Here is a 71142-nt window from a genome sequence, read left to right on the forward strand (position 1 = left end):
ATTGTAGTACTCAGACAATCTGAGAACATGCTCACTGCTTGAGCTATTCTCCTCCATCTTTTAGCTATAGAACTTGTTAGAGACTTCATATCTCTCAACTCGGGTATTTGCTTGAAATATTAACTTCAACTTCTGAAACATCTCATATGATCCATGACGTTCAAAACGTCTTTGAAGTCCCGATTCTAAGCTGTTAAGCATGGTGCACTAAACTATCAAGTAGTCATCATATTGAGCTAGCCAAACGTTCATAACGTATGCATCTGCTCCTGCAATAGGTTAGTCACCTAGCGGTGCATCAAGGACATAATTCTTTTGTGCAGCAATGAGGATAATCCTCAGATCACGGATCCAATCCGCATCATTGCTACTAACATTTTTCAACTTAGTTTTCTCTAGGAACATATAAAAATTAAACGGGGAGCAACATCGCGAGCTATTGATCTACAACATAGATATGCTAATACTACCAGGACTAAGTTCATGATAAATTAAAGTTCAATTAATCATATTACTTAAGAACTCCCACTTAGATTGACATCCCTCCAATCATCTAAGTGATCATGTGATCCAAATCAACTAAACCATAACCGATCATCACGTGAAATGAAGTAGTTTTCAATGGTGAACATCACTATGTTGATCATATCTACTATATGATTCACGCTCGACCTTTCGGTCTCAATGTTCCGAGGCCATATCTGCATATGCTAGGCTCGTCAAGTTTAACCTGAGTATTCTGCGTGTGCAAAACTGGCTTGCACCCGTTGTAGATGGACGTAGAGCTTATCACACCCGATCATCACGTGGTGTCTGGGCACGACGAACTTTGGCAATGATGCATACTCAGGGAGAACACTTTTATCTTGAAATTTAGTGAGAGATCATCTTATAATGCTACCGCCGAACTAAGCAAAATAAGATGTATAAAAAATAAACATCACATGCAATCATAATATGTGACATGATATGGTCATCATCATCTTGTGCCTTTGATCTCCACTTCCAAAGCATCGTCATGATCTCCATCGTCACCGGCATGACACCATGATCTCCATCATCTTGATCTATATCAATGTGTCGTCACATGGTCGTCTCGCCAACTATTGCTCTTGCAACTATTGCTATCGCATAGCGATAAAGTAAAGCAATTATTTGGTGCTTGCATTTTATGCAATAGAGAGACAACCATAAGGCTTTTGCCAGTTGCCGATAACTTCAAGAAAACATGATCATCTCATACAACAACTTATATCTCATCACGTCTTGACCAGATCACATCACAACATGCCGTGCAAAAACAAGTTAGACGTCCTCTACTTTGTTGTTGCAAGTTTTACGTGGCTGCTACGGGCTTAGCAAGAACCAATCTTACCTACGCATCAAAAACTACAACGATAGTTTGTCAAGTTGGTGTTGTTTTAACCTTCGCAAGGACCGGGCGTAGCCACACTCGATTCAACTAAAGTTGGAGAAACTGACACCCGCCAGCCACTTGTGTGCAAAGCACGTCGGTAGAACCAGTCTCGTGTAAGCGTACACGTAATGTCGGTCCGGGCCGCTTCATCCAACAATACCGCCGAACCAAAGTATGACATGCTGGTAAGCAGTATGACTTATATCGCCCACAACTCACTTGTGTTCTACTCGTGCATATAACATCAACACATAAAACCTGACTCTGATGCCACTGTGGGGAACGTAGTAATTTCAAAAAAATTCCTACGCACACGCAAGATCATGGTGATGCACAACAACGAGAGGGGAGAGTGTTGTCTACGTACCCTCGTAGACCGGAAGCGGAAGCGTTATAACAACACGGTTGTAGTCGTACGTCTTCACGGCCCGACCGATCAAGCACCGAAACTACGGCACCTCCGAGTTTTTGTACACGTTCAGCTCGACGACGATCCCCGGACTCCGATCCAGCAAAGTGTCGGGGATGAGTTCCGTCAGCACGACGGCGTGGTGATGATATTGATGTTCTACCGTCGCAGGGCTTCGCCTAAGCACCGCTACAATATTATCGAGGATTATGGCGGAGGGGGCCACCGCACACGGCTAAGAGATCAATGATCAATTGTTGTGTCTCTGGGGTGCCCCCCTGCCCCCGTATATAAAGGAGTGGAGGAGGGGGCCGGCCAAGGAGGGTGGCGCGCCCAAGGGGGGAGTCCAACTCCCACCGGGAGTAGGACTCCCCTTTTTCCTATTAGGAGTAGGAGAGGGAAGGAAGAGGAAGGAGGGAGGAAGGAAAGGGGGGGCCGGCCCCCCTCCCAATTCGGATTGGGCTTGGGGGGGCGCCCCCTCCATTGCTCCTTTCCCCTCCTTTCCACTAAGGCCCAATAAGGCCCATATACCTTCCGGGGGGGTTCCGATAACCTCCTGGTGATCCGGTATTGTCCCAATCTTACCCGGAACCTTTCAGGTGTCCAAATATAGTCATCCAATATATCGATATTTATGTCTCAACCATTTCGAGACTCCTCGTCAAGTCCGTGATCACATCCGGGACGCCGAACAACCTTCGGTACATCAAAATATATAAACTCATAATGAAACTGTCATCGTAACGTTAAGCGTGCGGACCCTACGGGTTCGAGAACAATGTAGACATGACCGAGACACGTCTCCGGTCAATAACCAATAGCGGAACCTGGATGCTCATATTGGCTCCTACATATTCTACGAAGATCTTTATCGGTCAGACCGCATAACAACATACGTTGTTCCCTTTGTCATCGGTATGTTACTTGCCCGAGATTCGATCGTCGGTATCTCAATACCTAGTTCAATCTCGTTACCGGCAAGTCTCTTTACTCGTTCCGTAATACATCATCCCGCAACTAACTCATTAGTTGCAATGCTTGCAAGGCTTATAGTGATGTGCATTACCGAGTGGGCCCAGAGATACCTCTCCGACAATCGGAGTGACAAATCCTAATCTCGAAATACGCCAACCCAACAAGTACCTTTGGAGACACCTGTAGAGCACCTTTATAATCACCCAGTTACGTTGTGACGTTTGGTAGCACACAAAGTGTTCCTCTGGTAAACGGGAGTTGCATAATATCATAGTCATAGGAACATGTATAAGTCATGAAGAAAGCAATAACAACATACTAAACGATCGGGTGCTAAGCTAATGGAATGGGTCATGTCAATCACATCATTCTCCTAATGATGTGATCCCGTTAATCAAATGACAACTCATGTCTATGGTTAGGAAACATAACCATCTTCGATTAACAAGCTAGTCAAGTAGAGGCATACTAGTGACACTTTGTTTGTCTATGTATTCACACAAGTATTACGTTTCCGGTTAATACAATTCTAGCATGAATAATAAACATTTATCATGATATAAGGAAATAAATAATAACTTTATTATTGCCTCTAGGGCATATTTCCTTCACTTCAAGGCCTAGAATCAGCGCACGCGGACTTGGCAGTCAAATTCTAGCGGCAGCAGGAGCAGATCGACTCACTTAGCCAGCAAAGGGGGTCTCAGCAGCTGCAGCAGCTAGCGGATGATCCAGCATTGGATAGCACCGTCCCATCGATGCCGAGAAGCAGCGTGGGTTCCGCCCCGGGCAACGCATTGCTGGATAGCTACCCAGTGGATGACATCATGGAGAACACTAACTGCGAGCTACACTTCAAAATGAAGAACATATCCATGAAGATGGCGGACGCCCTTGCTTTTACAAATCCCCCCGAGGCAACCTTCCATTGCAACCCGATTCCAGCGGGCTATGCTCGTGTCTTGGTTGATGAGGTGGTGGACTAATATTCGGGGCTAGAGCTTGACATTCCTGGAGGTGACGATGAGCACACACTGGGAGAGGCCAACCATCGTATCATCCTATGGAGAAAGGATTGCATCATCTTTCAAAGACCACCGACACCGCGTCATCCGACTCCTCGTCGAAGTCCGCCACCGAGTCAGCAGACTCCCGCTCCTCCAAGTCCACCAACGCGTCAGGCCACTCCTCCTCCAAGTCCGGCACAGCTTCAGGCCACTCCTCCTCCTCCAAGTCCGGCAAAGCGTCAGACCACTCCTCCTCCAAGTCCAGCACAGCTTCAGGCCACTCCTCCTCCAAGTCCGGCACAACTTCAGGCCACTCCTCCTCCTCCAACTCAGCCATGTCAGCCGTCTTCGCCGCCTCAGCAATCACGGAAGAGAGCCGCCTCAGCTATGGTGCGTAGCGGTACAATTCGAGGTAGTACTGGAGGTACAGGCGGAGGCAAGCGATTTTAATATGGTCCAAGCCTCGTGCCTCTTCCGCAGAGGCTTTACGACAAGTCCGAGGAGGAAAACGTAGCCATATCGAAGGCCGAGGTGGAAGCCCATTTTGCACCGAAACCACCACCGCCGCCAAGGGAGAAAGTGCCTGAGGAAAAGATTGACCACTTCATTCGTATGGCTAGAGCACCAGCTCCCAAGCCTGTTGACATAGACTATGAGCGCCACATCAAGAAGTTAAATCGAGCACGTCTACAGAAAGAGGCAAGCTCGAGCTCGAGCAAATCAGCTGGCAAAAGGAGCGGTAAAACCGTTCCCCAGCTGGGAGAACAGGCGGCGCAATCAATCCCCCCGCTCGTTGTGCCAACAACACATGAGAGTAGGCGCGCCCAATATTATTGTGGGCAAACCGTTAACGTTCTCGGGCTGGGCGATGTGGTAATAACCGAGGAGCATATTGAGCAGGCTGAAACGCTCATGATCACTGTTGGACAACTCCTCGATATCGAGCCCATGTGTCCGACTAGAGAGGAGGAAATAAAACGGAAATATGTCCGGGGCCAACCTTTGGTCGAGCCAGACGAGGTCAAGAAGCTCCCAACGAGAATGTATGAATTGCATCAATGGTACATGGACATTACAAAGATTTCCAATCGAGAGTCCCTCATGGTGAATGTCAAGAAGGATCATTACTACCATGAGAAAGTTGTGACCGTTGAGTATTCAGAACTATTTCAGCTATACAATCAAGACGCACTCGACAAATCTATCGTCAGTTGCTATTGTCTGTAAGTGATTTCTTTCTATAATTTAAGTCTCAAGCTAGCTGTAGTGATCATTTTGATCAATCATTACCTGTAATTATCCTCACTATATTCTTTTCTGTGGTATTATGCAGGATGAAGATTTATGAAATGAAAAAAGGTGGACGCTATGGCATTGGGTTCGTTGACCCAAATACCATTAATGAATACCCATGGAAATTAGATGCATATTACGAAAAAAGTGTAGAGGAAAGCATGCTAGAGTTATTCAAGCGCCTCAAATACAATGAAGATATACTACTTCCTTACAACTTCGAGTGAGTCACACTGTCTTGTACTACAAATTCTGTTTTTGCCTACTACCTAGCTACATGTTTTTGCTTACATATGCCCGCTTAATTAAGACATGCAAACATGTGTGCACGCAGATTTCACTGGATCTTGTTAATCATTAAAGTTGATGAAGGAACAGTTGAAGTACCAGACTCACTACTTAAGAAAGCAAGTGACTACACCATCGTGAAGGGGATAGTCAACAGGTAATTTCAATCATTATTAACTATATCTCGGCCTATTTAATTAGTTCGTCATTTCCTGATAACAACTATTTAATAACTCATTTATTCATTTTTTTTGTCAGCGGGCAGGGCTTGGGCAAAGTTCATCAGGGCCACTCCAGGCCCATGGAAACAAAATCTGAAATGGTATCGACCCCAGGTAAGTAATTAAGTAGTACTAGCTAGCTGCCATCTCTTTAATTATCATATTTGATTAATTATTATCTGATCAAATTCCATTCTCGTAAATGCTCTGAAGCAGGCGCCGGGGAATAATCTGTGTGCATACTACGTTTGCGAGAACATTCGCATGATGACGTCCGAAAGGAGCAGATCTCAAAGACATGAGTGGGTACATTTGTCAGAATACTATTCACGATTTTTACACCATTATCGATATCTAGTCACACAACTAATACACATGCATATTGATCTCCTTCTTAACAGTTCAAAGAGGTGCTGGAGAATCTCCTAACAAAGGACCGCATAGAAGCAATTCAAGAGGAAATAGCGGGATTTTTTGCTCGATCAGGTCATAGATCCCAAAGGAGAATACTATTACCCGCTACTGCCCTCATGAACCACTTCCAATTGTTATCGTGCTCCGAAGGCATCAATTAGGCTAATGTCACTGGCTCCGAAGGCACCAATTAGGAGAAATTGTAGATAGCTAGCTAATTGTGTGTGTGTGTCTATATATATATATATATATATATATATATATATATATGACTCCTCTTCTGTATTCTTAAGAGTATGTACTCCCATCCTCAATATACCTCATATACGCATTAATTATACCTCTTTATTATTCTCAATATACTTCATTAAATATTCTAAGATACCCAAATATGAGTTTAGTTCAAAAAATATCATCTGCGTCGTACTTTTTGTAATATATCTTTTCATATACAAACACATTAGTATATACGTAAATATTTAAAAATACATAGACTCACATGAATTTTTTTCATAAAACTCATTTTGGGTATCTAATAATTACTAATAAAGTATATTAAAAATAATAAAAAGGTATAAAAGATTCATCTATATGGTATATGAGAAGCGGGAGTACGTACTCCCAAAAGTACACAACCATTTTCCTATATATATATATATACACACACACACATGTGCGTATATATGTGTGAATTAATTAATGGTGGTTGTGAGACATTCGATTATATATAGGAAAATGGTTGTGTACTCCTGGGAGTACGTACTACCGCTTCTCATATACCACATAGATGAATCTTTTATACCATTTTATTATTTTTAATATACTTCATTAGTAATTATTAGATACCCCAAAATGAGTTCCATGAAAAAATTCATGTGAGTCGACATATTTTTAAATGTTTACGTATATATTGATGTGTTTGTATGTGAAAAAGGTATATTACAAAAAGTACATCGCAGATGATATTTTTTCAACAAAACTTGTATTGGGGTATCTAGAATATTTAATGAAGTATATTGAGAGTAATAAAGAGGTATAATTAATGCGTATATGAGGTATATTGAGAATGGGAGTATATACTCCCAGGAATATAGAAGAGGAATCATATATATATATATATATATATATATATATATATATTATGATCGGCTCTACTAGAAATTCTATTTATATATATGCATAATGTGTACGATATGTAGTATCGTAAAATACCAGCAAACAAAAAAGAATTAAATGAAAAACACAAAATTAAATGAAAAAAAAATCATAAACCCAACTCCCAACCTTTTAATACCTGTTGGTGACACCAACCGGTACTAAAGGGCTCCCTGCCCCCGAAGCTGACTCGTGCCACGTGGTTGCCCTTTAGCACCGATTCATGCTGAACCGGTACTTGGGGGGGGGGGGGCTTTAGTGCCCACAATTTAGTGCCGGTTACCGAATCGGCACTAAAGGGCCTTACGAACCGGTGCTATTGCCCGGTTCTGCACTAGTGCCATGGGAGCACAACCTCCCCGGATCTGCCACCAAGAGACGCATCGACGTGCGTACGGAGCGCCGAGCTGACCGCCACGAGGGGGGCGCACGCAACGGGCCAGCCGAGAGGCGAAGAGAAGCCTCGCCCGGCGCCGCCGCCACGACAGAGGCTTCGCATGGTGGCGGCCCCCGGACTCCGATGACGGCGAGGGGGAGGAGCTGAAGATGGGGTTGCTGGTAGCGGCGCACTACCAGGGGAAGCGGCATGTGGGATAGTCACCGGGGTTTCCAGTGGTAGCTCGTCAACAGTCGCCACTCGTCAGGCCGGCTGGAAGCAACGGGTGCTCGGCAAGGATGCGAGAGCGGAGAGATGGAGAGATAAAATAGAACGAGGGCGATGGAGGTGGAGACGAATGGATAAGCTTTGAAGCGTGGCCTCTCTAGAGCGAGGTAAACGTGACGTGATGGATGGTGTACGTGTCGGCTCGAACTAACCAGCGCTATTTCTATTAGCTGATTGATTTTTTTTAATCCCCAACAAAAAGGAGGACATGCACAATGCATTTTTTTACTGAGCAAATGCACGTATTTGTACTAGAACGGGAGTATGTGAGAGACGCATCATGAGAGAATATCATTTTTTTCTTGTGTTTGGACCAAGCCCAAATAGTGAAAATAACCATTAGGATTGAAATATAATCTTGCAAATCAAAAAATATACAAAATCAAAATCATTGGATTCAAATCTTCCGATGATTCTCTAAAAATCATTTAAATGAATTACAATATATATTTCTTCCTAAAAGACTATTTCATGCATCATTATTCTTTCATCTGATGGTAGTGCATGCCTTAAATATGCGTCAATAAAGGACGTTGGGTTGGCCTCTTTCGTATCAACACTCCATGATCCAAAAAAAGATAATGCAACCCGTGACAACACACGTGCATATGCACCTCACAGAGACGAGGGTAACCCAATCTCAGCGTTTATCACAGTTGGATATCAGCAGGGACGGAGCCAGGATTTCGACATGAGGGGGCGCGGAAAACGAAAGCCATTTATTAAAAAAACATCTCGTGCTTCGTCTACCATTATACTACATAACTTATTAATACAAATTTACTTCTCTAATTTGTGTCTGACCTCTTTGAGAATGTAATTTCAGAATTTCTTGTTGCACGATATGGTAGGTATACTTCGTATTTTCTGGTGAATTTCCAAGACAACATGTATTTTGCTACAATAAGGGAGTAGCAACTTCAGCAGTTCAAGAGAATTAATAAGCCAACAACTTAAGCGGTTCAAGAAAATTACCTTTATTTGTAGATCGTGGAGATTCATCCTTACCTTTATAAGCACAAGCTTGAATGTCAAGCACCTCATGAAATCACCAAAAAAAGAAATTGTTAATTCTTTACTAAAGTATATTATATAATGTTTTCGGAAAATCTTCCTTACTTGATGGAATCAATTGTAACTTTAAGCTTTAGTCTTGCTTCTGCAACCATCTTCACAGATACTTGTACAATTGCCCTAAAATATATATGATCATGTATGATTGATAAGCACCCTCCAGAATATAAATCGTCCTGCTTTTTCTTTCTTATCATGAGGGAGTTCCCAAATCTATTGGCGCTTACAGGGTCCCTTGCATCAGTATTGTTATCTGCAATATATTGTTCTGCGACTTCTACCGGTGCCACAACCCCCTGATCATCAATATTGTTATTTGCAATAGGTTGCTCCTCGGATGGATTTACATTTTCAACGTTAGTAATGTTGGAGGTTGAAGTCCAACCATTGGCTTGAAAAAGGAATTTATCCCTTAATTGTTACTGGCCTTTGTTTCATCATTGATTACTGTAACAAAAAAGAAACTTGATTAACCGATTAATACAATGTTTTATAGATAATACCAATTGACCATTCTAAGATTGTAAAATTCATATTAGAAGTCCAAATAGCTAGTAGCATCTGATGGTACCTTCTTCCTCTATCCTGATCTCCCGACTTTCAGCATGATCTGATCTGCATGCAGCCTGCGTTTGACATGTGAAAGCGGACTGTAAATCGATTGATGGTGTCGTTGTTATGAGCGATAGCCAGCAGCGGCAATGGTAAACACAGATAGGCACGAGAGGCGGCCGTGGCCGCCAGCGGCGGCGGCAGCGGGATGCCCTAGTGCGGAACACGCGTGTACGCACGTTCAGATAACGGGGAAAACAGTAGCCAAGTCACAACCGTACATGCGTACATGGGCTATTGGGCTTTGGCTTACTGTCCTTCGGTGTAACTAGATTTAATTAGTAGTATTACATATATATATGGGCTAATGATGCAATTAACTCCGGCCAATTAGCACACGCACAGTATATAGTACCTGCTACAAATGTTGAGGGGGGCGAGCGATTGGCAGGGGTCTAGCCCCCTGCTCGCCCCCCCTTGTCTCCGCCCCTGGATATCAGTGGCGCGTAATGGCACACAAAGCAGGTTTTTATTAGAATAAACCTTGCGAGTTCAGTAGGTTTAGAAAAGTTCAGTTAGATTTCACTGCCATGCCAGTTGTTTCAGGATTGTTATGTTTTCCCTATTAGTTTCGTCAGTTAGCAGGTTAGCGAGATTAGTTCGAGTGTTTAACCAACAGGACCGACTCATATGCCCTACCCCTACTGATCTGTTTGTGGGATGGCGCGAGCGTTGTGGATCGTAGTGGCGCAAAGTCAGGAGCAATGAGCCCGTTTCCTTCGTTGTAGCTCCGAATATTTCAGTGAAAGAAAGCAGAAAAATTGCAGGATTTTAAGTAGGCTAAACTTTATCTTCCACCTTTGTCCGCTAGCGTTTAATACATGATTACATAAGTTTTTTTTTTTTGCCTGTTACAACACACGGGCATTTGTACTAGTATATACGTAAAGATGAACCTGACACCTATATTTGCTGCTGACTAACCTGAACCCTAATGCATACGTATACGGCTCAACAATACAGAACCACCTTTGCAGGATTTTGACTAGCTTTAGTCGACTATAATGTAGTATTTTGGTTTTGCTGCGCTCATGTATATACATGGACTGTATCTCTATTTTCGGATCACTACAATAGCAGCTAAGAAAGAGACCGATGACGAAACTGAGGAAGCGACCAACTCAACTCAGGGGCATAAAAATCTCCAGCTATTAGCTGACGAAACTGAACCTGAATACCGTGCAATCGCATGGGATCGATGCAGCCTGTACCACACGTTCGGAACGTTCGAGAAGATTGGATTTTAGAAAGCGATGGAACATTCAGTTACTGTTCCTGAACATTCAGTTATTAGCTGACGAATCTGAACCTGAATAAATACGGCTCAACAATTCAGCACAATCTTTGCATGATTTTGCTCAATGTCTTTTTAGTTTTCCTGCTTTCGTGTATAGATGGACTGTATCTCTGTTACTGGAGCTCATTAGCTTTATGGTGATAATCGAGATCATTGGCTTCCTTTTTCCTATTATCCTCTTTTAATCTTTTCTGTAAGAAGGGCTAGTTTCTAACAATGCAAAAACAAAAAATACGATGTGGCGCTACATACGTCCAGGATCAATTGAGTTCGTTGGACGACTCGTGTGTAACATTTGTCGCACCAATATACAATTGTCAGCTGAGAAATAGCCAAAAAAGAAAATATTACAGCTAGCTTCCTGAACGGAGCAGAGAAAAACCACATAAAATTCTAGTGTAACTGTTGATGAAAATCTTGACTCAACAAATTGGAAAACAGACTTTTACTCTCAGATGGAGCAGGATAAAAATCAGAACCGATTTTAATTAAGCTTCCTGGTATGTCCATCTTGCTTTTTCATGACGCCCGGGCGGTATCTCCTCCGTCCTGCTCCAGCAGAGGTGGTGGGTTCATCTTTAAATCTGGGATCGTCCTCGTCAACCTCAAGCTCGTAGGTGACTCTACCCTTAGTTTTTAACTGCTCCCTATAGTTTCTCTGCTCTTCTAGCATCCGGCCCTTGGTGAGCTCCTTGAGCATGGCCAAGTTGGCCCACATTATGCCCAAGTTCGCAGCCAGTTCTGGGTCTCTCCTGACCCATAGGTCGGGCACCTCCGTATCGATGGTTTCTTCCTTGTAGGAGAGGACACGTTTCACATCGCTATCTGGCACCTGAATCAACACCTTCTTCTTCTTCTTCTTCTTCTTGATCTCTGTCGTCGACAGCTCTGCAGGGTTTCCGGCCGGCTCGCCCCCAGCGGCCGGATCGGCTGGTGCGATTTTCTGAACCTGCGGATCCGACGGCTCCTCATCCTTCTCGAACGAAGAACTTGTGCTTGCCATTGGTGCCTGCGCTGCACCCAATGCTATTGATTTGATGATTTGGATAAGAAATCAGGCACCTGGATGTATATATATACACACGTACGCCGGTACGCGCGAGCTAGGGAGTCCTTGTCGGACTCTTCTGGTGTTTGGTTCGCTGTTTTCGATCCGTTATCTGATTATTACAGCGGTACTCGAAACCGTTACTCCTGTTTGGTAGCGATTGGCTGTAATCAGAGACCCAAACCTGTGCCGCCGCCATCATCATCCTGTCCGGGACGAGCCCTGCATCCTCCCCTGCAGGTTGCAGCAGCTCCAACATGTGCTGAATTTTTTACAATCCAACATGTGCTGAGTTGATTACACGGCCCAGCCAAACACAGTACTGCAACCTGATACCTTTGTGTGCATGAAACAAACAAATTGGCAAATGGCCCCGTCACACCTCCTTTTGCACTGTTATCTGATTCCGTTAACAGTGACGTTACCGCTGGTTGAAACAAACACCTAGTACTAAAGGAAATACCGTATATATGTAGATGTAGGACCTGCCGGAATCAGCAGGAGAAATCCAGACAACAATTCAGTCAGGAACACGAATCAGAAGCAGAGTCTAACACGAGGGGTTGGCTCCAGGTTTGCCGCCAACGCCTACGTCGAGGACAACCACCCCTCCAAAGATCCCAAGTGGAAGCTGCCGGCGAGGAAGTGGCGAACTCCGACTGCCCCATATGTTTGATTACTTGGTTTTCTAGCACTTTAGGGTTACCAGATTATGCAAATCATGGTTGTAGATACCCTAAACCTGCTGATCCACCACTCCTCTTCCAAAGAACTCGAGCTTGCCATTGAGATCATATATTGATTTGATTGTGTGGGTGATTCTATTCGATTACCCGCCATAATACTATGTCAAATACTAGCTATGACATAGATTTTATTCTACTATATACTAAAAAAAGACAATATGAATTAAAAAGAGAGAAATAGGCCAAAAATCCACATTAATAAACATTTAACCATTTATTTGGTACATTATCTAATCATGGCCATCGGATCTTACAATTAGTCCCTTGGCGTAGAAGTTCAAAAATATTACCCATGTATGTCATCATGTACAAGTGTTCTTAAACTAGGTTAAAATCTTGAGGGTGTCTACTTATCAGCTGACTGATTTTAGTTTGGACATCAGACAGTCTTTCATCCACACAAAATGGGACATGTGTAACTTTTTAATTTCCTCTCAAGAGACAAACATACATCAGGGGCCGCCTCTGTCTCGCTTATAAAGAGACGTAGGGCAGCCTCGTGTCAAGAGGAGTAGTAGACGTAGGGCGAGCCCACCATGAGGCCGTGCTAAAATATTTTCTTCTTCTTTTTTTCTGTTCTATTTATATTTATATGAATCTATTTTGAAAATTTAGATTTAACCCAAAAAAATCACGACCCATGAATTTACAAAAACTTTACCAAAGTATAAAGTTTTTTAACACAATTAAAAAAACGTTGATAGTGTTCCGAAAAGTGTTCCTACGTTTCAAAAAATGTATGTGAAAATTTGAAAAAATGTCTCTGTAGTACAAAGAAATATTTCATACCATTAACAAATATACAGGGCAATTTAAAGAATTGTCCTTGCGTTTAAAAAATAATGTTTGTGACATTTGAAAAATGTTTATACATTGTATAAAATGCTTTCATATTTTAAAAATAATAATTATAACCATAAAACAATTTTATATGTGTACTTGGAAACATATTGACCATGTATGAAAAAAAGTGTTCAAAACATGTACTAAAAATAAAAATGTACAGCGTGTAATTGAATAATGTTCAACGTGTATCAAACCAATTTTTCAAGTGCACACTTGAAATATATAATATGTACTGAAGAAACTTAGACTTGCGTTAAAAAAATAAAACCCATCAAAACTACCAGACAAAAAAAATAAAAGCAACGAAAATCAAAGAAAAAGAAAAAGAAAGAAAACCTGTAAAAATCAAGAAAGAAACAAAGAAAACATGTGTAAAAACCATGGGAAAAAATTAAAACCAATAAAGAAGCGATAAAAAGAGGAAAAAAATAAAGAACAGTCAAAGTAAACCTAAAGCAAAAAAAGCAAAAAAACTGAAGCGACACAAGCAAAGGGATATAGCTCTCGCCCTCCTCCTCGGCGCCTATAACGCCAAGAGCGGGCGATGCTGCTCATGCGTGTATTAAGAGGGCTGTGGCCCATTAAATGACACATCACGCCGGTTAAACCGGTTGCCAATTGACGGTTGACAGGCCGTTAACTATTGAAAAAATAGGAATTTAAAAAATCTGATGATTTTTTTCAAACATTAATTTCAAAAAAGGACATAAATTTCCAAAAGCAAGGTTCAAGAATTCAACAAAAAATCACTAATATGGGAAAAAGATCATGAATTCGAAAAGTTCATAAAATTTTGAATCAAAGATGATGGAATAGGAAAAATTGAGAATTGGAAAAGGTTTGTCAATTCAAAAAAAAGTTTGAGAATTAGAAAAATTTCATGAATTTCAAATATTTGGTACCCTCAGAAAATGTCCATGAATTGGAAAAAAGTGCGCAAACTCAACAAAAGCTAATGAATTTTAAGAAATGTTGTTGAACTTGAAAAACAATGTTCACGAACTCGAAAATAGTTCATGTTTTTCAGAAATGTTGATGCACTCGAAAGAAGTTCATGAATTTGAAAATAGTTTTCGGCTTCCATTTTATGTGGCAAAAAATGTGCAATGTTCATAAATTGCAGAAAAAGTTCATGAATTCAAGAAATGTTTCAGAACTTGAAAAACTTTGTGAATATGAAAAAAAATTGTGGCTTAAAATTGTTCATGAAATTGAAAAAGTTCGTGACCTTGAAAAAAGTTCACGAATTTCAATAAAAGTTCATGAATTGAGCGAAGTTCATTTACTTGATTTTTTTTTCATGATTTTGAAGAAGGTCTTGAATTTACAAAAAGTTCATGAATTAGAAAAATGTTTGTGATTATTGTAAAGAAGAAAAAAGGGAAAGCAGAACGGAAAAATAAAAGGAGAAGGACAAATAACAAAAAACCTAAAATAAAAACCAGATGAACAATATTAAAACAGAAAAGAAACCCAGATGGAGAGGCGTATAGAAGTTTCCTAATAATATATTAAGTCCGTTCCAAAAAGCTTTTCTTATATTTATCTAGATACGGACACATCTAACTCTAAAATATGTTTAGATACATTCATATCTAAAAACATTTAAGACAATCTTTTTTAGACGAAGGGAGTAGAAAATGCAAACCGCACTCACGAAAACCTGGCGCTCTATGTCGATGCAAAGAAAAAAAAGCGTTAATCGGCCTAGTCCACGAGCAAGGCTACTACTACTAATGAGCCGGGTTTTTTTTTTAGAACCAATGAGCCGTTCTACTACTAATTGGTTTTGTTTAAAGTGGGCATTTCCCTCTTTTGTTGTCAGTCGTGGTGTTTATTTGTGGATTCCACGCTGCTAGCTCAGCAGAATTGTTCTTTTTTTAGGGGAATTTTCTTAGCAACCCAGCTCATGCCCCAAGTACGTTCTGTTTGAATTTTCCCATATATAGTAATTATTTAAACTGCGAGAAAGATAAAAAGGCTCACGAAAAATGGAGGCTCCATATGACATCCTCCATTTTCCACGTGATCCTAACAAAAATGCAAATCATTAAGTCTGTGTTAGAACATGCTGATGTTGTTAGGCTCATGATGATTTACACTCCACCACCTGCTTTTGATTGGGACTGAGAAGAATCATGATCATTAATATTGTCTTTTAGTAAAGATAGTTGTGTGCACTCCTTGAGGCAGGGGTTGTGGGTGTGGCCGTTTAGTAGAAAAAAGGATTGCAGATAGATACATGTATAAATGTGTTTTATATGTTGCTCTACTTCTCCACAAACATGATTTCTTTTCATATTTTTTCTCCAACACCATTACATATCTTTTCTTTGTCTCAGCGTGCTATGAATAAAGCAAAGTTAAACAGACAAATCAATACTATGGTATGAATTGAATTGTACTTGTCCATTCAGGAACTTTTTAGCCCACTTCCTCCGAGATGTAGTTGAGAGGATACATATGAAGAGAATCAGCCCATGGCGTGCCGACAATGATGTTGCTGGCCGGCCTCATGCACTGCCACACGGCGCTGTTGCACTTGAACCCAGAACCGAACCCGATCATCCACACCCGGTCGCCCTTCTTCATCCGTCTCTTGGCCTCGATGTATGCAAGTTCGTACCACAATGAACTGCTGGACGTGTTCCCGAACCGGTGAAGCGTCATCCGTGATGCCTCGACATCCCTGTCTGATAATCTTAAGCTATTTTGCACCGCGTCGATCACCGCGCGGCCACCGGAATGGATGCAAAAGTGCTGGAAGGCCGTCCGGAAATCAGGGACATATAGCTTCATCTTGCTTCTCATCACCTTCCGCGCAACGAATGAGATCGCAAAGAGTAGCTTCTCCGACCGTGGGAGCACGAGGGACCCTATTGCCATGATGTTGGCTTTCAGAGCTTCGCCGGCGACTGGTACAAGGTCCTTGGACAGGTACGCTCCTGTTTCTCCCTCGTCGTCCTCTTTCATGGAAATGCACAGGTAAGCTCTGTCGTGTGCGGCGGTGAGCGTTCGCACGATGTGCATGAGCCGGAAGCGGGCCATGGACTTGGACGTCGACAGCAGCACCGCGGCCGCGCCCATGCGGAACAGGGCGTGCGGCAGCAGCATCCCCCGGTTCCTGCCGGCATAGTTGATGATAGAGGTGCCCTCCGTGGACACCATGAGGGCGCGCGCGCCCCGCGGTGCCGCCTGCAGGAGGTTTCTCACGACCTCTAGGGAGATCACCCCCGCGCTGCACCCCATCCCGGATACGTGCACGCTCCGGATGTCGGCTCTGAGCTTGTACTTGTTCACGACGATGTCAGCCAAGCTCGGGGTCGGGTTGAAGCCACTGCAGTTGGTGACGAGTATGTCGATAGCTCCAGGACTTATGCCGGTCTTGGCGAACAGGTCGTCGACGGCTGCAAAGATGACCTGCTCCGCCTCGTCACGAGCATCACTCAAGCAGCATCGCGGGGGGATATAGTGGAACGAAGGGTGGAGGTAGGTCTGGTCACCGAGGCCCGAGCGCTCGTGCATGCGCGTCATGAAGTCGACACCTCCATCGTCGAGGTAAGGCGAGAAGCGAACATTCTCGACGGAGGAGCCTATGGAGACGCGGCAATTGGAATTTGGCCGGCAGCAAGCGTAGTCGACGAGGTACACGCTACGAGGGCGGCTCATGAGGTAGAGGGTGGCCAAGGCGAGCGGGAGGAAGACGGCCAGCAGAGCGTGGGCCTGCCGCAAACCATGGAGCCGGGAGAGGATCTCCTCGGGTCCGAGCTGTGCGGCTTTACGGAGGAACACGATGGCTGTCACCGGCGCGACGACGAGCACAAGGAAGTTGTTCACGACGAGCTGGAACAATGGTTTGAGGTGCTTGTTGACATGGGGTGGTGAGGCCATGTTGCATGCTGTAGATTCGTACATGAAGAAGGTGCCCCAACTTAGGAGATTTTATAAAGGGCCGGACCGCCTCGTTGGTGAGTGTCACATCATGTCATCTTCTCGACTCGTGCTTTGGAGGATATAAACTTGACTTATTTGCTAATTCTCATGTTTCAAAACTTAGAAAACACATGATAAATGTGTCTTGGATGAGCTGTTGACGTGTACCGGAGATTTATTCCTCTCTCCTAACAAACCACGTTATTGTTCGTTAATTTGTTGTTGGTTGGTGGCAATATGAGTGACAATGATTCATACAGTATGCATTTCTTTGTCCAAGGGAAAGGAGAGAGAGTTTTTATGCTCTTCAGTGGAAAGACAAAAAAGTCATTTTTCAAGTACTAGTAGTACATCGTTGATGGAACGAAACAACGCGACCGCCCATTTTGACAAAAGTAATCTAAATATTGGACAAAATCTGGACGTACATATAAAATTGAAGTAGGCGCCTCGAAATAGATGAGAATTACTCGTTGAAAATAGTACTCCAACATTTCATATAATTGTACAAGGATGAGGATTATACTCCCTAGATGACTGGAGCGTTTTGGTGACCAGGCTTCATGGAGCCCAATTTTTTTTAAGGAATTTAAAATTCAAACTTTCCGGTTTCAACAGAATCTGAAAAAAATGCAAGTATACAAGAATGAGATGTATATGTGTGTAAAATTTAGGGTGAAATACCTTAAAATGCGACCTATGCAAAAAAAAAAGAAATATTCATGGACTTTGAGGATGAATAGCATCATGTGCTAAAAAGCCTCATTTTTTTTTGCACAGCCCTCATTTCAACCTATTCCATTCTGAAAACTAACACACACACGTACATTGTGCCTCCATGTATATGTGTATTTTACTATTTTTTTCATTTTTTAAACATAGAAATATATATGAATTTTGTTGAATTTTAATAATTGCAAATAGAGGCCTCCATGGAGCTCGGCCTCCAAAAACAATTTTCGCTAGGTCTATCCACATTCAATATGACGTATACCATTGCAAGAGTCAGTACGTATGTGCGCGTCCGCGCATGTATAAAAGCTGGAAAATTAAACCACGTATCCACCAATTCATGCAATCACAAATTTAGTTATCCATGTGTACCAACAATTTGGACTTTGTCGAGACCTGAATGTTCGTCATTTTTGGTCGGCCACACATACCTAACCGACATTTTCTTTGTTTTTTCTCTTGTAATTTCATGTAACCATGTGGTGATATTTTTTTTGTGGGGACAACCTTGTGGTGATTAATTCTATCACTCTGCACCTGCCGCAAGCCATGCCTCTAATAATGACACCACTAATATTTCTTTCGTAAGCTTGCCGATAGCGATTTTTGACCAAAACTATATATGTTGTTTTGACAAATGGCACCAGTTGAGTGCCAAATATGAAAATAATTATCACTTACTCCATTCATTTGACGATCAAGTAGTGTACGTATGTATAGTTTAGTCTGTGTTCACCTTTTGCCTTTTCAGTTTTTGAGTTAAGTAATGATCCAACAGAGTTCATCCAGGGCATCTCCAAAGGAGACCCTCAAAGTTTTGATATATGTCTGGATTGTGGCGTCCGGACCATTTGTATCAACTTTTGTCATTCAATGAGGACCCCCATCGAACCGCAAAGTAGTCAGGACATGTGTTTTCCGGCAAATCCGAGATGGGGGAGCTTTGCGGGAGTCCGGACATGCACTTGACCAATACAAAGCCTTTGCGTGGTTCTTCTCTCTTTTCTCTCTCTTCACATGCATTGTCCCCTCTCCTCTCTCTCATTCAAAACAAAGGCCACATAACAAATCCCATCACATGCATGGACACTTTCTACTCTCTCTCCTCCCAACCATATTAATTTATGAACAACTTTGGATGGCTTCCTCCGACATCATGTCCGCGGACCACACCCGGACATAAAAACGAAAATATATTGGAGCCATTTACGGGTCAGCTTTGGAGATGCCCTCAAGCCTGTGTACTTGAATGTGGAGTATATAGGCGAGGTTTTAGCTCTAAAGAAATTAAGATATCTTCCTCTCTTTTGTCTTTTCATGTTTAGCTATATCCCTATACGACATTTTTTTAATTTTTTTATTTGGAAAGGAGGTTAAAACCCCAGCCTCTGCACATAGCCATTCTTATTAATTATTATGCAGAGTACATAACAAAGTAAAGTAGTAAACCATAACCGAACCATTACAATATAAAAAAAAAGTGGATGGGCATCCGGCCTAGTAGCAAGACCACGGGCTGTTGCCTTGGCAGACCCAAGTTTGAATCATGTGGGGCGGAATTTATTTCGCGGATTTAAAACTTGGTGTCTCACACCTTTCCATCTTAATAATAATGCCGCCGGGCTCCTTCCTTGTTGGTCTATTTTTTTTATATATGAACACCTATACTAAGTCGGCTTCTTCTGCAGCAGCGCCTTCAAAAAGAAAAAACGTCTGCAAGCCATCATTGCCATGTATAGCCGTAGACGCCTTGAGGAAGGATTTTCATCCTGATTGTCGAGACCAATCAGTGAATACCAACACAACAACAAGGAGTAGACAACACTTTTAACAAAGTAATGATGCAAGTTCGCCATTACCAAGCCCGACCAATAAAGGCAAGAACAAGAGTTTTCACCCCGGAAATGCAGTGGTGTTTCAAAAATCATCCTGAAGATGGATCGTTCGATAGTCGCATCTGTAAGTACTCCACGTCAGAGCTAGAAGGCAGTAGCAGATTCGTGGAATGTCGTCTCACCTTATATCACCCACCAACCTTCAGGTGAGCGCCAATGTCTCGACGCGGAACTAGTTGCATCCACCCCACACCAACGCGACTCGCACTACAGCAACCATCCAACCGTCAAAGCCGCTGCCCCGATACTAGATGTCATCACGGAACCGCCGTCGCACCCTTTACTTATCAACGTCGCATGCCACCGCTGGCACCATGAACCGTTTCATGTGATTACCGTTAAAGAAAAATAAGAAAACCAAGAAAAAATAGTGAAAACCAAGATAAAAATGAAGAAAACAAAATAAAAAAGTACCCAGTGAAAGCCGATAAAGAAAAGAAGAAAACCAGAGAAAAATGAACAAAAACAGAAAGAGGCGAAAGGCCGAGCACTCGTGGGCCTATTGTTTCAGCGCTGCAGTTGTACTTGGGCTAGCTCATGCCAACGAGTTAAGAGGCCGAGACTGAAAGGTCGGCTCGGCTCGGATAAAAACAGAGAGATACGAACACCGCCGCTCGCCGACGGCTAGTTGGTGGCCGCCGGCGGCGATCCGGTGCCGCTGGCGCTGGTAGAGGGGACGCCGCTGCACGTGCGTGAATGTCCGGAGCCAGTCTCAGCTCGAGGTGAGCACGCTAGCCCTTACCCTAACTCTACTTGACTTCTCGATCTATCAATCTGAACTTAGATTTTGTTCAGATTTGCGGCGATTTTGTTCAGAATGCATCCTTCGCCCCTGAAAAATTCTCAAATTTTGTTCAGTGATGTAGCTATGGGGATGTGGTGGTATGTGTCTGATTTCTTTGCCCACACTTTGGGGGTAGTACTGTACAGAGGGCAATTGGGAATTGAACAATCAAATGTTCTGCAACTCATCCAGAAACTTATGTTACTTATGATACTGACGACAATAGGCTATATGCGATTCTCATGTAGCCGGTTTTAACTGAAGTTTAACATATTGATATACATCATTTTTATATTGTTGAAGAGAGGTTATAAAAAATGTCAATTACAAATTTACAGTCCTTACAAAATCAAAGGGGAAACAAAACTACTCTTTGCACATCAGCTACAAGAGCCGCTTCCTCGTCTGTTCTAGCATAATTTGCAAGCTGGTGGGCAGCTCCATTGCTCTCTCTAATGATCTTAGACATGAAGCCCGCACTCCGCAAAAATCTCCATCACTCCTGTCAGTCCGTTATCTGCATTCTTTGATAACACCTCCTACTCCGCCGTGCAGTCCGTTTCATACACAGCTGGCCACCCTGCAAACTTCAGATAACTGACGGAGGCCAACCAACCATCACATCGACAGCTTGTAAGCCTCCTCTGCCTCGGAACATGGGCTTATCTTCAGGTAGAAAGCAAGGCCACACCACTATGGTCCCTTAATAAAGCACCAGCACTTCCTTGCCACACAGCTTCAACAAAGGAACCACCGGCGTTCATATTGATTTATACATATTACTAAGGAAATAATTAGAGTGGTCGTTCTTGCCCACATGTAGTCAATTGTGGGGTCGATGTGGTCAAGACTAAACTTCTCCCATAACCATACCTGATCATGAGTCCATCGCTAATTAATGTACTCTTGTAATGCAACTACATAAATTATATAAAATAAATGCAATATTATCTTTGTTTCTTAGCCTCTATATGAGGTTGTTGAAGGTTATCGTAGTTCCATATTTGGGTTTAAAGTTAACATACATAGACTGTACTTCCTTCATCGGAGAGGGAGAAAATGTTTTCCCCTCCTGTGGAAATGTGTGAGCATCTCCACATCTGTGACGGAGTTACACATGGCTTTCCCTTGAGGGTAAATGTGTCATCTTCAAGATCGCACCTATTTGCGACCCAGTTCAATGATTTGCAGCGATTGTGTACTGTCTTAATCTTCTGGATGTCTCTGAGTCCCACCATTCTTATGAGGTATGTTTGCATACGGGGATTGCGAGTATATCTGATTTAAGTGGTTTGGGAGGGAACTAAGGAAGAGCCATATATCTTTGACAGGTCCACCTATGGTGAGGTGTTCATGGAGCCTTTGGCTCATCAGAAGAATGGAGAGAAAAATCCAAAGGAGATATCCAGAGAATTGGGAAAGGGGACCAAGGAAGAGCTATATTTCGACATTCCCGCATATCGTCAGCAATTTGAGGTAAGAATTACAAATATCTTGTTTCAATACTCCCATGTGCAAAGCTACTTTGACCATAGCATACCCATCATTGATTACTGTTCACATGTACAACACCCACATGCATGGAGTATGTGATAATCATGGGAAAACATCAAAAGAGGGATAACATTATTTTTCTAATTAGCGTAAGTGGGATAGGTTATTTGGATTTAAGTACTTTTGGCCGGTTTCATTCAAGGATACCGTGAAAGATCTCTTATAATAGAATTTGTGATTTCTCACAAGGTTCAAAACAGAAAAGAAAAAGGGGCCCAATGCTATATCCATTTAGAGTTATGACCATTCAGGAACAGAGAGAGACAAGTCATCTGCATCTGAGCAGTAAAACCAAACCAAACACTTTACAATCCTGCTTCCATTACATGTCATACTGTAATTGGTCAACAGAAAGAATTAATAGAAGGCATCACATCGTATTAATCCTGTTCGGTGTTGATCTCCACCTGACAACTGTTGTAAAAAAAGACTAATACATTTATCACAAGTATTATCATACACAGTACCATTCTATAACTTACATCATAGAAGTTGCACAAGTTATGCAGTTGCAATTTTTGGCAACAACATGGCAGCTCTGAAAGAATGTTCCATCCCACGAAACATTGATTCTTAAGAAAATACAATTGCAAAAATATTATCACTTATCAGCTAAGAAGATACAGAGCCTTCTGCACATAGTCTTCTCTTCAGTTTCTTGATCCTCTGTTCAGCAGAGAGGCAAGGGCTCACCGTTCCACTCTTTTAGGCACTCCAGCAGCGCGTCGATGTGCTTGCCCTGGTTCATGGCGACAAACACCTTGTCCACCTCTTCCCCAGGAGACCGTGTCTTCTCGCCAGTCAAGTACTCAGTCCCAAGCTCCTTGCGCACGAACCTGTAGAGCGGGTATGACCGGCATTCGGTGATACGGTTCTTCTGTGTGGCGGTGCCGTTCTCCACGGAGGTCCGGGCAGACTCAACCTGCTTTGGTAGCACTGCACGGAGCTCCTGCTCGAACGCGGCAAGCTTGGCAAAGACGGATGTCTCCACGTCGCGTTCGGCCTCACCGTTGGCCAAGGCGTGCTCCACGAGAACCGCACGCATCTTCTGCATCAGTGGGTAGTTGCCGCTGCAAGGGTCGTCTGCATACGCGAACACCGCCTCACGGTCAATCGTGAGCAGCAGGTCCTTCTCGCAGAATCGCGCGTTGTGGAGGTGCCCATTGTTGGTGGTGCTCAATGTCTTCCTGGCTGCCATCTTCACACAGCTCTTGACGGCATCCTTGATATTCTCCTCGAGGTGACGGAGGTCGATGGCCTGGCACAAAGCGACCATGAATGTGGAGGACATGAGCTTGAGTATGTCAATGGCCTCGGCTGTCTTCCTGGAGGAGATGAGACCAAGAGAGTTGACATCTTGGTTGTGTTGCTCAGCGCTCTGGACATGGTTGGTCACCGGGTTGCCTAAGAACTGTAGCTCGGAGCAGTATGAGGCCATGGCAATCTCAGCACCCTTGAAACCATAGTCCAAACTCGGGTTGCGCCCGCCAGAGAGGTTGGAAGGCAGACCGTTGTTGTAGAAGTCGTTTACCAGCTCTGAGAACTGCGCAAACATGAGCTTGCCGATTGCAGCAATGGCCAGCCTTGTGTTGTCCATGGACACGCCGATAGGTGTGCCCTGGAAGTTTCCGCCGTGGATGGCCTTTCCACGGGAGACGTCGATGAGTGGGTTGTCGTTGACGGAGTTGATCTCCCGCTCGATCGACTTGGTTGCAGCACGGATGACCTCAATCTGGGGGCCAAGCCACTGTGGCGATGTGCGGAGCGCATACCTATCTTGCTTTGGCTTCATCAACGGGTCAAGCTCACCGAGCTTCTTCGCGAGTGCCATGTAGGAGCTTCCTTCAAGGATGTGCTCCATGATGGCGGCGGCTTCGATCTGCCCAGGGTGGTGCTTCAGCTTGTGGGTCAAGTGGTCGGTGTACTCTGGCTTGCCGTTCATGACCTCGCAGAAGACAGCTGATAGAACCTCGGCAAGGAGGCTCAGGATGTTAGCCTCGAAAAGCACCATGGACGCAAGCCCGGAGCCCACTGCTGTGCCGTTCACCATGGCAAGCCCTTCCTTGGGCTGCAGCTCAAAGAAGCCATGCTGGATGCCGGCGATCTTGAACGCCTCCACCGCGTTAACCTTGCTGCCGTCTGGAGCAGTGGCCACGGCGTTTGCCCGACCAGTCACCAGGCCCGCGATATAGGAAAGCGGAACGAGGTCGCCGGAGGCGGTGATCGTGCCCCGGAGCGGCAGACATGGTGTCACGTTGGCGTTGAGAAGCGCAGCAACCGTCTCGAGGATCTCAAAGCGGATGCCGGAGTACCCCTGGAGCAGAGTGTTGACACGGACGAGCATCGCCGCCCTTGTTGCTGCGGCAGGAAGAACATGTTCGTGGCCACCTGTGCCGAAGGCTCCCGCATTAAGGAATCTGAACAAACAAGAAGTGCACAAGAAAATAAGGCTTCGGGATCACAAATAAAAAAACAAAGGAGTACAGGAGGATGAACAACTGAAATAACTAATTTGTTGGTCGTTTAGTGTAACTGATTCGTACCTGATGAGCTCTCTCTGCAGAGCTCCGCCCTCCTTGGTCCTCCGGTGAGAAGTTGCGCCGAAGCCGGTGGTGACGCCGTAGCTATCGGTTCCGTTGGCCATGCTGTTCATGACCCAGTCGCTGCTCTCCTTGACGCGGCCGCGGGCGGACTCGTCGAGCTCCACCCTGGTGTCGCTGCCGGCGGCCACCGCAGCTACCATGGCTATGGTCAGGCTGGCGCCCTCCATGGTCACCACCGGCCTACGGTACTCCTCGACCATCCGCTTCACCGCGTCCAAATGGCTCCCGGACAGCTCTTCCGCCGCCTTGCCCCAGTTGAGCGGGTCGGCCCGCGCAGGCTGCGCCATGCACAAGCTGTTGCCGCTGCGGGTGACCTGCCCGTTCTCGCACTCCATGGAGATATGCAGAGAGAAGTAAGCTAGAAACTTGTCAGCTGCAAGTTTGTGTATCTGGATGAAGCTTGATGAGGATGAAGTGTGGTAGACGGACTAGCGCTGAAGAGGAGCTCAAATAGCAGAGGAAGGCGAGGGAGGCTCTTGTTGGAGAGGAATGGTGGGAGAGGAGGGGTTAAATAGGCAGCAAACTAGGCAGGGTGGGTTGGTGGGTGGGTGTGGACTTGACCGCTGGATTGGTCTTAGGCTGGGTTGGTGTATTCTTGTGTGTTAATCATGGATGCAACAACCCAATTTGCTCTTAGGGCAAACGAATCTAGCTACTTGGTCCAAGCCACTCGTCTTCTTCCTTCCGATGGTGAACGTTTCAAACAAGCGTACGTAGTGGCTGCTTGCACGATGCATAAACTACTACTATAGGAAATCTTATTAAAAAAACAGCTACACGGACGTATGGTCTTTGCTTTGACAAAGTATCTGTGACTCGTCCAAAGTGAGTGGGGTTCTGCATGCTCTGGACAACAGTAGTTGTTATCTGCTAATGATCCATAAGAGCTTTCACTTACACTAGTATTTTGTGGGGTGCGACGAACACCACATATTCTATTTAAATTTAAGCTTGCACGTGCGCGCGCTGCCTGTATGCCACCGTGTGAAAGATACGGTGCCACTTGACTTGCCAGTTTTCTTAGGGCATGTACAATGGTTCTATCTTAACAATGCCACATAGGATAAATGATGAGATGGAGGAAAGAGAAATCATAAGAAAAAGCTTGTCTTCACTTATTTAAGAGAAGACAAGAGATGATCTCTTACCACAATTTATCTCATCATATTTTTAGAAATAGCTAGTTATTTAAAATAAGGCTAAGATATGACCCATTGTAGATATATTTTTTTGTCTTCTTTAAATTACATGCAAGACTTAAGATAAAACTATCTTATCAATCATTGTACATGCCCTTAGTGCCACTTGACTTGCCAGACTTGAGTCCTCATTGCATTTCTTAGAAAAAACAACGGCCATCCTCTCGTGCACATGTGAACGCCACCACAAGCATGCCACCGAAAATTAGGACTAGATATGCGTGAGTGGTCAAGTCATTGGTCACACCCAGTCCTGTGTGTCTATATTTCATCTCCAGAATCGCTAAATCTCAGTCAAAATTTCAGTGGACGCACCCCTTTTCGGATCTTTCTTTGCTTCAAGATTCGTGCTAGAAGTGGCTTGTCTTGTTTTGGCCCTTGTCCTGGCTGTTTGCTTGTTTTTCTTTTTTCCTGTTGGGGTTCTTCTTACCGGTTCTTCGTGTGTCTGGGATAGGGAGGGTTTCTAAGGCCTCATTTGGTAGCAAGGGATCCCGGGGGGATCCCGTCATTTTCCCGGGCGCGGAAACAACCATTAAATTGTGCCCCGGTTTTTCTGGAGGGCCATTTGGTGCCATCGGGTAGGGACTTTCCATCCCTGATCACTTCCTTTCCCTGGGCAGTAAATCACGGCCACTTGACGTCGGGAGAATTCACCTCGTCCCCGCTGCCTCCGCTGCTCCACCTCGTCCCCTACTCCCCTGCCTCCTTTCCGCACCAAATGACAAAAGAAATTTTCCCCGTGTGTTGGAAGGGATCCCAGTTGCCATGAAAATTTCCCCCGATGGGGCTTTGCTACGCTGGGTATGGTGCCTGTGCAACCAAACGATCCCTAAGAGCTCTGGATAGGTGATACGGATCTAGATTGTGGGTCACTCTATTACATCAATCACACGAAATCAGAGGAATTGTAGTAGTGCGATTAGTCTCAGCAAGAAGGGGATCGGGGAGTGAGAGCCTGGAGGTGGGAGGAGAGATACATCGCCCAACGGCGCCGATACGGTAAGTGATCCAACGATGCCAACCCTAGCGCCGGGCTGCCCTTATATACCTACTTGGTCCACTCTGGGCCTAGCACCAGTGGGTTGGGCTTTGCCTTCCTCTTGGTTCTCTCCAGCTGGGCTGGGCTTCTCTGGACGGGGCCCACCATTCCCGTGACATTCCCCTCTCCTTGAGAATTGGCTTGACCCCAAGCCAGAGCTCTGGGAAACCTGGACTTCAGAGGTACTTCGTCTTCCCAGGTGGCCAACGAGTCGGGGAACCCGGACCAACGCACGAAGACCTGCTTCACTTGACGAGCCCCACACATCACGGATCGGCGCTGCAGGATCCGCTCGGGCACTTGCAAAGGAAGAAGATCCTTGTCGAGCGTCGGCAGCTCCGGCATAACTTGAGTTGACGGAGGCACGCCCAACCGGAGTTGCGAGACATGGATGACGGGGTGGATACGCGCCGCTTCAGGCAATGCCAGCTTGTATGCTACCTCTTCAACTCGCCCCAGTACCTGAAAGGGACCAAAATAGCGAAATGCCAATTTGTGGTTAGCTCTTGTTGCCACCGAGGACTGCGCGTACGGCTGAAGCTTGAGGTACACCCAGTCCCCAACAGCAAACACCCGATCCGAACGCTTGCGATCAGCCTTGCTCTTCATCACTTGCTGAGCTCTGTGGAGGTGTTGTTGACAAGTGCCATCACTGTTGCTCTTTCTTTAGTCCAAGCAGCCAAATCAGTCACAGCCTCATCCGCTACATTGGTGATACCAAAGAAACGAGGCTTGTGCCCATACAGGACCTCAGATGGAGATGATCGAAGAGCTGAGTGGTAAGAGGTGTTATACCAGAACTCGGCTAACGCCAGCCAGTCTGCCCACTTGCTAGGACAGTTATGCACGAAGCAACGGAGATATAGTTCCATGCATTGGTTGACCCTCTCAGTAGTGCCATCTGTCTGTGGGTGCTGTGCAGAAGAGATGTTCAGCGTAGTATGCGTCAGCCTGCACAGCTCCTGCCACACACGACTGGTAAAGATCCGGTCACGGTCTGACACCATTTTATTAGGCGGTCCATGAAGCTTGAACACATTCTCCATGTAAGCTTTCGCTACTTGCAAGGCCGAATAAGGGTGCCGCAAGGGAATGAAATGTGCATACCGTGTTAACTTATCCACCATGAACAAGATAGAGTTGAACCCCCGAGAAGCAGGCAGACCTTCCACGAAGTCCAGTGTCACCATCTCCCAGGCCTGCTCCGGAACAGGCAAAGGCTGGAGAAGCCCCGGATACTTCACATGCTCAGGCTTCGCCTGCTTGCATACCGCACAGTTTGCCACAAAGATCTTGACAGTCTGCTTCATTCTAGGCCACACGAAATGCCGCATGATTCGATTGTATGTAGTGTGCACTCCTGAGTGTCCCCCCAAAGCTCCCGCATGCAATTCGTGCAACACCATCTTCTGAGTTGTCACGTTGGAGCCGAGCCAGACCCTGCCCTTGTATCGAATCAGCCCATCAACCACTGTGAACGGGCCATCCAACGGCGCCCCTGAAGCTGCAGTTGCCAACTTGTTCGAGCAAGATGGGTCCTTCTGATAGCCTTTCTTCATCTCCTCCAACCACGTGGGTACGCACACAGACAAGGCGCACATGCTGCTCTCGGGCAAGCGAGACAGTGCATCAGCAGCTACATTTGTAGCCCCACGACGATACTCAATCTTGTATTGAAGCCCTAACAGCTTAGTGAGCACCTTATGTTGCCAGGGGGTAGTCAACTTCTGCTCATCAAGACACGACAGAATTCGGTGATCCGTTCTGATGGTAAACTCTGACAACAGAAGATACGAACGCCATCTATCAACTGCCATAAGGATGGCTAGGCACTCCTTCTCGTAAGTCAAAAGCCCCCTATGCTTGGGACCCAAGGACTGGCTGAGAAAAGCGATAGGATGTTGCTGTTGCATGAGAACCGCACCAATGCCAACATCTGACGTGTCCGTTTCGATGACGAATGGTTTGGAAAAATCCGGCAAGGCCAAAACAGGCGTTGTGGTAAGAGCAGTTTTCAACAACCTGAAGGCTTGATCTTGAGTAGGTGTCCACAAGAACGGAACTCCTTTCTTGAGAAGATCTGTAAGCGGCCTGCTGATTATTCCAAAGTGCTTAACAAACTTGCGATAATAGCCCGCCAATCCCAGAAACTGCCTCACTTCTTTGGCCGATTCTGGTTGCTTCCAGGCTAAAACTTTATCAGTGTTCTTGGGATCCGTACTCACACCCTTGGCGCTGATGACATGGCCCAGGTAACGCAGTTGCGGCTGTGCAAACGTACACTTGGACCTCTTCACTTTCAAGGAGTATTGTTGTAGTCTCTGAAACACCTTCCGTAGCAACGCCACGTGCTCTGCCAAAGTTTTGCTGAACACCAAAATATCATCAATAAAAACCAGGACTCCTTTTCTCAGGAACGGAGCGAGAACCACATGCATACCCCCCTGGAAGGTCGGGGGCCCACCCGTGACTCCATAGGGCATCACTTTAAACTCAAAATGACCATGGTGAGTTTGGAAGGCTGTCTTGGCCTCGTCCTCGGGTCGCATCCGGATCTGATGGTACCCAGACCGCAAGTCCAAACTGGTAAACACCGTTGCGTCGTGCAATTCATCTAACAACTCGTCAATTACCGGAATGGGAAACCGGTTCTTGATGGTGATCGCATTGAGGAAGCGATAGTCAACGCAAAAACGCCATTCACCATCTTTCTTCTGCACTAGCAACATGGGCGATGAGAAAGGGCTGCGGCTGATCTGAATAATCCCTTGCCGCAACATCTCCGCTACCTGAGCCTCGATTTCATCTTTCTGAGCTGGGTTGTAACGGTACGGACGCCGTTTCACTGGCTGAGCGCCAGGGATCAACTCAATTGCATGATCGAACTCTCGCTGCGGTGATAACCCTTTTGGTTCTTCAAACAAGTCCGCGAATTCTGTGAGTAACTCCTCCACTTCGATTGGGACTGGCTCGATTGTTCCTACAGGCTTGGATACTGCTAGGAGTATCACATGCGCCAACTCTGTGCGTGCCTACATTAACTATAGCTCCGCTCCTGAAATAGCTTGACAACGCGACATCTCAGGTGTGGTCCTTGTCAACTGAATGTACTTGCCTTCATGTTGGAATGTCATCAACTTCTCCCCCCAGTTAACCGTCATTAGACCCCGAGACTCGAGCCAATCCATGCCTAGCACTACATCATAACTGCCCAATGGAAACAACTTGAGAGTGGAGCTGAATCGATGGCCCTGGATGACATACTCATAGCCTGGCACCTCTTGATCACATAGTGTCACTGCCCCATCGGCAACCTTGACCTTCAAAGGTGTGCGCATCGCTTGCACTCCCTCCCATTCCTGAGCAATCTCGGTGTTGACGAAGCTATGAGAACTCCCCGAGTCCACTAGCATGAGTAACACTTTGTTTCCAATCTTCCCAGACAGACGGAATGCCTTGGGCGCTTCTGTACCTTGGACTGCGGCCGTCGACAAAAGACAGAGGTCATCTTCAGAGCTTTCTGCCTGAGCAACAGCAGTGCCCAGAGAAACCGGAGGCGAGATCATGCCCACCAGTTCTTCCACGACATGTAACTGGACTGTGGATGCACATACATGCCCTGGCCCCCATCGCTCGCCACAAGTGAAGCATAGACCACGGGCTTTGCGAAAAGCCCGAAGAGCCTTGAGCTTGTCATCTGCTGTTGTGCCTGCAGTACTCGAGGGCGACTTGGCGATGTCCAGACCTCGTCGCGTCTCGAGTGGAGTGGTGACAGGCAGCGACGTGTTCGAGCGTCCCACCGGAGACGTCGCCGGCACCGCCACGGATAGGGCTGGGCGTGAGGGGAAACGCCCAGTTCTGCTGTTGGATGCCCCAAAGCGCTGCGCCACAGTGGCCTCTTGCTCTTGACGCACCATTTCAACCACCTCTTCCTGCAATTCAGCCAAGGAAACAACAGTATCGAGGTCTTTTGGGCGATGTAACATAACAACCACTTTAATTTCATGAGCTAGCCCATCAATGAATTGAGTAGTAAAGAACAAAGGATCCCAAGAGCTATGATGAGCTAGCAAGCAGTGCATGGAAACATTGAACTGCTCTGCATATTCTAGTACTGAACCCTCTTGCTTAAGCTTCGAAAAACGATGCAACAACTGCTGAAACTCTGACCTACCAAACTTTTCTAGAACTGCTGTGCAAAAAGTATCCCAACTAGCGGCCTTAAGATGCATCTTAGACCACTCGAGCCACAAGGCAGCAGCCCCAGTGAAGTGGACAACTATAGTGTCCACCCACACTGCTGGATCAACACCACACACACGAAAGTAAGCCTCGCAACGAATGCGCCATCCCGTAGGATTATCGCCATCAAAACCGGGACAATCTACATGCTTATGATACCCCCGATGACCAGTACCACTTCCAAAATCCAACGACGGCGGTGGGGGAATGGGAACTGTGGGAAAAGGAGTGAGGACCGTACCATTGGCCGGGAACGGCGCGGGGAGGAGAGCCCCAGTCCCCAACCAGTTCCCGTGGATTCGAAGCCCTGCAGTGGCCATCGGGCCCGTAGCCGTCGCCACTGCGGTGTCCCCCGAGCTCTAGCGCGTCCGCCACTGCCGAACTCGAGGTTTCCGCCATCTTGTCGCGGGGCGAGGTGTGTCGCGCCATCTTTTCCAGTTCCGCGCGGATCTCACCGAGATCGACCAGGAATTGCCCCATAGCCGTATCCACGCCGGGGCGCCACGCCGCCAGGTCTTGCACCACCGGCTCCAAGGAGGCAAGCGCAGGCTCCATCTTGGCGACCGCTGACTCCATGTTCGCGACCGCGGGAGCCATCAGATCCAACGTCTGCTGGATCGAGAGGAGGGCCTTGGCGATGCCGCTGCACTCCACCGCTGCTTCCTCCAGCTGCTCCTGGACGTCTGTCCCCGCCATGATCTCCTTCAGGCTGCGAAATTTCGGTGCCAGATCGAGCCGTGGAAGAGAAATTTGGTGGTGGATTTGGAGGCTATGATACCAGATGATACGGATCTAGATTGTGGGTCACTCTATTACACTCAATCACACGAAATCAGAGGAATTGTAGTAGTGCGATTAGTCTCAGCAAGAAGGGGATCGGGGAGTGAGAGCCTGGAGGTGGGAGGAGAGATACATCGCCCAACGGCGCCGATACGGTAAGTGATCCAACGATGCCAACCCTAGCGCCGGGCTGCCCTTATATACCTACTTGGTCCACTCTGGGCCTAGCACCAGTGGGTTGGGCTTTGCCTTCCTCTTGGTTCTCTCCAGCTGGGCTGGGCTTCTCTGGACGGGGCCCACCATTCCCGTGACAATAGGTTTTAGGGGAGCCTTTTTTCGTTTGTTTTTATTTTCGTTTGTTTCTCCATTATCCCGATTTTGTTTGTTTGTTCTTTTCAGCTATTATACTGTAGATCTGAGGGGATTTGTTGGTTCCAGTAGGTTTCAGTAGGTTGGATTAAGCAGAGATCTAAGGGGGTTCTCCCTGTTCCAGTAGTTTGGACCAAGTAGAGATTAGTAGTTTCTTTCTTCCAGTAGTCAAAAAGTAGTTTCGATCAGCAGAGATTAGGATGTTTTATTTTCCATTTCCCCATTCTAGCAGATCATATCCCCATGTACGAGTGCCCTTTTTTGTGTGTGTTCCTGTTCGCCATACTTTTTTCTAGCAGAGAGAATATCCCCTGTGTGTCCCTTCTTTTTTGTGTTCTTTTTTGCTATTGACTTCCTCGACCCCACACCCTTGACTACACAATGGGTGAGAGTGACTAATAACCCAGTACTGGACTGGCAAGAAATCACGGAAGCAGGAATATATTTATGAGAAACATGACCATGAAGCCAGAGAGGTACAACTGACTATGCTTACCCTTTTCAATTCATGCCAATGCAAATTTTAAGTTCCTTGATGTTTAAAAAAAATAAGTACAACTTGACATATTGCATGACCTTATTTTCTTAATTCAATGTAAGGTTTCTATGCATGAAATTTAAGCTTTGTACCAAATTGATGTGATATGCTTTTGTGCAGGACTACGGATTTGTGATATATGACTATGAAAAGCCAACCTTTGGCCCATCAGAATGAAGAGACAAATCAAAAGAGACATAGGGTGATTTAGGAGGGAATAATGAAGAGCCATATATCTTCTACAAGTCCATCTATGGGGAGATGTTCATGGAGCCTTCAGCTCATCAGAATGTAGAGAAAATCCAAAGGAGACATCCAGAGACTTGGGAAAGGGGACCAAGAAAGAGACATGTTTCCTTGACATCCCTACATATATATATCATCAGATATCCATGGAGCAGAATATCGTGGGAAGTTTTCAAGCTCTCTCTCAGCAATTTCAGGTAAGAACTACAAATATCTTATTTCAATACTCCCATGTGCAAAGCGACATTGACCATGCGATACCCATCATTGATTCTTGTTCACATGTACAACTCCCTGAAGCAAAAGTTATGGTGAATTTGGGGAACATATATAGGATATCATTTTCAGTTCCTTCCAGTTTCGTCTGATTATAAACATGTTGTTAGAAATAGTTTATCTATGCATGGAGTATGTGATAATCTTGAGAATACATCAAAACAGGGATTGCATTATTTTTCTAATTAGCATAAGTGAGATAGATTATTTGGATTTAATTACTTCAGCTGATTTCATTTAAGCATACTGTGAAAGATCTCTTATAATGGAATTTGCATTTTCTTACAAGGTTTACAAAACGTAAAGAGAAAAAGGCGCCCGAGGCTATATCCGTTTAGACTTACTTATAAGCATTCAGGAACAGAGAGAGACAAGTCATCTGCATTAGAGCATTAAAATCAAACCAAAACATTTTACAATCATGCTTCCATTACATGTCAGACTAGAATGGGTCACCAGAAAACTGAAATAGAAAAAGAATTCATATAGAAGGCATGACATCATATCGATATAACTAGCAACTACAGAGAGACAACAGAACAGTAACTTAATTTGAAGGCATCATGTCCTCCTTCCTCACACCTTACAGACGATTGATCTCAAAAAAGGACCGCTATAATTATCACGATTTTTTTATCATATACTGCACTCTTTTAGCTTACATCATATAAATTGTACAAGTCATGCAGTTGCATTTTTTGGCAAGAACATGGCAGCTCTGTAAGAATGTTCCAACTTACCAAACATCGATTTTTGAGAAAATGCAATTGAAAAAAATACTATCACTTCAGCTAAGAAGATCCATAGCGTTCTGAAATCTGAAGCACACTGTCTTCTCTTCAGTTTCTTGATCCTCTGTTCAGCAGATAGGCAAGGGCTCACCGTTCCACTCTTTGAGGCACTCGAGCAGCCCATCGATGTGCTTGCCCTGGTTCATGGCGACGAACACCTTGTCCACCTCTTCCCCAGGAGACCGCGTCTTCTCTCCAGTCAAGTACTCAGTCCCAAGCTCCTTGCGCACAAACCGGTAGAGTGGGTACGACCGGCATTCGGTAATACGGTTCTGCTGCGCGGCGGTGCCGTTCTCCACTGAGGTCCGTGCAGCCTCGACCTCCCTTGGTAGAACTGCACGGAGCTCCTGCTCGAACGCGGCAAGCTTGGCAAACACCGACGTCTCCACATCGCGCTCGGCCTCACCGTTGGCCAAGGCGTGCTCGATGAGAACTGCACGCAGCTTTTGCATCAGTGGGTAGTTGGAGCTGCAAGGGTCATCTGCGTATGCGAACACCGCCTCACGGTCGATCGTGAGCAGCAAGTCCTTCTCGCAGAAGCGTGCGTTGTGGAGATGTCCATTGTTGTTGGTGCTGAGTGTCTTCCTGGCTGCAATCTTCACACAGCTCTTGACGGCATCCTTGATATTCTCCTCGAGGTGACGGAGGTCAATGGCCTGGCACAAGGCGACCATGAATGTAGAGGACATGAGCTTGAGTATGTCAATGGCCTCGGCGGTCTTCCGGGAGGAGATGAGACCAAGAGAGTTGACATCTTGGTTGTGTTGCTCAGCGCTCTGGACATGGTTGGTCACCGGGTTGCCTAAGAACTGGAGCTCGGAGCAGTATGAGGCCATGGCAATCTCAGCACCCTTGAAACCATAGTCCAAACTCGGGTTGCGCCCGCCAGAGAGGTTGGAAGGCAGACCGTTGTTGTAGAAGTCGTTTACCAGCTCTGAGAACTGCGCAAACATGAGCTTGCCGATCGCAGCAATGGCGAGCCTTGTGTTGTCCATGGACACGCCGATAGGTGTGCCCTGGAAGTTTCCGCCGTGGATGGCCTTTCCACGGGAGACGTCGATGAGTGGGTTGTCATTGACGGAGTTGATCTCCCGCTCGATCGACTTGGTTGCAGCACGGATGACCTCAATCTGGGGTCCAAGCCACTGCGGCGATGTGCGGAGCGCATACCTATCTTGCTTTGGCTTCATCAACGGGTCAAGCTCGCCGAGCTTCTTTGCGAGTGCCATGTAGGAGCTTCCTTCAAGGATGTGCTCCATGATGGCGGCGGCCTCGATCTGCCCAGGGTGGTGCTTCAGCTTGTGGGTCAAGTGGTCGGTGTACTCCGGCTTGCCGTTCATGACCTCGCAGAAGACAGCCGATAGAACCTCGGCAAGGAGGCTGAGGATGTTAGCCTCGAAAAGCACCATGGACGCAAGCCCGGAGCCCACTGCCGTGCCGTTCACCATGGCAAGCCCTTCCTTGGGCTGCAGCTCAAAGAAGCCATGCTGGATGCCGGCGATCTTGAATGCCTCCGCCGCGTTAACCCTGCTACCATCCGGAGCAGTGGCCACGGAGTTTGCCCGACCGGTCACCAGGCCTGCGATATAGGAAAGCGGGACGAGGTCGCCGGAGGCGGTGATCGTGCCCCGGAGCGGCAGGCATGGTGTCACATTGGCGTTGAGAAGCGCAGCGACCGTCTCGAGGATCTCAAAGCGGATGCCGGAGTACCCCTGGAGCAGAGTGTTGACACGGACAAGCATCGCCGCCCTCGTCGCTGCGGCGGGCAGAACGTGGTCGTGGCCACCGGTACCGAAGGCTCCGGCATTAAGAAATCTGAACAGACAAGAAGTGCAAGAAAATAATAAGGTTTCCAAAACTCAGAGGTACACATGATCAACAAACAAGTGAAATAAACTACTCCTACTAATATGTTGGTCGTTTAATTCAATTGGTTTGTACCTGATGAGCTCCCGCTGGAGAGCTCCTCCCTCCTTGGTCCTCCGGTGGGAGGTGGCACCAAAGCCGGTGGTAACGCCGTAGCTGTCAGTGCCGTTGGCCATGCTGTTCATGACCCAGTCACTGCTCTCCTTGACACGGCCACGGGCAGACTCGTCGAGCTCCACCCTGGTGTCGCTGCCGGCTGCCACAGCGGCAACCATGGCAATGGTCAGGCTGGCGCCCTCCATGGTCACCACCGGCCTACGGTACTCCTCCACCATCCGCTTCACCGCGTCCAAGTGGCTCCCGGACAGCTCCTCGGCCGCCTTCCCCCAGTTCAGGGGGTCGGCCCTGGACGGCTGCGCCACGCACAAGCCATTGGCGTTCTCAAACTCCATCGGGATGTGCAAGTAAGTTCTAAAGCGAGTAAGCTGGAGGCTGGGCGGGTGTATGTGTGTGGCTCTGGATGAATTCTGGTAGATGGACTTGCACTGAAGAGAGCTCAAATTGCAGAAGAAGGTGAGGGAGGCTCTTCTTGGAGAGGAAAGGAGGGGGAGGAGGGGTTAAGTAGGCAGCAGCTTGGGTAGGGTGGGTGTGGGTGGTGGGTTGGTGTGGACTTGGAGGGTGGGTTTGACTGGACTTATTCCGGGGAAGAAGATGGTTGGTGCGGGGTAAGAGAGATTACCAACTGTTGTACTGTTGTTAATCGGTAATCATGCATGCTTGCATCTGGATTATTGTGTGGGGTTCTGTTTAAACTTAGGCTAGGTTTTGTTCTCCAAAGCGAGTAGGGTTCTGCCAGTGGTTCCTAAGCTTTCACTACAGTAGTATTTTTGTGTGGGTGCGACGAACCCCACATATATCTATTTAAACTCGAGCTTGCACTCCAGTATTTTCTAATGCAAGTAGGGCAGACGATTACCCTCGTGTTTCACGAACAGTTGTCTTAAAATGAGACGATCCACCCTCAGACCTCAGTCCCGCTAGATGGTCAGTCAGTCGTGTACTCATTTTGTTCCCTCAGTGATCAATTGTAAGCTTCATCCAAAGAAAAGGAAACCAACATTTCCTGTTTATTCGTGTCACCGTGTGAAAGATACAGTCTCGCTTCATCCAAAGAAAAGGAAACCAACATTTCCTGTTTATTCGCTTCACACAGACTTGACTCTGCTCAGTGGACAAGATTCCCCAGAAAAACTGCGGTCATCCTCTTGCGCATCCGCTCAAACATCACCAGCGTGAACGGCGATCGCAATCATGTTTATTCATGACTCAGTGGAAATGATTCCCCTTTTTTCTTCGATAAAGGGCGATTTTATAAACCCAAAATGTAGCATGGAAATGATTTCCTGTAAATTACTTCATTCGCATCGCATACATACAGTCATACATACATGTCAGATTCTTGATTAAGTTGAGGTTCTGGCTATCGGAAATATTGAGCACACCAACCGGGCGTTCATGGTCTGATATTTGACTTGTTTTGTGAGCAGGTTGATACTTGACTTTGTCCATGATTGCCAACAACTCCGGTTATTATTAGTGCTCGATTTCTTTACCGGGACTTCTAACATTGGTCAGAGATATAGAGGCATCGTGTGGTACTAATAATTGTACAATAATTAGCTATGCACAAGTATGTCCTGAGAATTTTACCAACCATAAGGATTTCCTCGGTGGGTTGGTGATACGCGTAAAAAAGCATTCGCAGGACGAGTTCAACAGTTGAAGTGGCAAACCAAACTAAGCAATTGTCTATGGCCGAAAGTACCCTTCTGAGCTTAAGCTCAAATGAGCTCATATGAATGGTAAAATCAAAATAAAAAATCAACATTCTTGAATTTTTATATGCTAAACTTAGTGTTTGCAAATTTTCATCATTAGATTACATTCGTGGAAGACGTGTAAAAAAATCAATGGTCCAAATTACTTTCGAAAAGTATTTTCGGAGCATCGATTTTGTTTTGCCATCAATCTGGTCGACGATGCGGCGCGGTGTTGCCGGTGGCTTGGCGGCTGCTCGGGGTGTGTCGGACGTGTGGCGGCTGCGTGGATCCCTCTCGGATCTAATGTGGTGGTGTGGTCCTACATGGTGGCGTTGCGCGGGCTCCTCCAGGTGACGGCGACACTTTGGCGGCGGTGGTCCATGACACAGCTCAAGGCGATGGCCCGGGGTGGTCTCGCGGCTGGTCGTGGCGGCGCCAATCTGATAGGTGGTTGTGAATGTCATTCAGTGGGTATTTCAGCTTTCACAGACCAAATTTCACAAATTTGACCCTGTTTTTTTCCTGGATTTTCATTTGCCTTTTCTTCTTTTTTGCTTTGGATTTCTCTCTCTGAATTTAATTCAAGAAAATGGTTAGCCAATTTTTTAATTTCAAAATTAGCGTGAGCTTAACTAGTAAAATCTTTTCCAAACTATACTCTACGATATATGTCAAGCCCAAGCCATCCCTTGACCATTTTTTATTTCTTATTATTTTTAAGAAATTCCCTCTGTTTTGCACCTTTGTGAAGGAGCACCATCTAAGTCAGATTATTTGCTTCCTAGAAAATTATGGTGGTATCTTGTGATCATGTATATTCCCAATGTGCAAAATCATGATATCCTCCAAGTCAAATGTTTGCTTCCAGATTTTCTGTCGGAAAGCTAGCAAAATATAGCAAAAAATGTATCTTTCAAGCGGTGGCAGTGGCATGCATGCAGCCCGCTATGGCCAGACCACCTGCAAACTGGAATATCCCCATGTTTAAGTAGAATATGTGGGGTTGGTCGACAAAATACTACTCCCTCCGTTCATTTTTGTAAGACCTTTTAGACATTTAAGACATCATCTAAAATAGTTCAATTTCATGTTTAAATGTCCTAAACAACTTACAAAAATGAACAGAGGAAATAGTGAAAGTAAAAACATTGTCCATGAATCATTAGCAGATAACAACTCCCGTTGTCCAGAGCATGCAGAGCCCCACTCGCTATGGAGTCACACACTTTGTCAAAGCAGAGACCCTGCGTAGATTTCCTATATAGTAGTTTATGTATCGTGGAAGCAGCCAGCACGCTTGTTTGAAACATTCCAATTGTGGACAAAAAGACACATGTTTACATTAGTAGAGTTGCACGTTCATAACTCAAGCTAGGTCGCTGCATGATTAACAGAGGAATGCACCTGGTTAAATTAACACACAAGCACATGATGCATGGCATGATTCACACCGAACACTTAGCATGTGAGGGCGCAAGAAAATGGAGCACATGACTCGGCCTCTCTTCTTCCCCGCACCCACCATCTTGCGCACCTGCCACCATCGTCAAGCGGTCAAAGCCACACCAACCCACACCCGGCACCCACCCTGCCTACTTAACCCTTCCTCAACCTCCATTCCTCTCCAAGAAGAGCTCACCTTCATCTGCAACTTGAGCTCTCTCCAGCGCAAATCCGCCTACGGCCTACCAGAATTCATCCAGCGCAAGACCTGCCAGCTTCTAGCTTACCTGTTTCCCTACTTCTTTGCACATCACCATGGAGTGCGACAACAGAGCGCACGTCGCCGCCAACGGCGATGGCTTGTGCGTGGCGCAGCTTGCGCGGGCCGACCCGCTGAACTGGGGGAAGGCGGCGGAGGAGCTGTCTGGGAGCCATCTGGACGCGGTGAAGCGGATGGTGGAGGAGTACCGTAGGCCGGTGGTGACCATGGAGGGCGCCAGCCTGACCATCGCCATGGTCGCCGCGGTGGCCGCCGGCAGCGACACCAGGGTGGAGCTCGACGAGTCCGCCCGCGGCCGCGTAAAGGAGAGCAGCGACTGGGTCATGAACAGCATGGCCAACGGCACCGACAGCTATGGCGTCACCACCGGCTTCGGTGCTACTTCTCACCGGAGGACCAAGGAGGGGGGTGCTCTCCAGAGGGAGCTCATCAGGTACGTATTCATTCAAGTGAACAACTTAGAAATGAGTGATCATCTGTGTGTCTCTGGGTTATATATGGAAGCCTTATTTGTTTTGCCTATTTCTTGTCTCTTCATCAGATTTCTTAACGCCGGAGCCTTCGGCACTGGTGGCCACAACCATGTCCTACCCGCCGCGACGACAAGGGCTGCGATGCTAGTCCGCGTCAACACCCTGCTCCAGGGGTACTCCGGCATCCGCTTCGAGATACTCGAGACGATCGCCAAACTTCTCAACGCCAACGTGACGCCATGCCTGCCACTCCGGGGCACGATTACCGCGTCTGGTGACCTCGTCCCGCTTTCCTATATTGCGGGCCTGGTGACTGGCCGGGCAAACTCCGTGGCCACGGCTCCAGACGGCAGCAAGGTTAACGCAGCCGAGGCGTTCAAGATCGCCGGCATCCAGCATGGCTTCTTCGAGCTGCAGCCCAAGGAAGGGCTTGCCATGGTGAATGGCACGGCTGTTGGCTCGGGGCTTGCGTCCATGGTTCTTTTCGAGGCTAACATCCTCGGCGTCCTTGCTGAGGTTCTGTCGGCAGTTTTCTGCGAGGTCATGAATGGCAAGCCGGAGTACACCAACCACTTGACCCACAAACTGAAGCACCACCCTGGGCAGATTGAGGCTGCCGCCATCATGGAGCACATCCTTGAAGGAAGCTCCTACATGGCACTTGCGAAGAAGCTTGGTGAGCTCGACCCATTAATGAAGCCAAAGCAAGACAGGTATGCGCTTCGCACTTCGCCGCAGTGGCTTGGCCCCCAAATTGAGGTCATCCGTGCTGCCACGAAGTCGATTGAGCGGGAGATCAACTCCGTCAACGACAACCCACTCATCGACGTCTCCCGTGGCAAGGCCATCCACGGCGGAAACTTTCAAGGCACGCCTATCGGCGTGTCCATGGACAACACAAGGCTCGCCATTGCCGCGATCGGCAAGCTCATGTTTGCGCAGTTCACGGAGCTGGTGAATGACTTCTACAACAACGGTTTGCCTTCAAACCTCTCTGGCGGCCGCAACCCGAGCTTGGACTATGGCCTCAAGGGTGCTGAGATAGCCATGGCCTCGTACTGCTCTGAGCTCCAGTTCCTAGGCAACCCGGTGACCAACCATGTCCAGAGCGCGGAGCAACACAATCAAGACGTCAACTCTCTCGGTCTCATATCTGCTAGGAAGACCGCCGAATCCATTGACATACTAAAGCTCATGTCCTCTACATTCTTGGTCGCGTTGTGCCAGGCCATTGACCTCCGCCACCTCGAGGAAAATGTCAAGGATGCGGTCAAGAGCTGTGTGAAGACGGTGGCCAGGAAAACACTAAGCACCAACAACAATGGTCATCTCCACAATGCACGCTTCTGCGAGAAGGACCTGCTGCTCACAATCGACCGCGAGGCGGTATTCACGTACGCAGACGACCCTTGCAGCGCCAACTATCCACTGATGCAGAAGATGCGAGCTGTTCTTGTGGAGCACGCCCTGGCCAATGGTGATGCCGAGCACGATGTGGAGACATCGGTTTTTGCCAAGCTTGCCATGTTTGAGCAGGAGCTCCGTGTTGTGCTGCCAAAGGAGGTCGAGGCTGCCCGGAGTGCTGTGGAGAATGGCATCGCTGCGCAGCAGAACCGCATCACCGAGTGCCGGTCGTACCCGCTCTACCGGTTCGTCCGCAACGAGCTTGGGACTGAGTACTTGACTGGGGAGAAGACGCGATCTCCTGGCGAAGAGGTGGACAAGGTGTTCATCGCCATGAACCAGGGAAAGCACATCGACGCGCTGCTCGAGTGCCTCAAGGAGTGGAATGGTGAACCCCTACCTATCTGCTGAACAACCTATCAGAATTTGAAGAGAAGATAGTGTGCTTCAGATTTTAAAGGCTCGGAATGTTCTTAGTTGATAAGTGAAAATAATGTTTTTCCATTGTATTTTCTAGAAAGGTTATGTTTGAAAACTCGTTCTTACAGAGCTGCCATGTTGTTGCGAAAATATCAACTGCATGAATTAAGTGGTATATATATAGCCAGTACAACTTCTGTGATGTAAGTTAAAAAGGTATAGTATAAACATTCCTGATAGAAGTACTGGTTCCTTTTTTGAGATTAAATGGTCTGGTGGAGGCTACTCTGAACAGTGCAAAGAGTCTATCGTTCGCATGCCATTGCCATTACGGTGTGAGGACTAAGGACACGGTGCATCAATAATTCAAAGTTGGTGCAAGGGCTACTACTCCCTCTGTTCTAAATTACTCGTCGCAGAAATGAATGTATCTAGAACTAAAGTACATCTAGATACATCCATACTTACGACAAGTAATTCGGAACGAAGGGAGTAGATAGCAGACCGGCAAAAGGTGCCTACAAAGTCACTGGACTGTGGTGTCTTCGTAGTTGCAATGCCTTCTCTGAATTTTTATTTTGTTTCACTTTTCTGTTTACAAATTTCAGTCTGGCATAGTAATGAATAAGGATTGCAATCTTTTGGTTTTCCTGCTCTGATGCAAATGATCTGTCTGTCTATGTTCTGAAAGGTCACGGAAAAAAGAAGGCTGAAAGAGAATTCAAAATCAACATGCAGATAAACATATGACCCGGAATACACTAAATCCGTAGCTTATTCATTTAAATTGATATTCACAACGATTTTGCAATCTTGTCCTAGGTACCGTGCTTACAACTGCCACAAGTCTAATAGGACTATAGATAACTGAATGAAACCAGAAGAAGAAAAACATCAATCTTCTTGGTATTTGCTTTGCATAGAACACAGGGATCTTCGGGTTTCCAGAGATCACATAATGATGTTCTAATTCTAGTGTTACTGTGCTTACTTATGACACTTGACAATGAAAGAACATAGTGAACAAAACCATAATCCAGAAGGAACATATAATTCTTCTTGCTATTTTCATAGCACAATTAGCCTGGGACATATAAGTCCAGTCGAAACAGCCAAAATAAAATGGGAATAAAAACCTTCCTGGCGCCTTAGGTGTTCATAGGAAAGACACGACTGATGTGCTGAAAGAACCACGGCTTTATGTCAATATATAGTTAGATAGATTTCTCAAACAAAAAAAAAACTAGATAGATTTGTTTGGATCTAATTTAATTAAACTTCCTCGTCTCTCCTTGATGATTTTTCATGACACCAGGGTGGATGCAAAGGAGACATAAAGGGGCGGTATATAGAAAATAAATGAACAAAAACACAAGAAACGACACCAACCTTGTTATATGATTTGCATAGCACACAATTATCCTGTGGCTTCCAAGGTGTCTGTCGCATATTGATGTTCTTTAGAAATACTCGCATGTTGAATTTGCAATCCCGGTGTTGTCAGGCTCTAACAATCAGAGAATACAGTAAATGGACAAAACCACAAAGAACAAATATTCCTTGTCTGTATATAGCACAACTGGCATGTGACTCATAATCCAGTAAGAAAACAAGACAAAATAAAATCCTTCATGGCGCCTAGATGATCATACGGAAGACATAACTGAACCAGGTTCACAAACAAAGTATTTAAGAAGAAGAAAACGAAGAGCTGGAAGCATGATGATATAGCTAGATAGAGTTGCTTGATTTGTAATTTAATTCAGCCTCCTAATCTCTCCTTGGCGATTTTTCATGACGCCAGGTCGGTGCCTCCTCCGACCCGGTGGATGCAGTGGAGCGTAGTCTTCGTCTTCGTCGTAGTCCTCATCAACCTCCTCCTCGTAGGTGACTATGCCCTTGTTTTTCAGCTGTTGCCTGTAGTCTTTCTGTGTCTCGAGCATCCTCCGTTGCATGTCCTCCACGACCTCATCCGTATTGGCCCTGGTGGCATAATAGCATGCGGCCAGCTCTGGGCACTTTTTGATAACGCTATCTGGCCACACTCCGTCCTTTGGGGCAACGGCTTGTAACTCATGACATATTTCACATCGCTCTCAGGCACCACACGCAGGATCTTCTTTTTCTTCTTTTGTGCTGGATCTGCAGGGCTGCCTGCCGACTCGACCGACGGCTTGTCACCACCCACCTTGATTTCTTGATCCTGCAAATCCACCACCTCCTTCTCCTCGACGGAACTTGAAGATGAAGTTGCCATTGGGATCTGCACTGCGATAAATTGTTCGGGTGAGAAACCAGGCGCCTCTGGACGCATATTTATACAGGGGCGAGGGCGAGCGATTCGATTCGAATCCCATCGGAAGTCTGCTCGACTCCTTGTCGGAGTCCAAGTCCTAAAATCGATATATATACTTCAAAACAAAAGAGTATCTATCCGATTCGCCGCCGCAGTCGGCAGAAGATCATCCGGATCACAGCTGTGGATTTTCCGTCTAAGGAGGATCAGGTGAGGATTCTCAAGTTCGGTATGAGCAGGGTCACCGGGACTAGTTTTGTGCTTGAGTTTGATAAATGGACCAAGAAAGAGCCACAAGGCACGCCTTTAACACAGATTTGGGTTCGTTTCTCTGGTGCTCCCTCTGACCCTCTGGACAGCTTCTTGGTCACTTGGAGCCTGGGTTCTTTGATTGGTAGGACTGAGCAGGTGGATATGCAGTTCACTCGGGCTCATGGGGTGGCACGGCTGCTTGTCAGTGTAGCCAATATTCAGTTCTTGCCAGACGTGGTGCCTTGGACTTACGCGGGTGTTTTATATCAGTTGGACGTTGAGTATGAGGATCCTAATCTTTTCAATGAGTTTGAGGATGATAACCCCATGGACACTTCTGAGGGCGGAGGGGGTTCGGGGAACCAGGATGATATAGCTAAGAGTGATGATGATAAGGCTAAGGGGCCTTCGGGGCAGTCTGATAATGGTGACTCCGCCCCTGTTGGGACTTCCAGGACAGTTCCGACTACCACTCTTCAGCTTGGCTCTTTTGGAGCGTTCTCGGCTCCGCCGAGGGTGTCGTGTGACAGGGTCCGTTCTGCGTCCACGGTGCCTAGTTTGCGGGTGTCGAGGTCTGCTGATGGCGGAGGTGCTTCGGGGCAGGATGGCCCGCCTTCGGTTGTGTCCTCTCCTTCGACACAGGCTGAGGCGGCCGAGCCGGTGGTCATGGGAGGAGAGGGCCAGCAGGAGGCTCGGCCCTCTGGGCCTTTGACGCTGGCGGTCCCAAGGGTCGGCGCGGCCCCCTTGGTGAGGTCGCCGGTTTGCGGGGGAGCGGGCGCGCAGGAGGCCGTCGTTTCCACTTCGGTTGCTCTGGAGGGCAGGCTGGGTGGTTTGGTTGCTGCGGCACCGGACTCCCTGGACCGCGCTAAGCCGAGTTCACCGGTCGCGGGCGTCGGCGGGGTGGCAGTCCATGGGCCCTGCGAGCTCTCATCGCCGTTGGATGTGGCTCCGGTGGCCCCGGCGCTGGTCACCGCTGTTGGGGGACGGGCAGGAGGCTCTTCCCCCAGCGCAGCTTCTCGCGAGGAGGTCATCGCTTTCGGTGGGATCCCGGATCCTGTCTCTGCAGGAAGACGGGTCAGCGGGAGACTGCAGGAGCAACCGGATGGTGATGACATGCAGCTCAGGTGCGCGCTGAGGGCGGCCAAGCTGCGTGACGTCGAGCATTCTACTGGTATGTCTGTTAACAAGTCTAATTCTATTATGCATTTTACCAATGATGAGATTGTGCAAAATGCGAACCAATTAGGAGTATCTCTTGGTAATAATGATCTAGAGATTTCTAAATCTGTTAATGATATGCTAGATTTGGAAGCTGAACGAGCGTTAGATTTGATTCGTAACATGGCGGCGGTTAGGCCGATGAATGAATCGGAGATTGATGCGCTTGGGGTTAGAGTTCTAGATGGTTTGTGTGCTGATCTTGATCCTGCGGTACAGGAGGCGGAGGAGGAGGATGGGTATGGCCTCCCTGAAACTTCTCACCTTGAGGATGAGTCTTTGGTGATTGAGGATCATTCCGAACGTGCCGAACCCTCTGATGTTCGCGTTAAGCCGAAACGGACCTGGAAACGGAAGGTTTATCCGGTGTCGGCTGTGCGTAGAAGTGCTAGGATCCGTACCTCTAAAAAAATTCATGATGAAATATGAGAGGCATCTTTTGGAACAGCAGAGGTCTTAAGGACTTGGCTAAAAGACAGTTTCTAGCAGAGGCTTCTCTTGAACATCATTTAGACTTTATTGCTTTGTCCGAGACTGGACGAGGTAATTTTTCTCCACAATTTCTTAGTACCTTATCTGGGGGGGGGGGTTGATTTTGACTGGCACTGTCTCCCACCTCGAGGAAGATCCGGTGGGGTTTTACTTGGGGTTAAGTGTGAAACGTTGGAGGTTCGGAGTGTAGTGCTGGGTGAGTTTGCGGTAAAGTTTCGGGTCAGAACTAAAGCGGATGGGTTTGATTGGGTTTTGGTGGCAGTCTATGGGGCTGCGCAACCAGATCTCAAGCCAGATTTCTTGGCTGATTTGGTTCGTGTTTGCGGTAACGAGCAACCACCCGTCTTAGTGGGTGGGGATTTTAACATTATTCGAAGAAAGGAGGAAAAGAATAATGACAACTTTGACGGCAGATGGTCGTTTATGTTCAATACTATCATAGAAAGCTTGGATCTCAGAGAGATAGAGCTTTCAGGTAGGAAATTCACTTGGGCAAACTCGCTACCGGTTCCGACTTTTGAGAAGCTCGATCGTGTTTTGGCGAGCGTCGATTGGGAACAGAAGTTTCCTCTGGTAACGGTGCAGGCATTGACACGAGGTATCTCGGATCACACACCGTTACTAGTCGACTCTGGAGCTCAAACTCATATGGGTAATAAGAATATTTTTTCCTTCGAACTTGCCTGGTTTGAAAGAGAAGGGTTTATTGAGTTGTTAGCTAGAGAGTGGGCTAAAGACTCGGGGGGGGGGGGGGGGGGAAGGTCACCCATTGAGCGGTGGCAGTGCAAGATTCGTCATCTTCGAAGGTTCCTTCGTGGATGGGCTAAGCACACGAATGGGATATATAAGGCTGAGAAGGAAAGACTCCTTATGCTTATTCATTCCCTTGAGTTAAAAGCTGAAACCTCTATTTTAGATACTTCCGAGCTGAAGTCTAAAGTGGAGGCCGAGTTGAGGTTGAAAGCACTTCTCCGCGAGGAGGAATTGAAATGGGCTTTGAGAGCTAAGGTTCGTAAGGTTGTCCAAGGAGAGGACAACACTCAATTCTTTCATATGATTGCTAATGGAAAGCATCGTAAGAAGAGAATTTTTCAATTAGAACAAGATGAAGGGACGATAGTTGGTCAGGAAAACCTGAAAGTTTACATTACCAACTATTATAAGCAGTTGTTTGGCTCTCCGGAAGAGAGTTTTGTGTCTCTGGATGAGTCAAGAGTTGAGGATGTTTCCCAACTTGAGACGGAAGAGAATGAGATTTTGACTGCTCCTTTCACGGAGAAAGAGGTGTTTGAGGCTATTTCACAAATGAAGAACAATAAAGCGCCAGGACCAGATGGGTTTCCGGCGGAGTTCTACAAAAACTGCTGGCATTTTATTAAGGGTGACCTCTAGCCGATGTTTCATGATTTGTTCAATGGTCAGCTTCATTTGTTCAAGCTCAATTTTGGAACGATAACTCTTCTTCCTAAGAAGACGGAGGCTATTCGCATTGAGCAGTTCAGGCCTATCTGTTTGCTTAATGTCAGTTTCAAAATTTTCACCAAGGTTGGCACGAACAGACTCACACAGATTGCGCATTCAGTTGTGCAACTGTCCCAGACCGCTTTCATGCCAGACAGAAATATCCTTGAAGGGGTGGTCGTCTTGCATGAAACGCTCCATGAGATTCACTCAAAAAAACTAGATGGTGTGGTTTTTAAAGTGGATTTTGAAAAAGCATACGATAAAGTTAAATGGCCGTTCCTTCAACAGGCGTTGCGTATGAAAGGATTTGACAAGGCCTGGAGAGACCAGATTGAGTCCTTTACGCAAAAAGGGAGTGTAGGGATTAAAGTGAATGATGATATAGATCACTATTTCCAGACACATAAAGGACTAAGGCAAGGAGATCCCATGTCACCGATTCTATTTAACATAGTGGTTGATATGTTATCCATTTTAATAGGTCGGGCTAAGGATGCGGGGCAGGTTTCGGGCTTGGTTCCGCACCTAGTTGTTGGTGGTATCTCCATTCTGCAGTATGCCGATGATACAATCATCTTTATGGAGCATGACTTGGTGAAAGCAAGGAACATGAAGCTTGTGTTGTGCTTATTTGAACAATTGTCTGGTCTCAAGATTAACTTCCATAAGAGCGAACTGTTTTGCTTTGGAAGAGCTAATGAGGACCAGGAGGTGTATAAGCAATTGTTCGGATGTGAGTTGGGTTCGCTACCGTTTACATACCTAGGTATACCCATTCACCATCGTAAGCTGACGAACAAGGAGTGGAAATGCATCGAGGATCGTTTTGAAAAGAAACTGAGCTGTTGGAAAGGGAAGCTCATGTCATATGGAGGTCGATTAATTCTGATTAATTCGGTCTTAACCAGTATGCCCATGTTTCTTTTATCCTTTTTTGAGGTCCCGGTGGGGGTCAGGAAGAGGTTAGACTTTTATCGATCTCGTTTCTTTTGGCAGAATGATGAGTTGAAACGAAAGTATAGGCTTGCAAAATGGGATATCATCTGTAGGCCGAAGGACCAAGGCGGTCTAGGCATTGAAAATCTAGAGCTCAAGAATAGATATCTCCTTAGCAAGTGGCTATTTAAACTCTCGTCCGAGACAGAGGCTACATAGGCTCAGATTCTGCGGAATAAGTATCTTCAGGCTAAAACTTTGGCTCAGGTGACTGTGCGCCCGAATGATTCTCCGTTTTGGAATGGGTTGATGAGAGTCAAGCCCCTATTCTTTAACAGGATGAAAATCTTAGTCGGTGATGGGGCTAATACGAGGTTCTGGGAGGATACGTGGCTTGGGGAGACGCCTCTGGCACTTCAATATCCTACTCTGTATAACATTGTTCAATGTTGAGAAGCCTATGTTGCAACTGTCTTACAGTCCACGCCTCTCAATATTAGCTTCCGGAGGACGCTAGTAGGCCATCGGTGGGAGGCTTGGCTTCATCTTGTACGAAGGTTGATGGATGTCCAGCTGTCTCAGCAGCCAGATAGATTGTTTTGGAAACTAACTAAGGACGGCAGGTTCTCGGTCAAATCCATGTATCTGGATGTCATAAACACTAGTGTCATTCCTTGCTCGAAGCACGTCTGGAAAGTTAAGGTACCTTTGCGAATCAAAGTGTTTATGTGGTTTGTGCATAAACAAGTGATTTTGACAAAAGATAACCTGACAAAACGCAATTGGGTGGGTTCTGCTAGGTGTAGCTTTTGTGATTGTAACGAAACTATAAGGCACCTCTTTCTAGATTGTCCGCTGGCTAAGATTCTTTGGCGTTCGATTCATATTGCTTTTAATATTACTCCACCTACCTCTATCAATATGTTATTTGGAACATGGCTTGATGGGGTTAACTTGGATGTAGCAAGACACATTCGTGTCGGAGTGTGTGCCTTGTTATGGGCAGTATGGAACTGCAGAAACGATTTTGTTTTTAACAGAAAAACGAACTTTCACTTTTTGCAGGTTATCTTCAGGGCCACAGCATTAATCCGTATGTGGTCGTTTCTCACTCCGACGGAGGCCAGGGGGCGTTTGGCTACTGCGTCTACCCGATGGGAGATGGTAGCTCGGGGTATTTTCAACCGGTTTGGATGACGGTCATGTAATAGGATAGGCATGTAGTGCTCCTATTTTATTTGCCAGCCGGTTGTGGCTTTCTTGATTAGGCTCGCTGGAGCAGCTTGTTTTATTTTCGTACCTTCAGATATTCGACATTTTTGTGACTACTTTTGTTTTTAATTATAGGCCGTATGCATCTTTCTGATGCAGAGGCCTGGGGTAATACCCCTTTTCTAAAAAAAGATCTGGAACTAGTATTCTTATTAGGATTGGAATCGGGTACACGAATACGAAGCAGAAATCAGGGACATAACTAAATCAAACATGAATACGAAGCATTTACTTGTTTTTTTTTTGTGGGCAACTGATAGGGAGTGAATTGCAGAAAACATAAACATTGAAGACTAGGGTTGCAGAAACCACAATTCTACAGTTTTATACCCAAAACCACTAATTCCATCTCATTGCAAAAACCAGCCCCCCTTCCTTCGGCGCTCCCGCGAGTGATAAATGTACTGGTTCCATTTTTGAGATCAAATGGTCTGGTGGAGGCACACGGAATTTAATCTATCGTGCAAAGAATCTATCGTTCGCATGCCATTGCCATTACGGTGTGGGGCTGAGCCGTTGAGGACACGATGCATCAAGAAATCAAAGATGGTGCGAGGGCTAGTAGATTGCAGATCAGAAAGTAAAAGAATGTGCCTACAAAATATCTGGACTGTGTGGTGTCTTCGTAGTTGTGCTAGTTACATTAACACGATGCAAAACCTTCTCTGAATTTTTATTTTGCTTCAGCTTTCTATTCTGAATTTTTATTTTGCTTCAGCTTTCTGTTTACAAAATTTCAGTCTGACATGTAATGGAATAAAAAATGCAGAGTCGTTTGGTTTTCCTGCTCTGATACAGATGACCTGTCTCTCTGTGCTCTGATGCAGATATAGTATTCGTAGAGTACATTATATGGGAGGGAGGGAGTAGTTTCTAATCACAGAAATAAGAGGGCTGAAAGAGAGTTCAAAATCAGCAGGAATACACTAAATCCATAGGTGATTTTCATAATGATTTTGCAATCTTGTTCTTGGTCGTGCTTACAACTCCACAAGTCTAATAGCATTATAGATAACTGAATGAAACCACAAGAAAAAAATTATATCTTCTTGGTATTTGATTTGCATAGATCACATGGATCTGGGGGTTTCCAGAGATCACATGATGATGTTATAATTCCAGTGTTACTGCACTTACTTACGACTCTTAACAACGAAAGAATACAGTAAATGAACAAAACCACAAGGAACATATAATGTTTCTTCGTATTTGCATAGCACAATTGGCATGGGACATATCTCCAGTCGAAATAGGCAAAATAAAATAAGGATAAAACCTTCCTGGCGCCTTAGATGTTCATAGGAAAGACACTGAACCGCGGTCACAAACAAAGGAACAAAACACTGATGAGCTGAAAGAACCACGACCATATGTCAATATAGCTAGATTGATTTCTCAAAAATAAAAAGACCTAGATAGATTTGTTCGGATCTGATTTAATTCAGCTTCCTTGTCTCTCCTTGGTGATTCTTCGTGACGCCAGGGCGGTGTCTCCTACGCCCTGGTGGATGCAAAGGTGCATAGTCTTTCTCTTCGTTGTAGTCCTCGTCGACCTCCACCTCGTAGGTGACTATGCCCTTGGCCTCCAGCTGTTGCGCGTAGTCTTTCTGCAGCTCTAGCATCTCACGTTCATTGCTGTCCGCGACCTGGGCTGTGTCGGCCTTCATCATATAATAGCTTGCCGGCTGCCGCCATCTCCGGGAACATTCTGATCATATCTGCTGGCAACTCTACCGTGTAGGGCTTCGGCTTATAACTCATGACATATTTCACCTCGCTCGCTGGCACCACACACAAGATCTTCTTCTTCTTCTTCTTGGTCGTCGCAGTTGCGGTCGTCGTCTCTGCGGCGGTTGCGCCCGGCTTGACTGCCGACGGCTCCTCGTCGTTAGCCGCCATGTTTTCCCGAACCTGCGAATCCAGCATCTTCTCGGAGAGTTAATTGCAAGGAGATACCACACTTGCGCGCGTTGTGACGAGTCAGTACCACTGCTCGTGCATGTCGCAGTTCAGTACCACTATTCGGCCTAACCGTTACAAAATGGGCTGACAGACGTATAAGTGTGTATTGACCATGTATCTGACAGACTGGGCCCACCTGTCAGGTGACACGGTGGCCAATCGGCGCGTGCCCGATGCGCTGACTAGGACGAGGCTGGTGCGGTCGAACCGAGCCGGATCCCACCCGATGAACCAGGCGAACCCTATCCTCTTTCTCCCCTCTCCATCTCCTCTCTCCCCGTGGATCTCAGGCGATGGCTGCGGCGACCCCTAGCGGCGGCGGTGTCGTGGGCAACTACGACGACCTTCCCGGCCTGGGGAGCGATGACCACGTGGGGCTGGACTGCTCCAGGTCGTCCAACTCCACCGACGACGAGGAAGAGGAGGAGGAGGCGCCCCTGTCCATGGAGCAACGGTTGCGGCTCGCTGAGATGTGGTTGGCCAACCCAACCACAAGCCATCACTGGACCAGTGGAGCGGATGGAGTGTTGTAAGTCCCTCGTTTTTAATTTTGTCTGTTCATATCATAGGGCTAGGGTTAGTGTTCTTAAAGCAGGTGTAAATCTATGGCAAATGACCAGTGGGCAGCAAACACATCCAGTCAACTTGGACATGCATACATGTGGTTGTAGAAAGTGGGACCTGTCTGGCATACCATGCAACCATGTTGTATCTGCCATTAACAAGGCAAAAAGATTTCCAGAGGACTATGTTTCTATATTCTTCAAAAAACCTTTTTACATAGCATCCTATGAGCCTATGATATATCCTGTCCCTGGTGAACATGACTGGACAAAGACAGCTAGCCCAGACATAGATCCACCTGATTTTCATGTGAAGAGAGGAAGGAAAAAAGAGAAGAGGATAAAGGGCAGGTTTGAAGTTCCAAGGCCAAAGGACAGTTCTAGAATGGCCACTATAACATGTAATAATTGTGGACTTTAAGGACACAGGTACACCAACTGCAAGGTTCAACTGAAACCAGAGCTGGCTATGAGGAAAAACAAGCATGTGGTAATCCCTTGTTAATTAGTTTTATGGTTTCTTGTACTGTATTTTTAGTAAATACCATGTTTGACTTACTAACATGTTTCTTTTTGTTTGCAAGGCACCTGCAAGATCAAGGAATGCTCATGAAGCTACTCCACCTGCAAGATCACAACCCCCACCTGCATCTGGTGGTAGATCTGCTTCTGCAAGGGCATCTGGTGCTAGATCTTCTGCTGGAAGGGCATCTGGGGCTAGATCTTCTGCTACAAGGGCATCTGGGGCTAGATCTTCTGCTGCAAGAGACCAAAGGCCATTCTTTGCTCCAAGATCTGCCTCTGGAGCTTCAACTTCTGGTGCATCTGATGACCCAATAAATCATTCTGGATGGATGTCCTTTTTTAATGCCAGTAGGGGAGGAAGGAACTGATTGTCATGAGGGTGCATCTGGGTTATGCTACTTGAAACCAGTTTGATGAGTACTAAGTTATGTGAACTAAGTTTGTTTTCATCTTGGTCATGTGCATCATATTTTGAACTATGTTATGTGTGCATCTGGGTTATGTTTGTGAACAATGTTATGAAGTGATGATTACTAAGTTTGTTATGAAGTGATGATTACTAAGTTTGTTATGATGTGATGAGTACTAGGTTTTTTATGATGTGATGAGTACTAGGTTTGATATGATGTGATGAGTACTAGGTTTGATATGATGTGATGAGTACTAAGTTTGTTATGATGTGATGAGTTAAGTTTCATATGATGTGATGAGTTAAGTTTCATATGATGTGATGGCTAACCACAATGGTTTAGGGGGTTCTCGACGTCGACGGAGCCTAAATGGCTAACAACTATGGTTTAGGGGGTTCTCGATGTCGACGGAGCCTAAATGGCTAACCACTATGGTTTAGGGTGTTCTCGACGTCGACGGAGCCTAAATGGCTAACCACTATGGTTTAGGGGGTTCTCGACGTCGATGGAGCCTAAATGGCTAACTACTATGGTTTAGGGGGTTCTCGACGTCGACGGAGCCTAAATGGCTAACCACTATGGTTTAGGGGGTTCTCGACGTCGACGGAGCCTAAATGGCTAACCACTATGGTTTAGGGGGTTCTCGACGTCGACGGAGCCTAAATGGCTAACCACTATGGTTTAGGGGGTTCTCGACGTCGACGGAGCCTAAATGGCTAACCACTATGGTTTAGGGGTTTCTCGATGTCGACGCAGCCTAAATGGCTAACCACTATGGTTTAGGGGTTCTCGACGTCGACGCAGCCTAAATGGCTAACCACTATGGTTTAGGGGTTTCTCGACGTCGACGCAGCCTAAATGGCTAACCACTATGGTTTAGTGGTTCTCGACGTCGACGGAGCCTAAATGGCTAACCACTATGGTTTAGGGGGTTCTCGACGTCGATGGAGGCTAAATGGCTAACCACTATAGTTTAGGGGTTTCTCGACGTCGACGGAGCCTAAATGGCTAACCACTATGGTTTAGGAGGTTCTCGACGTCGACGGAGGCTAAATGGCTAACCACTATGGTTTAGGGGTTTCTCGACGTCGGCGGAGCCTAAATGGCTAACAACTATGGTTTAGGGGTTCTCGACGTCGACGGAGCCTAAATGGCTAACCACTATGGTTTAGGGGTTTCTCGACGTCGACGGAGCCTAAGGGTGTGTTTGGTTGAGGAACCAACTGTCACGGAATGGAATGGTTCCATTCCAGAAGAATGGGTCGGTTCCGTTCCTATGTTTAGTAGGTGGAAAAAAGTAGAACAGGTTGGTTCCGTTCCAGTGTTTGGTTTGGAAGAATGGAATGAAAAATTGAATAACAGAAATTCAAAAATTCGGCAGCATTTCATTTGTATTTTCAAGAAAAACAACACAATAATATATATTGACATAGAACACAATTATCAGCAATAATATCATAAGGTAGAATCAGGTAGCAAGTTCATTTGGCACATCCAAAAGCAATCAGGCAATAATATCATAAGGTAGAATCAGGTAGCAAGTTCATTTGGCACATCCAAAAGCAATCAGCCAATACATGTCTCTCACATACAGCCATACAAGTTCACATTCCAAATATCCTAAAGCAATCCAATGGCACTACAGTCATACAAGTCAAGTTCACATACTTGACAACCATACAACCATATCGAATTTAGAAGTTCTTCTTCACATACCTACTCACCCAAACAGATTTGTTGGTTTCGAAAAGCTTCATGAAGGCTCTTGCCGTCTTGGGGTTGTCAACGAGATGAGCATAGTAGTGGGCAAGGTGCTCTTCATCAAATTCTTTCAAACTAGAGACTACATCCCAAAGGTCATCGGGTATATCATCATCATCTCCACCAGATTTCACAAGAGCTTCAGCCACTAGTTTAAAACCATCTTTGAGAATGGCACCTAGTGGATCCTCTAGAACTTTCACCACCTTGGCCTTATTTTTTGATGGTCCTTTGGGGTGAGAAGACTCACCAACTTGCGGTGACGTGTTGATCTCACCATTCACCTCACCATTCTCCTCATCATCAACGTCAATAGAAAGGAGATCATTTCCAGACCTTGCATTCATCCCCTTAGCCCCGATTGTTCCAAAAATGGTCGCCATGGCATGATAGTGTTCAATTGGGTTATTCAAGAAGGGAGCATCAGGTTTGTGGGTCTACAAAAAATTTGCAAGTCATTAGCATAATGAAGGCAGAAAATGGGATGATATTGTTCATATTACAAGAAGCTTACCATACAGTGACCTGCATAGTGTTCTTCGCTGAGCCTAATTGTGCAAGTATCTTCATCCCATAGAGCTCCACTTAAATTCTTCAAATTGACAACCCTGACCCAAATCTTCCTCCACTTCTTGAGATGGTTTCTAACTTGATCAGAGGTGATAGCTAGCTTGAATTGCTCGTTCAAAACAGCAGCACATTGTTTGAGATGTGTCTCCCTGAATCCACTAGAAGTTCTCTTCCCTTTAGCAACAAGGTCAGCCAAAAAACCTAGCATAGTGTTGGTCATGGAAGTGGTCCATACCATGACCCCACTTTTCCCAGAGACCCCACTTGCAGCGGTAACTTCAACATTGTCCATTTCTGTTCAGCCATCAAAAAATTGCAAAAGAATGGACTAAAGCATCACAAACACATGATTTAAACATATATAAGATACAATCTGCCCAGCCATCAAAATGTTACAATAAAATGGATGAAATCATCACAAATATATTGTTTGACATAATAAATACCACAACTTGTCCAGCCATCAAATAAATACAAAGGTAGTTCCTTAAACATTAGAAATACATAGTGCGGTGCACTCATAAATTTGCATACATGAGTTGCCTATCTTCCCACATTTGGGTGGCAATTTGTAGCCTATGGTCTACCAAGGCCCTATTGTCACTTAATTGTTGCCTTGATGTTCGAATTGGTTGGGTGGTCCATGTCACTTCCGGTATAATGAATTCATCGATCCCTTGTGATAGTGCATAATTATGAAGAACACAACAAGCTATAACAATGTCGACTTGGACCGGGAAAGTGAAGAACGGTTTGGCATCATCTAAAATTTTGAAACGCCTCTTGAGAGATCCAAAAGCCCTCTCTACCGTCACCCGTAGAGATGAGTGCCTAAGGTTGAATAGCTCCTTATCATTTTGGACCGGATTGTTGCCCCACTCATTCAAATGGTACCTCACACCACGAAAAGGTGGCAAGAACCCTGGCTTGGCTCCATAACCGGCATCAACTAGGTAGTACTTTCCTAAAAAAATGAAAATAAATATTGGTTATAATGGTTTCTTAAGGCAGTAACATATGGACAATTTCTATCTACTCAACTTCTTACCAGGTGGTACTTGTAAGCCTCTCTCACGAGTTAATGCATCAGCTAAGACGGTCGCGTCGTGTGCGGACCCTTCCCATCCAGCCGAAACATATGTGAAGCGGAGGTCAAAATCTACTGCTGCCATCACATTTTGAGTGGTAAAGGCTTTCCTACCACGAAAAGAAGGCTCCACATCTTTGGTAACACCTGCTCGCACATGTGTACCATCGATAGCTCCAATACAATCCTATATAGTGACCAGTATTAAATGGCATATCATATAGGCTAGATAGCTAAGGAATAGTTTCTGAAATTACCTTAAAATATGGGTCAAATCGATGATTTCCTGCAATTTTTGCGGGGGTTTCCAATGATGATGGCCTTATATAATCATTACGAAGCTCGCCTATGGCATGAAGAGCCTTTCTAAAATAGATGCTTGTTGTGCCGTATGATCTACCAAAATTGGCTGAAACAACTCTATTCCAAAGGTTATGCCCAATTGTATGCAAAAACATTGCCAATTGTTGCTCCACACTAAGATGTGGACTGTCTTCTAGCAAATTGCGATCCCTCAATATACCACACAAACGAAAGAATGCAGCTCTTTCAAACCTTAGCATGTTTTTGCATAACACATCGCTTTGCCAAATTTTTTGGTTTAGATAATCAAATCTGATTCGATCTCTTTCATGCATTGGGCCATAGGTAATACGTGGTCTCCTCTTCCTTATTATAGCCCGAACAATGACTGCCATTGCAGCTAATGCAACAAAAACAGCTGCTCCCCTAGCCATCCTTTTTCTTTTGCTCATCTTGACCATCTACAATGATACATACTATCAATAATATGGCTACCAATTACTTATAACCATGGATCTGACAACAATATATGGAAGAAATTGGGGAAGAACATTGCACACACAGAAACATAAATCTGTCCTAAGCATCAGCATGTATATACAGAGAAGGGAATGGAACTGTACCTTGCCTATGTTGCTAGCCGCCCTGCTGGTTCGTCGGTGTAGCCTGCTAGGTCGTCGCCCTGCTAGTTCATCGGTGCAGCCTGCTAGGTCGCCGCCCTGCTGGTTCGTCGCTGCTGCCTGCTAGGTCGCCGCCGCCGCCTGCTAGGTCGCCGCCGCCGCCGCCTGCTAGGTCACCGCTGCTGCTAGGTCGCGGCCAAGCCCTTGATGCACGCCATCGCAGGGGGGAGATGACGGGGAGGAGAGGGAAGCCGGCGCCGGAGAGGTGCGTGAGGGGCGGCGCTGAGAGAGGAGCGGGCAAATCGAGAGGGAGGGAGAGATGCGGGAGGGTGGCGGCGCTAGGAACGAGAGACGGAGAGGATAGGGCTTGGGTGCGAGGGGAATGAGGCGCGTTCCTTGTCGTTCGCTCGAATAGGAGGTATGCGTCAGTTCCGCATATAGACCGAATATTCCCTTTTGTGGGACTGGTGGGTTCTGGTTCTATCTACTGACCGAACGTGAGAATGGGCTCTCAGGACGGGACGGACCCATGCCATTCCATCTGGTGACAGCAACCGAACACACCCTAAATGGCTAACCACTATGGTTTAGTGGGTTCTCGACGTTGACGGAGCCTAAATGACAGCCACTATGACAGCAACTATGGCTTAGAGTAACCACTATGATAGCAACTATGACAACAACTTAAATCATGTAACATATCAACCAACTAGACAAACAACTCAAATCATAAAGGATAGCTTCATGCAACATAATTAATAGATTCTTACACAACATACTAGAGTTCAACTTAGGTCACAACTTAAAGCAACAACATAGTTCCAACTTAGTTCACAACTACACATCCATAGTACATAACTTAGTTCACAACAACACCATACTTCACAAAAGGTCAGCAAAGCAAGCATTCTTCTTCTTCATGTTGATCTGGATCTTGCTCTTGCTCTTCCTCTACATCTTCATTCTGACAAGATGTCCAGGATCCCCTTCAATTTCTGCTTGTTCTTCTCCTCTGACTTCAACAGTTCAGCAATCTGAATCTTTAGCTGATCCCTCCTTGCTGTGAGCTTGTCATGCCCCTTCTTGAGATCACCCATGTGAAGGAGCAGCTGGGTGTTCTCCTGGGTGAGCTTTTCCTCAGATTTTTTGAGTTCATCAACCTGGAATTGCAGGTTCCTGGTGGATGTACTAAGCACTTCATTCTCTTTTAGATGATTGAACTTCAGGTTCCGGATGCAAGTGCTTTGAGATTGTGTCAGGTTCATCAGTACTTTATACTTCTCCTACAGCTTGAAGATCTCTGCATCTTTCTTCCCCATCTCTGTCTTCATGTCAGATACAACTGAATTAGAAACATGCACATTCTGCATCTTAGCTTGCAAATAGCTGAAATCTACCATCCTATCCTCTTGAGCACTGAACAGTTGGTGCACATCTTCAACCAATTTGTCATAGTTGGCCTCTAGATTGTTTTTTCTTCAGTCAAATGGTGAATAGTGAGTGAACTCTCCAGGTTATCCTTCCTCCTATCACTCTTGCTGTCATGATACATTTCCCATAGCTTCAGCAAGGCATTCTGCAAAGTAGGAGGCCACTCTGGGTCAACCCAGAGAACAATACCACAGTTGTCATCTTCCTGCAATATAAACAAACATAGCCACTCCAGGTTATCCTAGGTAAATTATTGAAGCAATAAACTTTGAGCAAATGGCTTTAAATAGTAACTGAACTTTGAGCATCTAACTTTAAACAATGAAATACAAATCAAATCAACTTTAAGCATCTGCCACTCAATTAAATAATGAACTTTAAGCATCAACTTTAATCATCTTTGAGAGGTTCAGGATTTAATAATCTAGCCAATTAAAGAATGAACCTCTGACACTAAACACTCACTGAATTTTGAGCTTCTGACATTAAACAATCTCTATGACACTAAACACTCATTGAATCTCTATGACATTAAACAATGAAATAATTGGCTGTTGACCAATTATAAAATTACTGGCCAAATCAACACATTTTCTAATCCAATGATTAGCATCAGTAGTACTAAATGGCTACAAAATGACCATCACAGCTACCCAATTAAACAACAATACTGATTAAACATTGTGCATCAGCACATGGCTAGATTAAACAACATGATATCTATGCACTCCACAATTCTATGCACATGGCTAGACTAAACAATACTATTAAAAAAGAGATTTGTACAGAATCTTACACTCTTAGGACACACTAAGAACCTCATGCCCGTGTTAAATGCTTCAAATGCTACACGCCTCTCAGCCGCCACACCATGCTGATGGCAAAGAACGATGGGTGTTGTCTCAATGCCACTGTAGTCTTGGTCTTCAATGCTAGCAGGGATCTAGAGGAGCAAAAGGAAGAGACAATCCCCAAATCAAATCAAATCCCCAAATCAGAGAAACCTAACCCTAACCCTAGCTCTACAACTCACCCGGTAATGCATGGCTTCGTCGTCGGAGAGGTTCATGTATTGAACGTTGGAGTCCTGGCTGCTCTCGTCCTCCATGGCGCGATGGCGAGCCGGTTGAGGTGGCGGCGGCGGCGAATCAGAGAGAGGAGGGAGAGCGAGACTGAGCTCGAGGGAGAGTGAGGACCGACTGACGAAAGATCCGACCGAGACCGCTTAGACCACCGCACCAGCCTCGTCCTAGTCAGCGCATCGGGCACGCGCCGATTGGCCACCGTGTCACCTGACAGGTGGGCCCAGTCTGTCAGATACATGGTCAATACACACGTATACGTCTGTCAGCCCATTTTGTAACGGTTAGGCCAAATAGTGATACTGAACTGCGACATGCACGAGCAACGGTACTGACTCGTCACAACATGCGGAAGTGTGGTACCAACGTGCAATTAACTCCTTCTCGGAAGACAAGGAACTCGGGATTGTGGCCATTGGGATCTCTGGCAGTGCAGCTGATCGTTTCAGCTAGATTGATTTCTCAAAAATAAAAAGACCTAGATAGATTTGTTCGGATCTGATTTAATTCAGCTTCCTTGTCTCTCCTTGGTGATTCTTTGTGACGCCAGGGCGGTGTCTCCTACGCCCTGGTGGATGCAAAGGTGCATAGTCTTTCTCTTCGTCGTAGTCCTCGTCGACCTCCACCTCGTAGGTGACTATGCCCTTGGCCTCCAGCTGTTGCGCGTAGTCTTTCTGCAGCTCTAGCATCTCACGTTCATTGCTGTCCGCGACCTGGGCTGTGTCGGCCTTCATCATATAATAGCTTGCCGGCTGCCGCCATCTCCGGGAACATTCTGATCATATCTGCTGGCAACTCTACCGTGTAGGGCTTCGGCTTATAACTCATGACATATTTCACCTCGCTCGCTGGCACCACACGCAAGATCTTCTTCTTCTTCTTCTTCTTCTTCTTCTTCTTCTTCTTCTTCTTGGTCGTCGCAGTTGCGGTCGTCGTCTATGCGGCGGTTGCGCCCGGCTTGACTGCCGACGGCTCCTCGTCGTTAGCCGCCGTGTTTTCCCGAACCTGCGAATCCAGCGTCTTCTCGGAAGACAAGGAACTTGGGATTGTGGCCATTGGGATCTCTCGCAGTGCAGCTGATCGTTTCGGCTGTTTGGATGCAAAACCAGCCGGGCGGGTCTTGATGCCTGTTTATACACAAGGCGAACGAGTCCTTGTAGGACTCCAAATTGTATAGGTGTGCAAGTAAGAGTATGATTCGATTTAATTGACTCCAAATTTGCACGCTTCCATATTCGGGTTTTTTTTTGCACGCTTCCGTATCATACAAACAAGTTTACAAAAATCATTGGCTGAGTTGGTTAGATGGACAGTGGTATCCCCAACCCACCAGGGTTTAAATCCTGGTGCTCACATTATTCCTGGATTTATTTCAGGATTTCCGGCGATGCGCTTTCAGTGGGAGGAGACGTTCCCGTCGATGACGAGGTGCCTACGGTGACTTCGTAAATCTCAAGATAATATGCCGGCTCAGTCTCTCGAAGGTGTTCATAGGAATAGGGTGTGCGTGTGTGCGTTCATAGGGGTAAGTGTATGCGCGTGTATATGAATGCTTGTGTCTGTACTGATGCTAAAAAAAAGAACGGACAAAATTAACAAGATTCCATCCAGCGGACGTCATGGGAAAATCCTAGGCAAACGTTTAAATCCGGCGGACCGGCCGACTCGCTGTCATGCGTGTACGCTCACGTACGAGAGCCACGTCCACACATGGGTTCACTCACAACCGTCCACTTTCCTTAGGGCATGTACAATAGTGCTATTTTAGGAGTGCCACGTAGAATCAATGATGAGATGGAAGAGAGAGAATTCATAAGAAAAGGATTCTCTTCTCTTATTTAAGAGAAGACAAAAGATGATCTCTTAGCACAATATGTCTCACCATATTTTTAGGAATTGCTAGTTATTGAAGATAAGGCTAAGAGATAACCAATTATAGACTTTTTTTGTCCTCTTTAAATTACATGCAAAATTTAAGATAAGGCTATCTTATCAATCATTGTATATGCCCATTCCTCTCTCACGGGTGCTGCTGGCCACACAATCAATCGCACATCCATCTTTTTCTTCCTCCTCGTGCGATGCTGCTGCTCCCGCCGCTCCTCCTTTTTTTTCGGCTGTCATTTGGTGTGCCGCCGCCGCGAGCGTTGTCGTGGAGCCGAAGCGGCCACCGGCAGATCAGCAGCCGTGCCTGCTACGTCGGAGCTCCTCACTTTTTTGCTGCAATCGGTTCGTGGGAAGCTGCAACCGGCTGTCTAGGAGCTGCGACCGGCGACGGCCACCTGCGGGATGCGGCGGCGCTGGAAACGGGGACATCAGGGATACTGGAACCAGTGGTGATTTTTGCTGCTACCAGCTGTAATTTTTGCTGGAACTGGTGTGTTCTTTTTCCTTGGATCGGTGATTTTCTACTGGAACCAAGTTCTATTTTTGCTGGGACTAGTGATATGTTTTGCTGTGATGGGAGGAATATTTTGCTGGAACTGGTGTTTCCTTTGCTCGAATTAGTGCCAGCGGTGAATTTTGTTGGGACCAAGATGTTGTTTTGCTGGAAACAGAGATGTGTTTTGCTTCTACCGATGGTAATTTTTGTACATGGTATTACCATGGTCTCCGAATTTTGCTGAATCTAGTACTCTTTTTTTTGGTACCATTGTTTGCTTTTTGCTGGAACTAGCATCATTTTTGCTACAACTGTCTTTGAGTTTTGCTGGAACCAAATGATTTTTTTTGCTACCACTGTCTTAGTTTTTCCTGGAACTAGCACCTATTTGTGCTATTACTATCTTTCGATTTTACTAGAACCGTCGTCGATTTTGCTACAACTGGCAAATGTTTTTGCCGCGTCCATTCATGACGAGTTGCAACACACGGCGACGATGACAGCGTTTTTGCTGCAACCGACGTTGCTTTTTGCTACGACGAACAAGTTTTTTTGCTACATCCATTTTATGGTGCGATTGGTGCCGTTTGTATCGCCGAAACTCATGCAGTCGACGACGAGGCCGGGATCGACGCACCGGAGTGCTGCAACCATGGACCGTCTGCGACCGGTCAGCGACGGGATCTGGAGCACAAACTACGAGCGGGGGAGGTTCCCGGCAAGCACGGTCGCCGGAGATGACGTGCGGCCTTGCCGTCGTGAGCAGCGATGATCCGACGAGCGGGGGCGATCCAGCGAACGACGACGATCTGGCAAGCTTCGTCCTCTCGTTCCCGTCCTGAACGTTCTCTCCTGATTTGAGATGAGGAGGTAGGAAAGAGAGAGTCGTCCACGCGGGGAATATGGAAATGAGGACGGGATTCTTAGATCGGACGGTCTTCATACTTCGCATCTGACGATCAGGGTTGGACCGGCCCAAAGTTGGCCGGCCGACCAGCTTCGCCAAAATCTTTACCTACTAATAAACCAGCTGTTGCTTCTGGTCGTACGTCGCCGGCCATTTTGCAGAAAACACCCTCTGTTTTTGAGAAATCAACCCGCAGTCCCTTTTGTAGTGGATCTGGAAAAACGCTTTGTTTTTGCACAAAACACCATGTGATTTGGAGTATTCAACCCGTGATCCTTTTTAAATCGGGACGGGTCAATGCGGTGGCTCAAGCGGCTGGGGGCGGCGCGGCGACTCGATGTAGATCGGCGGCGGCGGTTGGAGCTTGCAGGGGGAGGATCCGTGCGCGGCAGGGGCTGGGGAGGCGGATCCGGAGGCCGGCGGCGAGGTGGGGTCACCAGTGACGACGAGGATGGCCGGAGCACGGATTCCCTGGCGGATCCATGGAGCCTGTGGCTACTGGGCAGGAAGGAAGGGAAGTGAGGGAGAGAAGGAGGGAGTAAGGAGGGGCGGCGCAACGACCTAGGAAGGAGCTTGCCGGAGCCGGGCGATGGTGGACGGGCACGGGAGACGGAGGGATCCGGCGAGGCGGTGCGAAGTCCTTGCAGGTGGCGCACCTCGGCTGTCATCGAGGCCGCCGCTGCCGCTGCCGCCGCCGCCTGCCGGTGCAACGAGGCAGAGGAGGATCTCCTGGTTTTGCTCCGTCGCCAACTCCATGTTCACGGTCGTGGTTCTAATCCCTCTCTTGCCACTTCACTGTTTTCAGGAGACCTTCCACTGTTTTGATTTATTGTATACGTGTTGTTCATCTCCCAGTCGCTGGCTAGATGTGCCTATATCTCTCATCGTTTTGTCAATCAGATAACCTATCAGTAGGAAATTATTTTCCTCCACTTTGCAAGACCACATAACCAATTTACTATCAGCGGTCTATACGATTAATTTCTAACTTTGCGGGATCATTCTGACTCGGCATCTGTCACACTCTAACAAGTGTTGGTTTTTAATTTCCTACACTATATTGTGCAACAAAATTTGCTCTGTGTGCATGAGTACTAATAATTTGGGTTATTTCATTTTGTTGAAATGATGATAAAATTGAGTTAAGCGAGTTGGAGCTACTGCACCCCTACTCCCCTAGCCCGAGTGGAATGAGCTCATGGAGCGCCTCGAAGGCCCCGACAACGGTGGCAGTAGGCGTTGCCATTAGATCTGGAGGTAGAGGGAGTCGCCACGAGGAGCGGCAACCGAAGACATGCAGCATTGACTGTGTCAAGCAAGCTGTAGCAGGCCTGCGCGACTCCTTGCCGATCTCTTGACAGTCCAAGCCTGCAATAGTATCGATTCAGGTAGGTGTGTGGCATGGCCGAATCCTGCCCGATCAGGGCCAACCAATGGACATGTTGTATGCATCGATCTCCCAATCCAACAGGCAATACATGTCTGCAAAGGGTCTTGAAAAAAGTCATTCGATAAGAAAAGTAAGTGCTTAGTTGTGCTCAATTTTCTCCTAAAAGAAACAGTTAACTTGTATAGCTTGCATCAATGGCTTCATAGTCCATACAATATTTTATATGCATCAAAACTAAGTTTTGTATGCTGCAGAAACTCAGGAAAATATGGTGGTTCTACGTCACTAGGCAAATCAGAGGAGACTACCCAATCTATAATGACATGTGGTGGTAGACACCTGGTATTTTTGCATTGATGAAATGTCTTTTGTGGAACTGAAAAAATGTTGAGAGTTCAGAAAAAATAAATTTGAATGGAGATTAATACTGGTTTCTTTTGTGCAGAATAGTAGTGATGCATTCTCTTCCGACAGGCTCCAAATGATGGTTATTCTGCAGGATTGGTAACACAAGCTTCTGGAGATTGGTTTCTCATGCAGCTCCTTGTGATGTTGAAATTAGTGTATCGCTCATTTCTTTCCTTGCTTCCTGTATCAGTTGCATTGATAGTAGGTTGAGAATTCATTTATGGAATAGTCCACTGATGTTCCGTAATTAGCTTTCTGCTTATATTAAACTGAATGTACATTTGTGACAATGCAATAGGGAGATGGATGTAATGTCCTTGTCCGTGCCGTTTGCTTTTGTGGGAAGAAAAAAATGTTGAGGTAAAGGAGGCTCATAGCTTGAAGGCGTTTGGTCCATTTATGTAGTAACTAACAACTTCGTTTGGCTGCTAATTGCTTTGCCTGAAAGCTGTCTTTCAAAGTAATAATTTACTCCATCTGTCATAATTTATGTACAGTAGTTTCATGGTTCGCAGTGTGGTTTTCAATGGTGGATGTGACATCCGACGATTGCCGAGGAAGAAAGGTGTGGGGGAGAGAATCAATTTGTGGTTTATGAATGAAAACCTTGTGTCAACATGTTTGATATGTTTGCTTATTACTCAATGTTATGATCACTACAATTTTTATGTTATTTCGTGAAAACGACAATCAACTAGGGCTTAGTTTATTTTTGGTACTGATTTATAGTTTGTTTGGTAATCACATCACACCTTCTTAAACTTTGGACAGTTAAATTTGATTTATGTTTCCTCCTAATTCATCTTTTCTGCCTTTCAGGTTGCATTGGCAAATGGGGCCTCAACAATCTCTTGTGCCATTTGAACTTTAATTTGATTATCGATGAAGCAAGATATTCTAGATTTATCGAATCCTATTTTTTTCATCAGATCAATATGGTTGTCTGTACGAACTACGGCATAAGCTTCTTTGAGCAGCTTTTTACGGTGTTTCCATCTTTTAATTTCTCAGCAATTGCATCAAAGTACTAACATCAGAGTTGAAAGTAAGGGCTGCAGATTTTTCACGGATCAAATAGGAATCACTACCACAGTACTGGCCTAACTTCTGTACTAATGCCTACATCAACCGCCTGGGAAGAAGTTCTAGGTACATCTATTGCATCGGTTGGTATATCTTCGTTTATCTATAACTCGATATGGATATTAGGCTGACAAGTAGGCTATTACAGTACAGGTGGACCATTTTTAGACATGCCATATTCTTTGTTGGGATAACAAAATTATTTTCACATGGAAACCTCACACAAAATCACTGTTTAAGTCATTGTTGGATGTTCCATTCTTTGATTATTTTGTTACATTCAAACTAAGAATAATGCAAGAAAAAAACCTTCATTGTTCTAGAGAGGTGTTGGAGGCTCAGAGCTGCATATTCTGATGATATAACCGTCAATTACAAAATAAGACCAAACACTGTTTCTACGAATTAGCATCAAGTTGCCAGGAGCAGTGAAGCGCCAATAATGGTCAACTATGGTGCTTGAGGAGATGGATATATGTAGTTGTAAGGTTGCAGATATATGGCTGGAGCAATATGTAAGTACTATTACAGAATTACTTCAGCTTATGCTGAGTGTTTCTATTAGCTAGATGGTTGTGCTTCATGTCCTAGGATCGCATGCCCTTTATGTTCAGAGTACGGTCTGATTATGAATAAGATAATAAAAAGGTTCGTTACTTCTAACTAGGCATTTTGTTAATTTCCAGTTGAAGGCTTCCACGTGCCACCTCCTTCACCCCCTCCTTTGCCGTGTCGAGAAGGGAGCAGCGATGAAGCAGAGGTAGACGTGGACACATGGTAGGAGCCAAGGGGGGAACGGGGAAAGGCGGACGCGAGATCCGTGAAGCCAGAGAAGGTATGTGAGCTCGTCCACTGCAGGCTATAGCTCCAAAATTGGCGGTGTCAGCCGCCACCAGTGCCACCGTGTCCGCCTCCAGCTGGCCTGGTAGCAACAAAAGTATGGCTGCAGGTGTGGTTCATTCAGTTTTGCAGTTCGATTTACTTGCTTGTGCATATGTGCGTGTATACTGAGAGAGAGGGAGAGATTATTCTGTTCTAGCAGTCATATTTCTGTCACAAATCTGCTCCCATCCACTCCTTTTTCATTTAACTGAAATCTGAATGTGAAAAGCTGTTGCAAATTGAGAGCAGAGTAAATGTTCAAAAGTTCAGAGCAGGTGCATGTTTTTGAGATTTAGAGGACGTGTAAGCTAGAAGATGGGTTGCCATGCTTTGTAAGTATGATTAGTTGGAGTACTATTCCATCCGATGGCAGTGCAAATTTGAAGTAGGCGCTGACGAAGGACATTAGGGTATGTTCTTCACGTCCACACTTCATTGTCCAAAAAGCGACAAATCCTTTTTTCTTTGCGAAAAAGCCTAAGGCCAAATATTAAGTGAAGTGTGGACGTGAAGAACATACCCTAATGTCCTTCGTCAGCGCCTACTTCAAATTTGCACCGGTAGAAAAAGGGCCTATAGTCCCGGTTCGTAAGGGCCTTTAGTCCCGGTTCCGGAACCGGGACTAAAGTGTCGGTACTAATACCTCTCCCCTTTAGTCCCGGTTCAATCCAGAACCGGGACTAAAGGCCCTCCACGTGGGCAGTGCGCAGAGCCCAGTCAGGAGACCCTTTGGTCCCGGTTGGTGGCACCAACCGGGACCAATAGGCATCCACGCGTCAGCATTTCTGTGGCTGGAGTTTTTGTTTTTTTTGCAAGGGGGGGTTGGGGGTTTTGGGGGGTTAATTTAGGTGTTTCATATATTGTGTTAGCTAGCTATAATTAATAAAGAGAAGTGTCCTCTCTTATGTCCGTGCTTGGTCGACGCTACGTACTATACATACGTATAGAGAGGACTAGACACGCTGGCTAGCTAGTAAGCAAACGAAGGAAACAGAAGATCGTCATGAACATATATGCATACAGAGAGAAGTGATATCGACCACCTCTCCTTCTCTGAGAGATTGGTCGAACAACAAGTTCTCGTATATCTATATAACACTACCGGCTACATATATACAATAATTATCTCTTACAAATATAATCATACGGACTCAGGGTCCACATAGAATTCTCCGTCTTCAGGGATCACGTGGTCAAGAAAGAATGCCGCCAATTCCTCTTGAATTGCTCGCATGCGAGCTGGTGCTAGGAGTTCATCCCGCTTCCGAAACATCTAATTTGAAGAAGGGGGTCAATACATATATATATGAATGAATGAAACTCAACACAAATGATGGTAATAAAATAAAATTGTGAATGTTGTTATTTACGTACTTCATATTGTTCATTAGAGTACCGGCCCCGCTCATAGGTCGTGTGGCGGATGGACTCGCAGATGTAGTATCCACAGAAATCATTCCCTTGTTCCTGCCACAACCACTTTACAAGAAATAGAGGTCAATCAAACTGATAAGCAAGAATGCTAAATGCTATTGATGAAACTAGCGCTTGAATCACTAGGAGATGCGCGGAACATGCTACTATAGTGCTTACTTTCGGGTGTCTAAATTCCAGCTCCTTCGGCAGTCCCGGAACTGTTTTGGTGAATTTTCTCCAAATCCTGCCGGACAAAGAAAACAATTACTTGATATCAGGAAATGAACAAAGTTGCTGATATGGTGGATAATGATCGATTTAACTTACTTCTGGAGTATTTGAGTCATGTCTGCATAGTCCTGGGGATCTTTTCGTTTAGAGTCTAAGACGGTTACTACTCCCTGCTCAAGCTTAATCTCTAGGAGAATATAGTGGAAACTGCACACACATGCATAACTCATCAATTACATTACTATAACCTTGACTAATATATAAGGGAAACCGAATACGCACAAGACAGTAACACTCACCTGAAGTTGTAAGGAAAGAGTATTATATCTTTGTTTTGATTTATTACGAACGATCGTAGCAAGTTGGCCTCGGTAGCTACGGCATGAAGTTTAACCTCAGTTGCATCTATGAGATATGTGTTAATGAACCCAATATCACCGACTTGTCTTTTCTTCAATTCGGCGATCTTCAATCTGCATGATATAGTGAGGATGATTATAAATACATGCAATGAAAGAGCTAAGCTATATAGAGAAACTTAATGACAGAAGTAGTACTACTAACAGACAGTAGCAGGCGACCGTTGTTTTATCGAGGGCCAATTGATTGAAAAACTGATAGAACTCCTCAAATGGAACAGGCAACAGATCAATTCCAACGAGGTCATGCTCCTTTTTAACTTTCACATACAAAGTACTCCTCCCCCAGAGTCTCTGCAGATTTTCAAGTACCAATCATGCAATCTTCGCATCATCGTTGATAGAGATCTTTCATCTTTGACGAGAGGCTTCCCGTACTCGTATCTTTGTATCTGCACGTCCATGGGTTCATAATATACTTCGTCGGGCAGGTAATCTGCAAGATTGCTATAACCGGGCACCATCCTCGGATCATTAGCGATGTTGTGGCTAGGCACCTTGAGCGGGGGGCATGATTGCTTCGCTTGTTTGCCGAGCTGGGCAATTTGTTTCCCAGCTCGTCGTTCTTTCAGCCTTTGATCACTGACAGTACTTCCCGACCGCTCCGCTTCGGCAAATTCCTTTCCAATAATGCGGTCATAGTTTCCTTTCGGCGGATCAGACTTCGGTGGTTTTGTCAGGGCAGCCAGAGTGCGCTTCACTTTCACCCGATCTACCTTCTCCTCCGGAGGTGGATGTTTCTTTGCTTTCACCCCTTCAAAGAAGTTCCTCACTTCTTCTCGCGCGATCTCGGCGTTCTCCTCCAGGGTCCTCTCATATGGTAACTTCTCTGGAGTCTTCAGAGAAGGACCGAATCTGTATGTCCTCCCGCCTCTGGTTGTACTGCTAGACGCCGACCGAGCAGACGTAGCGGTTGTCTTCTTTACTTGCTTAAGAGGCGGAGGAGAAGGACTACGACGCGCCGGAGCAGCTGGAGCGGCGGCAGGTCTCTTCCGCCCTTGCTGACGAGGCGGAGAAGGAGGAGGCTGGCTGCTCGGACGCGTCGGCGCAGGCGGAGAAGGAGGCGGAGTGCCGCCACGCGCCGGAGAAGGAGCCGGCCGAGGGCCCTGATCGTCACTCGCCGGAGGAGGAGGCGGTGGAGGCGGAGTGCCCTGACTCGCCGGAGGAGGAGGAGGAGGCGGTGGCATCCAGTTCAGAAGGTTGATGAGCTCCTTCCGCCATAGGCATGGAGTCTTCAGAGAAGACCCCAGACGAGTCTCCCCTTCACCGGTAGGGTGGTCAAGCTGGAGGTCCTCAAATCCCTCTGTTATCTCATCCACCATCACCCCAGCATATCCTTCTGGAATCGGCCGGAAGTGAAAAGTTGCGCCGGGTTCAGTAGGATAAACAGAGCCAACAGCAGCCTTGACCTTCAAATTCATCCATTGCGTCATAAGGTGGCAACTTTGAGACTCCGTTATAGCATCCACGGGATAGCTGGCAGGAGCCGTCAAGGCATGCTCCGGCTGAAGCAGCTCGGTGGAAGCCACGCTGCTTCTGTGCTGAGATGGCGGGGTAGCTTCGGGGGAGGCTTCGGCAGTACGTTTGCTGCGATTTGCTTCTCGTTCCTCTATCGCGTCTACCCTT

General features: G+C 46.1%; 5 protein-coding genes, 1 long non-coding RNA gene and 2 pseudogenes across 7 annotated transcripts; 2 read left to right on the top strand and 6 right to left on the bottom strand.

The window, feature by feature from the left end:
* Window positions 1-11310: 11310 nt before the first annotated feature.
* LOC125532623 (uncharacterized) lies at window positions 11311-11829 on the bottom strand. The gene has a single exon (XM_048696618.1). The coding sequence runs from the start codon at window positions 11827-11829 to the stop codon at window positions 11311-11313; it is 519 nt and encodes a 172-aa protein (XP_048552575.1).
* A 3910-nt stretch (window positions 11830-15739) lies between these two features.
* Window positions 15740-17362, bottom strand: LOC125544518 (3-ketoacyl-CoA synthase 5 pseudogene; annotated as a pseudogene).
* A 3217-nt stretch (window positions 17363-20579) lies between these two features.
* LOC147988723 (uncharacterized) lies at window positions 20580-38139 on the top strand. Of its 2 annotated transcripts, none has more exons than XR_015617634.1 (5): window positions 20580-20748; window positions 20822-22057; window positions 22142-22286; window positions 33255-33577; window positions 37861-38139. It is a non-coding gene; the product is annotated as an uncharacterized LOC147988723 (long non-coding RNA). The 2 variants fall into 2 exon arrangements; XR_015617635.1 differs by having other exon boundaries at window positions 21366-22057.
* On the bottom strand, window positions 22803-25457 carry LOC125544157 (phenylalanine ammonia-lyase). The gene is made up of 2 exons (XM_048707745.2): window positions 24908-25457; window positions 22803-24781 (listed from the first exon to the last, which is right to left on the bottom strand). The coding sequence occupies exons 1-2, from the start codon at window positions 25300-25302 to the stop codon at window positions 23035-23037; spliced, it is 2142 nt and encodes a 713-aa protein (XP_048563702.2). The 5' UTR covers window positions 25303-25457; the 3' UTR covers window positions 22803-23034.
* On the bottom strand, window positions 34250-36898 carry LOC125544164 (phenylalanine ammonia-lyase). The gene is made up of 2 exons (XM_048707758.2): window positions 36389-36898; window positions 34250-36262 (listed from the first exon to the last, which is right to left on the bottom strand). Exons 1-2 carry the CDS (start codon window positions 36763-36765, stop codon window positions 34516-34518), a joined length of 2124 nt encoding a protein of 707 aa, XP_048563715.2. The 5' UTR covers window positions 36766-36898; the 3' UTR covers window positions 34250-34515.
* A 1608-nt stretch (window positions 38140-39747) lies between the features above and the next one.
* LOC125544174 (phenylalanine ammonia-lyase) lies at window positions 39748-42414 on the top strand. The gene is made up of 2 exons (XM_048707765.2): window positions 39748-40289; window positions 40398-42414. The coding sequence occupies exons 1-2, from the start codon at window positions 39892-39894 to the stop codon at window positions 42142-42144; spliced, it is 2145 nt and encodes a 714-aa protein (XP_048563722.1). The 5' UTR covers window positions 39748-39891; the 3' UTR covers window positions 42145-42414.
* A 12802-nt stretch (window positions 42415-55216) lies between these two features.
* LOC147988724 (uncharacterized) lies at window positions 55217-56166 on the bottom strand. Its single transcript, XM_087545779.1, has 2 exons — window positions 55819-56166; window positions 55217-55741 (listed from the first exon to the last, which is right to left on the bottom strand). Exons 1-2 carry the CDS (start codon window positions 56164-56166, stop codon window positions 55238-55240), a joined length of 852 nt encoding a protein of 283 aa, XP_087401905.1. The 3' UTR covers window positions 55217-55237.
* A 2677-nt stretch (window positions 56167-58843) lies between these two features.
* Window positions 58844-60423, bottom strand: LOC147988725 (uncharacterized; annotated as a pseudogene).
* Window positions 60424-71142: the final 10719 nt, after the last annotated feature.

This window comes from Triticum urartu, chromosome 1A, assembly GCF_056163025.1.
Source record: "Triticum urartu cultivar PI428250 chromosome 1A, HENAU_Tu73, whole genome shotgun sequence".
Taxonomy (NCBI): Eukaryota; Viridiplantae; Streptophyta; class Magnoliopsida; order Poales; family Poaceae; genus Triticum; species Triticum urartu.

Bases quoted from the DNA above. Each gene is read 5' to 3' on its own strand.
- LOC125544174 (XM_048707765.2), top strand. From the start codon at position 39,892: ATGGAGTGCGACAACAGAGCGCACGTCGCCGCCAACGGCGATGGCTTG. The intron at 40,290-40,397 runs GTACGTATTCAT...TCTCTTCATCAG, and splicing joins CTCCAGAGGGAGCTCATCAG to ATTTCTTAACGCCGGAGCCT.
- LOC125544164 (XM_048707758.2), bottom strand. From the start codon at position 36,765: ATGGAGTTTGAGAACGCCAATGGCTTGTGCGTGGCGCAGCCGTCCAGG. The intron at 36,263-36,388 runs GTACAAACCAAT...TTGTCTGTTCAG, and splicing joins CTCCAGCGGGAGCTCATCAG to ATTTCTTAATGCCGGAGCCT.
- LOC147988724 (XM_087545779.1), bottom strand. From the start codon at position 56,166: ATGGACAATGTTGAAGTTACCGCTGCAAGTGGGGTCTCTGGGAAAAGT. The intron at 55,742-55,818 runs GTAAGCTTCTTG...AATTTTTTGTAG, and splicing joins ACTATGCAGGTCACTGTATG to ACCCACAAACCTGATGCTCC.
- LOC125544157 (XM_048707745.2), bottom strand. From the start codon at position 25,302: ATGGAGTGCGAGAACGGGCAGGTCACCCGCAGCGGCAACAGCTTGTGC. The intron at 24,782-24,907 runs GTACGAATCAGT...TTGTTTGTTCAG, and splicing joins CTGCAGAGAGAGCTCATCAG to ATTCCTTAATGCGGGAGCCT.
- LOC125532623 (XM_048696618.1), bottom strand. From the start codon at position 11,829: ATGGCAAGCACAAGTTCTTCGTTCGAGAAGGATGAGGAGCCGTCGGAT.